Below are 72089 nucleotides of genomic sequence, written 5' to 3' on the forward strand. Positions count from 1 at the left end.
CCATGGTTCGGGGAAAATACTTAGATTTCAGTCTGGAAAATGTAAAGTTGGCGTTCAACTTGCCAATGATGCAAGAAAACGTACGCCCCTACACTAGAAGGGTCAACTTTGATCAAAGGTTGGACCAAGTCCTCATGGACATATGTGTGGAAGGAGCTTAATGGAAAGTTGACTCAAGAGGCAAGCCGGTTCAATTGAGAAGACCGGACCTTAAGCCTGTAGCTAGAGGATGGTTGGAGTTCATCCAACGCTCAATTATTCCTACTAGCAACCGGTCTGAAGTTACTGTAGACCGGGCCATCATGGTCCATAGTATCATGATTGGGGAGGAAGTGGAAGTTCATGAGATTATACCTCAAGAACTCTATAAGGTGGCTAACAAGTCTTCCACTTTGGCAAGGTTAGCCTTTCCTCACCTTATTTACCACCTCTGCAATTCGGCTGGAATTGACATAGAGGGAGACATCCTCATTGATGAGGACAAGCCCATCACTAAGAAAAATATGGAACAAACAAGAGATCATGGACCTCAACAAGAGCATGAGGAAATTCCTCACCATGAAATCCCTGAGATGCCTCAAGGGATGCACTTCCCTCCACAAAACTATTGGGAGCAAATCAACACTTCCCTAGGAGAATTAAGTTCCAACATGGGACAACTAAGGATGGAGCACCAAGAGCACTCCATCATCCTCCATGAGATTAGAGAAGATCAAAGAGCTATGAGGGAGGAGCAACAAAGACAAGGAAGAGACATAGAGGAGCTCAAGAGTACCATTGGTTCTTCAAGAAGAGGAAGATGCCACCCTCACTAAGGTGGACCCGTTCCTTAATCTCCTTGTTCTTATTTTCCTGTTTTTCGTTTACTATGCTTCATGTTTATTTATGTTTGTGTCTTTATTACATGATCATTAGTGTTTAAGTATCTATGTCTTAAAGCTATGAATGTCCTATGAATCCATCACCTCTCTTAATTGAAAACTGTTCTAAAAACAAAAGAACAAGAAGTACATGGTTTTGAATTCATCCTTGAAACTAGTTTAATTATTTTGATGTGGTGACAATACTTTTTGTTTTCTGAATGAATTCTTGAACAGTGCATATGTCTTTTGATATTGTGGTTTATGAATGTTAAATATGTTGGCTCTTGAAAGAATGATGAAAAAGGAGAAATGTTATTGATAATTTGAAAAATCATAAAATTGATTCTTGAAGCAAGAAAAAGCAGTGAATACAAAAGCTTGCGAAGAAAAAAAGAGAAGAGAAAAGAAAAATGGCGAAAAAAAATAAAAAAAAAGAAAAAGCAAGCAGAAAAAGCCAGAAGCTCTTTAAACCAAAAGGCAAGAGCAAAAAGCCAATAACCCTTTATACCAAAGGGCAAGGGTAATAAAAAGGATCCAAGGCTTTGAGCATCAGTGGATAGGAGGGCCTAAAGGAATAAAATCCTGGCCTAAGCGGCTAAACCAAGTTGTCCCTAACCATGTGCTTGTGGCGTGAAGGTGTCAAGTGAAAACTTGAGACTGAGTGGTTAAAGTCAAGGTCCAAAGCAAAAAAAGAGTGTGCTTAAGAACTCTGGACACCTCTAATTGGGGACTTTAGCAAAGCTGAGTCACAATCTGAAAATGTTCACCCAGTTATGTGTCTGTGGCATGTATGTATCCAGTGGTAATACTGGAAAACAGAGTGCTTAGGGCCACGGCCAAGACTCATAAAGTAGCTGTGTTCAAGAATCAACATACTGAACTAGGAGAATCAATAACACTATCTAAAATATAAGTTCCTATAGATGCTAATCATTCTGAACTTCAATGGATAAAGTGAGATACCAAAACTATTCAAGAGGCAAAAAGCTACTAGTCCCGCTCATCTGATTGGAGCTAAGTTTAATTGATATTTTGGAATTTATAGTATATTCTCTTCTTTTTATCCTATTTGATTTTTAGTTTCTTGGGGACAAGCAACAATTTAAGTTTGATGTTGTGATGAGCGGATAATTTATACGCTTTTTGGCATTGTTTTTATGTAGTTTTTAGTATGATTTAGTTAGTTTCTAATACATTTTTATTAGTTTTTAAATAAAAATCACATTTCTCGACTTTACTATGAGTTTGTGTGTTTTTCTGTGATTTCAGGTAATTTCTGGCTGAAATTGAGGGACTTGAGCAAAAATCAGATTCAGAGGTTGAAGAAGGATTGCAGATGCTGTTGGATTCTGACCTCCCTGCACTCAAAGTGAATTTTTTGGAGTTAAAGGAGTCCCAATGGCGCGGTCTCAATTGCATTGGAAAGTAGACATCCAGGGCTTTCCAGCAATATATAATAGTCCATACTTTACCCGAGTTTAGACGATGCAAAATGGCGTTCAATGCCAGCTCTCTGCCCTATTCTGGAGTTAAACGCCAGAAACAGGTTGCAAAGCAGAGTTAAACGCCAGAAACAGGTTACAAACAGGCGTTTAACTCCAAGGAAGACCTCTACACATGAAAGCTTCAATGCTCAGCCCAAGAACACACCAAGTGGGCCCGGAAGTGGATTTCTGCATCAATTACTTATTTCTGTAACCCTAGTAACTAGTTTAGTATAAATAGAACTTTTTACTAGGGGAATCGGGGGATCTTTTGATCATTTTTAGATCTTTAGACCTCCATGGGAGGCTGGCCACTCGGCCATGTCTACCCTATTTTCACTTATGTATTTTCAACGGTAGAGTTTCTACACACCATAGATTAAGCTGTGGAGCTCTGTTGTTCCTCATGAATTAATGCAAAGTACTATTGTTTTTCTATTCAATTCAAGCCTATTTCTTTTCTAAGATATTCATTCACACACAAGAACATGATGAATGTGATGATTATGTGACGCTTATCACCATTCTCACTTATGAACGCGTGCCTGACAAACACTTCCGTTCTACATGAAAGCAAGCTTGAATGCATATCTCTTAGCCTTCTGATCTACGATCAGGGTCTTCGTGGTATAGGCTAGAATTATTGGCGGCCATTCTTGAGATCCGGAAAGTCTAAACTTTGTCTGTGGTATTCCGAGTAGGATCTGGGAAGGGATGGCTATGACGAACTTCAAACTCGCAAGTGTTGGGCGTAGTGACAGACGCAAAAGAATTACTGAATCATATTCCAGTATGATCGAGAACCGACAGATTATTAGCCGTGCAGTGACAACGCATTTTGGACCATTTTCACTGAGAGGATGGGAAGTAGCCATTGACAACGGTGATGCCCTACATAAAGCTTGTCTTGGAAAGGAGTATGAAGGATTGGATGAAGACAGTAGGAAAGCAGAGGTTCAGAAGGAACAAAAGCATCTCCATACGCTTATCTGAAATTCTCACCAATGAATTACATAAGTATTTCTATCCTATTTTATATTTTAATTATCAATTCACCATAACCATTTGAAATCCGCCTGAATGAGATTTACAAGGTGACCATAGATTGCTTCAAGCGGACAATCTCCGTGGGATCGACCCTTACTCACGTAAGGTTTATTACTTGGACGACCCAGTGCACTTGCTGGTTAGTTGTGCGAAGTTGTGAAGAAGAATTAAGATTATGAACGTGCGTATTAAGTTTTTAGCGCCGTTACCAAGGAATGAACGATCACGATTTTGCATACCAAAAGACTAAGGCATTTCATCATCACCATATCCGAAAGAAGGATTTTCAAGAAGGTGAGAAGTTCTCCTCTACAACTCGAGGCTCAGATTCATGCCTGGGAAGCTCCGTTCAAGATGAGAAGGACCCTTCAGAGTAAATGAGGTAAAGCCCTATGGTGTAGTAGAATTATTTGACCCTCAAAGTGAGACAACTTTGAAGGTGAATGGACACAGAGTGAAGAAGTACCATGGCTACAAATTACCAAGGGAAGTTGAGGTGTTTCTGCTTGAGGATGCACTAAAAGGAGAGGAAGCTTAAGCGCATGATCGTCCAACTTAAGGACGTTAAAGAAAAGTGCTTGGTGGGAGACACCCCACTATGATAAGATCTTTCTTGTGTATACTTTCTTGCTTCTAGCTTTAGATTCTTGTGAATTTTGTGATTTCTTGGTGTTGTTGAGTTTGCTTAGGTAGGTTAGCTTTTGTTGATTTTGTTGAATTGTTAGGATATTCATGTAGATTTCATCAATCTTGGTATGGATAAATTGATAAGGTTAGAGAAAATGTTTTATTTTGAGTAAGTGCATGAATTTGTGAGTGTTTTCTTGACTACCTAGCTTGACTGCCTGCCAAGAATGTGTTTAAACTGCTTTTTTGCATGTTGTAAAAAAAAAGGGGGGGGGGGCATCCACGCGCAAGCGTGCCTCACGCGTACGCGTGGATGCATTTTTCGCAGCCCATAGTACTAGAACCCGAGAGTTGTGCCTCCAGTGTGCCCACTTTGTTCTTGGGGCACAACCATGACCCACGCGCAAGCGTGCCTGGCGCCTATGCGCCCCCTACAAATTCGCAAACCCCATGCATAGGCGACGCGTACGCGTCGGCTGCAAATTTTGGCCACTCTGGTACAAAACTCCAGAGAGTTATGCCCCCTTTATGCCAAAACTGTGCCAGGCAACCCACGCGTAAGCGTGGGCGACGCGTACGCGTCATTCGCCAATTTAAAATCCACGCATGAGCGTGATAGACGCGTACACGTCGATTCTGCTGCACGCCACTTCCGGGCCAAAAACCAGAGAGTTATGCCTGCTCTGTGCCCACTTCGTGACTGGACACAACCCCACCCACGCGTGCGCGTCACCTGACGCATACGCGTCCCTTCGCTTCCTTGCAACCCATGCGTACGCGTGGGAGACGCTTACGCGTCGCCTTCAATTACGCGTGGCGTGCGCGCACGCGTCACAACCTGGACGCAAGTAATGAACATGCGCGTCCTATTTCATCTTTTGTTTTCAACTCCCTTCTTCCACTCTCATTCTTCCATCCATTCTCTTCCTCCATCTTCCCCCATCACCTTATTACCTTATCTCCGGCCACCGCCGCTCTGCCGGCGACCACCACCACCTCTGGTGGGCCCATACTTTCTCTCTCCTCTTTTTCTCTTTACTCTTATTCCATCTCTTTTACCCACACTCCATCTTGCTCTTCTTCTTCTCAAGGTTCATCCCTACTCTTTCTTTTTGTCTCCTATTCTACATTTTCCCTCTCTTAGTAGTTGCATTTAATTTTTCTTTCTCTCTTCTTAGTTGCATTTTTCTTGATTAGTTCTTGCTTGGTTGCTTTCTTTCTTTTCATATTTGCATGGGTGTTTAACTTTGGATTTCTCTTGCTTTGATGGATCATTTTTATGTTTCTTGATTCCTTTATGACTATGTGGTGTGTGTAGTTGATTGGTATTTCTTTTGGGATTTTACATGGTTGATTTCTTCATAATTGTCCATTGTTTGAATATTGCACGCCAAATGTTTGATGAAAGGCACATACACCATTTTAGTTCAATTTTGACCTTGTGCTTTTAACTTGGTGCCTCTTCTTCATACACTTACCTTTCTTTGTGTGTGTTGAGCCTATTTTGCTTCATGTTTACTATTCTTATGCTCATTCCCATTACTTGCTTCCATATTAGTGTTGATGCTTGAGTTTATCCTTCTCATGCCTTTTGCATGCTTTACTCACTCTTGCATCACATGCTAAGTGTTATGACACTTGATTCTGTTAGTGTCTTAATCGCATGTTGCAGCTGTCATGTCCTCAAGACGCACCATTCCGTTCATACTTTTCACTTGCATGTTATTTTTCTAAATGTTGATTATTTGGGTTTAATGTTCTCCCCTCCCTTCCCTTTTTAGGATGGCCACCAAGAAATGCAAGGAGAAGGCATCGAAGAAACCAGCCATAAAAAGGGAACCCTAAACCTCAACATCCAAGGCACGTCCCAGTTTGGGCGCTAAGCCCCTCTCAAAGAAGGCGAAGGAAAACGTTCATGTTGACGAACAAGAGAAGAGCGAACCGGCAAGGGACCCCACAAGGTTCCCTAACCGTTACTGTGAGCTCATGTTTTCCGCCATAGTTGAGAGGAACTATCATTCCGAGCACCTACTTGCTCCCCGGGACCACATTGCTCCATGTGTGCTACCCCGCGTTGAGCAGAGAGGATGGGGGTTTCTATTGCGCAAACCATAGGAGACGAACCTCTTGTGGGTGGTGGAATTCTACACCAATTACCACACTCCGTCTCTTCAGTCGGTCTACGTGCGCCGGAAGCAAGTCCCAATTTCAGAAGAGGCTATTCAGCGAGTGCTTCATATTCCGCCGGTACCGGAGGATATGGATGGTTACCAAGAGGTCCTACGTCAGCGGCTTGAATTTGGGTTTGATTGGGACTCGATCCTTCGAGTCATTGCCGAACCAGAGGCATTTTGGACCCAAGGAAGACTCAGGATGTGGCCTAAGTGCATTGACGCCCGCCACCTTACTGTGGAGGCCCGCGCATGGGCCCAGATCTTATCTCATTACGTGCTTCCGAGCACCCATAAGTCATCCTTCACAGCGGAACTCGCCCTCCTTGTTTGGTGCATTCTCACGGAGAAGCCGGTCAGCATCCCTCTCCTCATTCGACAAGCGATGGGTCGAGTCCATGCCAAGGGTAATCTACCGGTTCTTGCTTTGGTATCAGATTTAGTTGCCGGTGTTGGTGTCCCTTGTGAGGCTAAGGACATGAAAGCCATAATTCTGACAAAGGGCCATGTTGTCCCGAGCGGAAGATATCTTCAGCCTCCCATGGACACCACGAGCTATGACAAAGCCCCTCATTCCGCCATTCCTACCCCTTCGTCCGCACCACCAAAGTCAACCCATCAATTGCTTGTAGAGCTTTATGAGAAGATAAATCGCTATGAGAGGCGTAACAAATGCCGATTCGCTTACATGAAGAAACTGTGGGGTTGTGTCAGTGATGAGACACAGAAGTTGGTGAATTAAAAATTATTAAAATAGTTACATTACAAGTATAGTTCTTAACTCATCGAAAATTTGCCTATCAATTTAGAAATATGTCACAGAGAGTTTAAATTAAAAATTACTGGGAGTTTAAGTCCCAGGTCGTCTCCCAACGAGTTGCAAAAAAGTGTGCTATTTTATTAATCAGATGTTCCAAGAAGTTGAGTTAAGTAGGTGGAAAATTAAATTGAGAAAATTCAAATAATATGAATAAAAGCCTTGACTGTGAGTTGATTAGTTGAAATCTCTATCATTGATGGGATGATTTCAAGATTAATTTATAATTAATAGTTGTTCTATTTAGTTATCCTTTACTAGGTAAAGGAAAGTCAAACAATGCTAGATCTGTTCACGAGTTGCAACCCACTTAGTTCAAAGGGATTGGTGTTAGTGATTAGATAACAATCCAATAGTTAACCCAATTACAATTTTTCTTTCAATCCTTCCAACTCAAGAGTTCCTTTCAATCAACTCCCTATCAAGTGAGGGAACTACTCACTCATTGTAAATAAAAAATCCATAACACATGAAAGGGAATTAAAAGAAGACATGATTATTGGAATGGAAAATAAATTAAAATGGAAGAAATAATCCTTGTACTAAATAATCATGAAAGTATTCAAATGACAAAATTGAACAAAGCAAAGAACATGGAAGAATAAAACCAAGTTAAGAGAACGAACTAGAATGACGAAATCTTGATGAGGAAATAACTCTTCTCAATGTTCCAATGCTAAGACCAATTGAAAATTAAAATTCTAAATCCTAGAGAGAAAAACCTAGAGGAGTAAAACTAGATCTAAAAAAACTCCCCAAACTATGTAGAATGAATGTTGTTCTTTTTTTTTCTGCATATTCTCTGGCTCTGGTCTGCTGTTCCGGGCCAAAAACTGGGTCGAAATAAGGTCCAAAATCGCCCCCAGCAAATTCTGCAGATTATGCAGATCGCACATGTCACGCGATCGCGTCATCTATGCGGACGCGTCATTCGTGCTTTTCCTTGCCACGCGTTCGCGTCGTCCACGCTACCACGTCGCTTGAGCTTTTCCAATCCGTGCGGCCGTTTGAGCCAGCGGCCGCATCACTGCGATTTGCTCTCCTTCGCGCGGTCGCGTGAGCCATGCGACCGCGTCACTTCTCGCTGGTTACCTCCTCAAATTCTTGTGTTCCTTCCATTTTTGCTAGCTTCCTTTCCAATCTCCAACTCATTCATGCCCTATAAAGTCTGAAACACTCAACACACAGATCACGGCATCGAATGGAATAAAAGAGAATTAAAAATACATAATTAAAGTCTCTAGGAAGCAGTTTTCAAACATGTTATAAATTCAGGAAGGAATTATAATTTCATGTTAATTCAATGAATAAGTGGGTAAGGATCATGATAAAACCACACAATTAAGCACAATATAAACCATAAAATAGTGGTTTATCAACCTCCCCACACTTAAACATTAGCATGTCCTCATGCTTAATTGAAGGAGATAAGGAGATAAGTATGAACATGTAGAAACTCATGAAATGCAATGCAAGCCTATAAATAAATACAACTATATGATTCTTGCCCACTTGATCAAAAGTAAATAAGCTCTTCAAAACAATTACAAATCAAATTCCACTAATTCTATCATTATACAATAAAACAGATAAAAGTGCAAGAAGATAGCTCATGAAAGCAGGGAACATGAAAATTCAAGCATTGAACCCTCACTGATAATGTATGTACGCTCTAATCTCTAGTGTATAGGGTAATCACTCTATCCTTATCTAATCATGCTTTCTAACTTTTGTTCTTCTCCTAACCAATCAACAACAGTTAATATACCAATGCAAACATCATGAGGTCTTTTTAAGGTTGTAATGGGGCTAAGGTACAGGTATGGGTATACATTTGGTCAAGTGAGCTAATAAATTGAATCTTTAATTAACCCAAGCTTCAACCCAACCTATATATTTTTAATGTAATCTTAAAGTTCATACTTAGCTACCCAGAATTCCCTTTTTCTATCCATACTCATGTATCAACTTCTTATTTGATTCTATCATATGTGCATTGATCTTTGAATTCTGAATTTAACATTGGGATAATTTTTGTCCCCTTATTTATTTATATAATTTTTTTGACATTAAAATAAATATAGCTTATCAATGCACATAGATTTTTAATTCTTATAGCTTCACATGAGTAGGTATCCAAATTCCCATTAAATTCTCATGACACATTCCCTTAACAACTTTTGTTCCCACAATTTTCCATGCTTAACTAGCACACACAATTCTATCTCAAGCTAACCAAAGATTCAATTTGGGATATACAATTGTTTTTCAGCTTAAGGTTAGTAATGTGGTAAAATATAGAACAAATGGGATTTAAAGGCTCAAAGTGGTTAACAAAGGTAATTAAAAAGGGTAGACTTAATTTGGATAAGTGAGTTTAAACAAATAATGGCCTCAATCATGTGCAAGCATGAAAATATAATAAATATTAGACATATAAGATAAAACAAAATATAGATTACAATCATAGAGAAGTAAACACACAAGAATGAAATAATTATGGTTAAATAATGTAACCATACATAAAGGCTCAAATATTTCACAGGTTGTGTGTTCTTTAGCTCAAATGTCATGTTCCAAATACAACTCAAGCAAATTTATCATAAAAATTTTGAAAAATTAGTGAAATTTTGTTCAAAAGATAGAGTCTTAAAAGAAACTTATTGTCTTTTCAATCAAGTAGAACATGCATGCAACTATCCTAACCTATGCAATTTATTCTATTCTATAAAAGAAAGAAAATCTAACTAAAATATCCTAATTATTGGTGCTAGAGAAGAGAAATTACCTCCGGAAGTCAGGTATTGACCGACCTCCCCACACTTAGGGCTTTGCACCGTCCTCGGTGCCTTCTGTCAGGAACAGGGGTGGGCTGGTAGCAGTATCTCCACAATCGGGACCGTCATGGCTCCCTGTGCTGGTAAAAGAAGTGGAGTCCGGGGTATCCGAGTCCTTGAAGTGTCCTTTGAGTAGCTCCTTGAGGTGTTTGAATCGGCACTCATTACGGCGCTCTCTCGTCTTTGCTTTCTGTTCTTGCCGATCCAACCTTTCGATTATCTGCTGGAGCAATTCATCAGTTGTAGGTGCTTGTGTGGTTGAATAAGGATTATCTTCAACTGGAGTAGTAGGAAGGTTTGTAGTGGCTGTTGGGAGTCTGAGGTATTTCCCGTTAGGGACATACTGATCATCCCGTGGAAGCACGGCTTTGGTGTCCCCAGCTTTGTAGGAGACTCTGGCTGCTGAGACAAGATCTGAGATCAAGGCGGGGAAAGGTAAGTTGCCCGCAATTTGTACGTGTCCTATAGCATTCCGGATATGTCTTGAGAGATGTAGAGGTTGGTCTGTAAGGATGCACCATAGTAAAACAGCCATGTCCGCAGTGAAGGAGGACTCATGAGTGCTCGAAAATACGTAATGGGACATGATCTGTGCCCATACGCGAGCCTCCAAGGTAAGTGCTGAGGCCAAGATTCTCTTAGGGCGGGTACGGTGGTATCTGTAGATCCAACGGCTGCCAGGTAAGGCGATAACTCCGAGAACGGAGTCCCAGTCAAATTGGTACCTCTGGCTCTTAAGTGCGGCTTCTTGGAAGGCGTCCATTACTTCTGGAATAGGGGAAGACTCAGAGCTTGTTGAATGGCCTCTTCTGTGATGGGGACTTGCTTCTGCCGGACATAAACAGACTGCAGAGTTGGCATGTAGAAGTTAGAGTAGAACTCAACTACCTAAGAAAGATTGACCTGCCTTGGCTGTCTCCGTAGGAAACCCCATTATCGTCGTTCAATTTGCGGCTCAACAAAGGAAGCAATATTGGACGGGAGGATAAGAAGGTATTCATTGTTATAGTTTCTTTCTGCCAGGATAGGGAACATCTGCTCACAGTAGCGATTGGGAAATCGCGCAGTGTCCTTTGCTGGAAAGGCTTTCTCCTTCTCATCAACCTTTATTATCATCTTAACTCTTTTTGTTGAGGGCTTGACTGCGGTTGAAGAAGGCTCTGCCACTAATGCTCTTTTAGTGCCTCTTCTTGCTGGGGGTTTAGGAGTCGCTTTCTCCTTTCCTTTCTTGGTGGCCATCCTGAAAAGAGAGGAGAAAGTAAATTAAATTCAAATAGATATATAGCAAGGAAGAGAACGGAAGAGTGGTGATGGGTGCACATTAGGATGTAGATGACATTAACACATGCTCTCGAGTACATGTGAAAAGCCAACAATGGAAAATAGCTAGTGCATAGAAAGACAAGTGACTGCAAGGTGTTTATTGGCATGCCGGCAAAGGGCATGAGTAGCATAGACCAAGCAATACTTTGTAACAAACCATCACGTTTGTATTGACAATTAAATTCAATTAATACAATAGTAAAGAGAATTTGTGAAAAGCAAGCATTGAATAGTATAACAACATAGAGAAGTGCATAATGCTATATGGACTTTTTCACAAACACATAGCATGCATGTTGAATAAGGTATAGAAAATATGAAGGTGAACATGCAAGCAATCCCTTAAATAGAATAAAAATAATTGTCAAATAATTTGTAACAATCCACAAGCATATAATGAGGGATAATGAATCAAAAAAGAAAAACAAGTAAATTTCTAACACCATGTAAAAAGGAAAAGAAAAAAAATATGAATAATGAAAAGAAAAGAAAATACATATAAAATAATAAGAATGATAAAAAAAGAAGGAGGGAAGAAGAAAATAAAACCTTGTTAATGGAGGTGAGAGAGATAGAGAGTGAAAGGTGAGATAGAGGGGGGAAGGGAGAAATAAGGAAGAAAAAGGAAAATTGGGATTTGGAGGAGAGAAAGATAAGATAAGTGGCAATTTTAGGGTGAGCTGTGCGGCGCATGCAACGCGGCCGCGTGGGGCACGCGTTTGCATGGATGCGCTTCAAGTATGGTGACACGATCGCGTCGGTCACGCGGTCGCGTGACCCATGTTATGCGTCTGGCGCGAGTGCAGCCTCGCTCCAGCACAACTCTCTGTTCAAATTAAATTATTTGCCATAATTGGGACGGCGCGATCGCGTGAGTGTGCGCCAGAAAATGGATGACGCGGCCGCGTCGGCGACGTGGTCGCGTGATAAAGATTGTGCTTCCAGCACTAATCCAGCATCACTCTCGCACAATATTTCATTGTGCACCCTTTTACGTCGAAAACTCAGGGCACGCGGTCGCATGGGAGGCTATGATTCCCAAGGGACGCGAACGCGTCAGCGACGCGGTCGCGTGGGTTGATTTGTGCCATTGGCACGCCTCCAGCCACACTCCAGCGTAACTTTCTGTTCATTTTTATTTTTCTTTACTCTCCCTGTGACGCGGACGCGTCGCTGATGCGATCGCGTCGCGTAGCAAAAAATTTTTTTTTGAAGAAATAAAAACATGTAAATGCAGATGCACGAAAGTACTAAAAAAGAGAAGAGTTATTGAATAGGAAAAACTAAAAATAAAGAAAAGAACGATCATACCATGGTGGGTTGTCTCCCACTTAGCACTTTGCTTTAACGTCCGTAAGTTGGACGCTCCACTAGCTCAATCTTCGGCTATGTGGGGATCTTCCAAGAGGAAGATCTCAAGCTCCTTGTTTCTCTGCATCTTCTCGCCATGGTATAGCTTCAGGCGTTGTCCATTAACCTTAATGAGTTCAGATCTTGAGGGATGGCTTAGGTGATAAACTCCGTACGGTTCGGCCTTCTCTACTCTGTATGGACCTTCCCATCTTGATCTCAACTTTCCTGGCATGAGCCTTAGTCGGGATTTGTAAAGGAGGACTAAATCCCCAGGTTGGAACTCTTTCTTCTTGATGTTTTGATCATGTACAGCCTTCATCTTTTCCTTGTATATTCAGGAGTTTTCATAAGCTTCTAGGCGAAGGCTCTCTAGTTCCTGTAGTTGCAACTTCCTTTCAGCTCTGACTTTCTCAATTCCCATGTTGCACTCCTTAACTGCCCAAAAAGCTCTGTGCTTGACTTCAACTGGGAGATGACAAGCTTTTCCATAAACCAAGCGGAAAGGACTCATCCCAATGGGTGTCTTGTATGCTGTTCTATATGCCCAGAGTGCATCTTGTAGCCTGGTGCTCCAGTCTTTTCTATGAGGCTTTACTATCTTTTGCAAGATACGCTTAATTTCTCTGTTTGACACCTCGGCTTGCCCATTAGTTTAGGGATGGTAAGCTGTTGCAACTTTATGAATTGTCCCATGCTTCTTCATTAATCCTGTTAGTCTCCTGTTACAAAAAATGGGTGCCTGATAAACCACTATTTTATGGTTTATATTGTGTTTAATTGTGTGGTTTTATCATGATCACTACCCACTTATTCATTAAATTAGCATGAAATTATAATTCCTTCCTGAATTTATAACATGTTTGAAAACTGCTTCCTAGAGACTTTAATTATGTATTTTTAATTCTCCTTTATTCCATTCGATGCCGTGATCTGTGTGTTGAATGTTTTAGACTTTATAGGGCATCAATGAGTTGGAGATTAGAAAGGAAGCTAGCAAAAATGGAAGGAACACAAGAATTTGAGGAGATAACCAGCGAGAAGTGACGCGGTCGCATGGCTCACGCGACCGCGTGAAGGAGAGCAAATCGCAGTGACGCGGCCGCATGGCTCACGCAGCCGCGCGGATTGGAAAAGCTCAGGCGACGCGGTAACGTGGACGACGCGAACGCGTGGCAAGGAAAAGCACGAATGACGCGTCCTCATGGATGACGCGATCGCATGACATGTGCGATCTGCATAATCTGCAGACTTCACTGGGGGCAATTTTGGACCCTATTTCGACCCAGTTTTCGGCCCGGAACAGCAGACTAGAGTCAGAGAATATGCAGAAACAAAAGAGAACATTCATTCTAGACAGTGGACAGTTTTAGATCTAGTTTTTCCTCCTCTAGGTTTTTCTCTCTAGGTTTTAGAATTTTAATTTTGGGAATTGATCTTAGCATTGGAACATTGAGAAGAGTTATTTCCTCATCAAGACCTCGTCATTCTAGTTCGTTCTCTTAACTTGGTTTTATTCTTCCATGTTCTTTGCTTTGTTCAATTTTGTCATTTGAATACTTTCATGATTAATTGATACAAGGATTATTTCTTCCATTTTAATTTATTTTTCCATTCGAATAATCATGTCTTCTTTTAATTCCCTTTCATGTGTTATGGATTTATTATTTACAATGAGTGAGTAGTTTCCCCACTTGATGGGAGTTGATTGAAAGGAACTCTTGAGTTGGAAGGATTGAAAGAAAATTGTAATTGGGTTAATTGTTGGATTGTTATCTAATCACTAACACCAATCCCTTTGAACTAAGTGGGTTGCAACTCGTGAATAGATCTAGCATTCCAACTTGTTTGACTTTCCTTTACCTAGTAAAGGATAACTAAACAGAACAACCATTAATTATAAATTAATCTTGAGATCCTTCCATCGATAATAGAGATTCCAACTAATCAACTCCCAGTCAAGGCTTTTATTCATATTATTTGAATTTTCTCAATTTAAATTTCCACCTACTTAACTCAACTTCTTGGAACATCTGATTAATAAAATAGCACACTTTTCTGCAACTCATTGGGAGACGACCTGGGACTTAAACTCCCAGTAATTTTTAATTTAAACTCTCTGTGACATATTTCTAAATTGATAGGCATATTTTTGGTGAGTTAAGAACTATACTTGCAACGTAACTATTTTAATAATTTTTAATTCACCAACTTCTGCCCCTCATCAGTGCCTTGATCGCTCACGATTGCTCGTGGTGATCCGAAGCGACATATAATATGATTTCTCACAAAGAAAACAACAGTGTTAGCATCATCAGTGCGGGTAGGAATTGCTTCCACCCATTTGGAAACATAATCCACAGCTAACAATATATAAAAATATCCATTAGAATTTGGAAATGGACCCATGAAGTCAATTCCCCAAACATCAAAAATTTTACAGAAAAGCATAATTTGTTGAGGCATCTCATCCCTCCTGGATATATTACCAAATTTCTGGCATGGGAGACAAGATTTACAGAACTCAGCAGCGTCTCTAAAAAGAGTAGGCCACCAGAATCCACAGTCTAAGATCTTTCTAGCTGTTCTTTGAGGGCTAAAATGTCCTCCACTCTCAGATGAGTGACAGGCCTCTAAAATGGACTGGAATTCTGATTGAGGCACACAACGTCTAATCACTTGATCAGTGCCACATCTCCATAAATATGGGTCATCCCATATATAATATTTAGACTTGCTTTTCAGCTTGTCTCTTTGATGCTTAGAAAAATTTGGAGGAAATGTGCGGCTAACTAAATAATTAGCAACAGGTGCATACCAAGAGACTACCTCAGATACTGCTTGCAAGTTATCAAAAGGAAAATTATCATCTATAGGAGTAGAATCATCCTTAATATGCTCAAGCCGACTCAAGTGGTCTGCCACTAAATTCTTATTACCACTCCTATCCTTTATTTCTAAATCAAATTCTTGTAACAGCAGTATCCAACATATGAGTCTTGGTTTGGACTCCTTTTTAGCTAATAGATACTTTAAAGCTGCATGGTCCGAATACACTACTACTCTAGTGCCAAGTAAATAAGCTCGGAATTTATTCAGAGCAAAAACAATAGCAAGAAGCTCTTTCTCAGTAGTAGTATAATTGGACTGGGCAGTGTCTAAAGTCTTAGACGCATAGGCAATAACGAAAGGATCCTTACCTTCACGCTGAGCCAGCGCTGCTCCTACTGCATGGTTGGAAGCATCGCACATGATTTCAAACGGTTGGCTCCAATCTGGTCCTCTCACAATTGGAGCTTGAGTCAGAGCAGTCTTCAGCTTATCAAACGCTTGTTTGCAATCCTCACTGAACTCGAACTCAATATCCTTCTGCAGTAATCTGGATAAGGGAAGTGCAACCTTACTAAAGTCCTTAATAAATCTCCTGTAAAAACCTGCATGGCCAAGGACCGAACGGACTTCCCTCACAGAAGAGGGGTAAGGTAGACTAGAAATAACATTCACCTTTGCTGGGTCTACAGAAATGCCATTATTAGATACCACATGTCCTAATACAATCCCTTGTTTTACCATAAAGTGACATTTTTCGAAATTTAATACAAGGTTTGTATTAACACATTTATCTAATACTCTAGATAATCCATCCAAGCAAAGGCTAAAAGAATCACCATAAACGCTAAAATCGTCCATAAAAACTTCCATACAGTCCTCAATAAGATCAGAGAAAAGACTCATCATGCACCTTTGAAAGGTAGCTGGTGCATTGCACAAGCCAAAAGGCATTCTCTTGTAAGCATAAGTCCCAAAAGGACATGTAAAAGTAGTCTTCTCCTGATCCTCAGGAGCTATATGAATCTAGAAATAACCTGTGTAACCATCTAAAAAGCAATAATGTGATTTACCTGACAGGCGATCCAGCATTTGATCAATGAATGGAAGTGGGTTGTGATCCTTACGGGTAGCTTGGTTGAGATGCCTGTAATCAATGCAGACCCTCCAAGCATTTTGAACTCTAGTTGCTATGAGCTCTCCATGCTCATTCTTCACTGTAGTGACTCCAGACTTCTTGGGCACCACTTGTACTGGGCTTACCCATTCACTGTCTGAAATGGGATATATGATACCTGCTTCCAATAGTCTGGTCACTTCCTTTTTGACAACTTCCAAGATGGTGGGATTCAATCTTCTTTGGGGTTGACAGACAGGTCTTGCTCCCTCTTCTAAAAATATTCTGTGCTCACATACTTGAGGGTTGATGCCTACTATGTCTGCCAAGCTCCACCCAATTGCCTTCCTATGCTTCTTCACCACATCAAGTAACTGCTCTTCTTGTTAAGAAGTAAGTTCCGTTGCAATGATAACTGGAAACCTCTACTCATCTTCAAGATAAGCATATTTGAGATGTGGAGGGAGGGGTTTCAATTCTAACTTTTGATCATGGGTAGGCTCTGGATTATCTGGAGCTTGTGAAAATGGCGAAGTTCCCTCATTGTCAGTTAAAAGGGTCCCCACACTTGGACCTTGTCAAGTGTGCCTCTCTTCAAACTCTTCCTTGTGAACTTTAGCTACACTTTCATCTATGACATCACACTGGAAGATAGAACGATCTTCTGGGGGGTTGTCAATGACTCCATTCAGATTGAAGATTACTATGTGGCCATCTATTTCAAAGGAGTATGTTCCTGAAAAAGCATCCAATTTGAATTTTGATGTCTTCAGGAATGGTCTTCCAAGTAGGATTGATGATGGCTTATCTGAATTATTATGGGGCATCTCCAAGATATAAAAATCAGTGGGAAATGTAAGCCCTTTAATGTTCACCAAAACATCTTCAGCAACTCCAGCCACTGTAATAATGCTTTTATCTGCTAACACAAAACGAGCTGCCAACCTTTTTAAGGGAGGGAGCCTCAAAATATCATATATAGACAAAGGCATTATACTGACACATGCTCCTAAATCACACATGCAATCATAAATTACTACACCACCAATAGTACAGCTAACTATACAAGGACCTGGATCACTACATTTTTCAGGTAATCCTCCCATTAAAGCAGATATAGAACTACCTAAAGGAATAGTTTCTAATTCATTAATTTTGTCTTTATGGATACATAAGTCTTTTAGAAACTTTGCATATTTAGGTACCTGCTGAATAACATCAAAAAGAGGAACAGTTACCTCAACCTTTTTGAATATTTCTACCATTTTGGGGTCGGGTTCCAACTGCTTCCTGGGCTTCCTTGCAAGTTGTGGAAATGGAATAGGAGTAGTGTTTTCTGTGGTGTCTGCGCCTTTTGGTGCTTCCTCCTGTGGTTGAGCTATTTCTTCTTCAGCTATGTCCTGTATGTCCTCTTCCTCTTCAATATCTTCTATTTCTACTACCTCTTCAGCTGAGGTGTGTTCTGGTGGACTTGGTTCCTCCTGATTCCTCTCCTGCAGTGTGGTTCCAGACCTTAGGGTGATGGCATTAATGCCTCATTTTGGATTGGGTAATGGTTGAGAGGGGATTCCAGTGGAGCTTGAAGGTTGGTTACTGGAATTTTGCGTTGATCCAATCTGTGACATAAGAGCTTGCAAAGTAGAGGTCAGACCATTCAGACTGGCATTAATACTATTCATGATGTTACTTTCCATGGTCTGTTGTTTTCGCTCAAAAGATTGTAGTAGCTCTTCATTAGGAGATACAGAAGAATGAGTAAATTGAGAGGTCTGCTGTTGATTGTTCTATGGTCCTTGGTTTTGCCTCAGGTGAGGTGCTCTGTAAGGTTGATTCTGCTGCCTGTTGTTGTTATTATTCCATCTCGGATTTCCCTGATTATCTCTGCCTCCTCTGTTATTGTTGTCCTTCCAATTCTGGTTAGAATTGTCCTGCCATCCATGGTTATTATTTCCACTTTGATTGTACCCTTGGTTGGGGCGGTCATAGAAGTTATGAGTGGATGCCACCATGTTGTCTTCTTGTTGGAGCTGCGGGCATTCATCAGTGTAATGGCTATAATCAGCACAGATTCCGCAAATTCTTTGCGGGACTAGTTGTTGGTTTTGCTGTGGTGGAGGAGGTTGAGCTTGCTGAGCTTGTTGTTGATTCAATTGCATCTGCTTCAGCAAGTTGGTCATCTCACATATACTCTGAGCTAGAGCCGCAGTCTCTCTACTAGAGGATACTTCTGCAACGGCTTTTGAACGGCCTTGCTTTTGCCTGTGGTTCCTAGTAGACTCAGCTAGATCACTGATCAGTTGCCAAGCCTCATCAGTGGTCTTGTACTTCTTCATAGACCCATTGCTAGCACTTTCCAATGTGGTCTTATCTTGGGGCCTCATGCCCTGTGTGATATAGCTAAGTAACACTATCTTATCAATCATGTGGCGGGGCCATGCTTCCAGAAGATTATTGAAGTGCTCCCAGTATTCAAAGAGAGTCTCATTGTCATCCTGAACAATCGTGGAAATATCCTTCCTCAGTTTATCAGTAACTTCAGATAGAAAGAATTTCTCCAAAAACTCCTTTCTGAGTGTATCCCAGTTGGATACATTTGCTAGAGGTTGAGTGTAGTACCACTCTCTTACTTTTCCCTCAAGAGAAAACGGGAAAGCTTTCAGCAAAATTGAAGTTTCATCAGTACCATCACGCCTGACAGTAGAACAGGCTGCCTGGAAATCTCTCAAGTGCTTGATAGGCTCTTGAGCAGGTAGGCCATGAAACTTGGGCATCAAATTTAGCAGTGCGGTCTTTATTTCAAAATCTGTAGCTACCGCTGGATGATGCGCTTGAAACGGTTGCATTGTAAAATCAGGGGCTCCTTCCTCTTGGATGGTAACTCTTCTAGCTTCCATGTCTTCTGCACGTAAGACAACCGAATCAGTAGAACGGGGGCTGGTTTCTTCCTCAAGTTCACTTTCAGATCCGCCCTCAGAGCAGACTAATCGACGTTGTTCTCGCCTTATTCGTGAAATAGTCCTTTCAATTTCAGGATTGAATATTAGCAAGCATGGATCAGGAAGTGAACGCGTCATTTGACGAAAGAAACATGCAGCTCATAGTAGCAAAATAAAATAAAATACAAATAAATAAATTCTAATTAATAACTTTAGCACTCTATTGCAACTCCCTGGAAACGGGCCAAAAATTGATGAGACACAGAAGTTGGTGAATTAAAAATTATTAAAATAGTTACGTTGCAAGTATAGTTCTTAACTCACCGAAAATCTGCCTATCAATTTAGAAATATGTCACAGAGAGTTTAAATTAAAAATTACTGGGAGTTTAAGTCCCAGGTCGTCTCCCAACGAGTTGCAGAAAAGTGTGCTATTTTATTAATCAGATGTTCCAAGAAGTTGAGTTAAGTAGGTGGAAAATTAAATTGAGAAAATTCAAATAATATGAATAAAAGCCTTGACTGGGAGTTGATTAGTTAGAATCTCTATCATTGATGGGATGATTTCAAGATTAATTTATAATTAATGGTTGTTCCGTTTAGCTATCCTTTACTAGGTAAAGGAAAGTCAAACAAGTTGGAATGCTAGATCTGTTCACGAGTTGCAACCCACTTAGTTCAAAGGGATTGGTGTTAGTGATTAGATAACAATCAAACAGTTAACCCAATTACAATTTTTCTTTCAATCCTTCTAACTCAAGAGTTCCTTTCAATCAACTCCCTATCAAGTGAGGGAACTACTCACTCATTGTAAATAATAAATCCATAACACATGAAAGGGAATTAAAAGAAGACATGATTATTGGAATGGAAAATAAATTAAAATGGAAGAAATAATCCTTGTACTAAATAATCATGAAAGTATTCAAATGACAAAATTGAACAAAGCAAAGAACATGGAAGAATAAAACCAAGTTAAGAGAACGAACTAGAATGACGAAATCTTGATGAGGAAATAACTCTTCTCAATGTTCCAATGCTAAGACCAATTGAAAATTAAAATTCTAAATCCTAGAGAGAAAAACCTAGAGGAGTAAAACTAGATCTAAAAAAACTCCCCGAACTGTGTAGAATGAATGTTGTTCTTTTGTTTCTGCATATTCTCTGGCTCTGGTCTGCTGTTCTGGGCCAAAAACTGGGTCGAAATAAGGTCCAAAATTGCCCCCAGCGAATTCTGCAGATTATGCAGATCGCACATGTCACGCGATCGCGTCATCCATGCAGACGCGTCATTCACGCTTTTCCTTGCCACGCGTTCGTGTTGTCCACGCTACCGCGTCGCTTGAGCTTTTCCAATCCGCGTGGCCGCGTGAGCCATGCGGCCGCGTCACTGCGATTTGCTCTCCTTCGCGCGGTCGCGTGAGCCATGCGACCGCGTCACTTCTCGCTGGTTACCTCCTCAAATTCTTGTGTTCCTTCCATTTTTGCTAGCTTCCTTTCCAATCTCCAACTCATTCATTCCCTATAAAGTTTGAAACACTCAACACACAGATCACGGCATCGAATGGAATAAAAGAGAATTAAAAATACATAATTAAAGTCTCTAGGAAGCAGTTTTCAAACATGTTATAAATTTAGGAAGGAATTATAATTTCATGTTAATTCAATGAATAAGTGGGTAAGGATCATGATAAAACCACACAATTAAGCACAATATAAACCATAAAATAGTGGTTTATCAGTCAGCCCGCCTACGGAAGAGCCGGTCCTATCCTCTTCCACCTCGGCCCACAGTGAAACTAGCACTCAAGGCTCGGATGATGGAGATAGCGACCTTGATTCCCCTTTGCATATCACTAGTGGCACGGAGGACCGTGCTAAATCTTAAGTGTGGGGAGGTCGTTCGACCGATCTCCGTAAGTAATAATTTTCCCCTTTCAACACCCATGATTTTGATTTTCTTTTCATTTTTTTCTTTCTTTAGTTAGAATAAATTGCATGGTTAGTTTTTATACTCGAACACTCTTTGCATGATTAGGACTACTTAGTTAGGGTGATAATGATAAACCCCAATTTTGTGGTTTATCTTTGCTTATTTTAGGGGATTTTATCACCTTTTCCCACATTTATTCAATGAAATAGCATGGTTTTACAATTCTCCCTTGATTTGTGCTTAAATGTGAAAACATGCTTTTTAGGCCCTTAAATTGGTGATTTTAACTCACCTTAATTCCATTCAATGGCTTGATGTGTTTGTTGAGTTATTTCAGGTTCGTAAGGCAAGTATTGGATGGAAGAAGTGAGGAGAAAAGTATGCAAAGTGGGAGAACTCATGAAGAAATGAAGGAACCGCAATGCTGTCAAGCCTGACCTCTTCACACTCAATCGACCATAACTTGAGCTACAGAAGTCCAAATGAGGCGGTTTTAGTTGCGTTGGAAAGCTAACATCCGGGGCTTCAAAATAATATAAAATTCTTCATAGTTGTCTGACGTCTAAGGATGCGCAAGTGCACTGTATGCGTGCACGCCGATTGGTGCACGTGATTTACTAAAAGCAACTCATGGCCAGTGATTTGTAGAGCATTTTGGGCCTAATCCAACTCATTTCTAATGCTATTTCATGCAGAATTCAAGCTTGTCATAGATCCATGTTTAATTCGTTGCTTTTATCTTGTTTCTTTTATAATTTCTCATGTCTACATCTTGATTTTCTTAGTTGTAATGTTAATTTCTCATTTTGCTTTCTTTTGTGATAATGAACTCATGTTGGATTTGGTTTACATTTAATGCAATTTGATGTTGATGTTTCTTTCATTGATGAATTAAGTTGTTGATTTACTCTCCTTGAAATTGGTAGTTGTTAGATTTTATTATTCTTGCATACTTACCATGCTTTCCTTTATTACCCACTGGTGCGCAAAAATCGTGACGGTTCCATTCCTTGGTAACGGCGCTGAAAACTTTATACGCACGTTCATAATCTTAATTCTTTGTCACAACTTCGCACAACTGACCAGAAAGTGCACTGGGTCGTCCAAGTAATAAACCTTACGTGAGTAAGGGTCAATCCTACGGAGATTGTCGGCTTGAAGCAAGCTATGGTCACCTTGTAAATCTCAGTCAGGCAGATTCAAATGATATAGAGTTTTAATAATTAAAATATAAATAAAACATAAACTAGGATAGAGATACTTATGTAATTCATCGGTAAGAATTTTAGATAAGCGTATAGAGATGCCTTTCGTTCCTCTGAACCTCTGCTTTTCTGCTGTCTTCATCCAATCATTCCTACCCCTTTCCATGGCAAGCTTTATATAGGGCATCATCATTGTCAATGGCTACATCCCATCCTCTCTGTGAAAATGGTCCAATGCGTTGTCACTGCGTGGCTAATCATCTGTCGGTTCTCGATCATACTGGAATAGGATTTACTATCCTTTTGCGTCTGTCACTACGCCCAGCACTCGTGAGTTTGAAGCTCGTCACAGCCATCCGTTCCCAGATCCTACTCGGAATACCACAGACAAGGTTTAGACTTTTTGAATCTCAGGAATGGCCATCCATGGGTTCTAACTTATACCACGAAGATTCTAATATCTCGGACTCGCTCCTTTGTATTAGATATCTAAGAGATACTCATTCTAGCTTGTTTGCATGTAGAACGGAAGTGTTTGTCAGGCACGCGTTCATAGGTGAGAATGATGATGAGCATCACATAATCATCACATTCATCATGTTCTTGGGTGCGAATAGATATCTTAGAGAAGGAATAAGCTTGAATTGAATAGAAAAATAGTAGTACTTTGTATTAATTCATGAGGAACAGCAGAGCTCCACACCTTAATCTATGGTGTGTAGAAACTCTACCGTTTGAAAATACATAAGTGATAATGGTCCAGGCATGGCCGAATGGCCAGCCCCCATGAAAGTCTAAGATAGCATAAAACTAATCAAAGATCCCCCGTTGTAAATACAATAGTAAAAAGTCCTATTTATACTAAACTAGTTACTAGGGCTTATAGAAATGAGTAAATGATGCAGAAATCCACTTCTGGGGCCCACTTGGTGTGTGCTTGGGCTGAACATTGAGCTTTACACGTGTAGAGGTCTTTCTTGGAGTTGAACGCCAATTTGTAACCTGTTTCTGGCGTTTAACTCCACTTTGCAACCTGTTTCTGGCGTTTGACTCCAAAATGCAGCATGGAACTGGCGTTCAATGCCAGTTTAAATCGTCTATACTTAATCAAAGTATGGACTATTATATATTTCTGGAAAGCCCTAGATGTCTACTTTCCAACGCAATTGAGATTGCGCCATTTGGAGTTTTGTAGCTCTAGAAAATCCACTTTGAGTGCAGGGAGGTCAGAATCCAACAACATCTGCAGTCCTTCTTCAACCTCTAAATCTGATTTTTGCTCAAGTCCCTCAATTTCAGCCAGAAAATACCTGAAATCACATAAAAGCTCACAAACTCATAGTAAAGTCTAGAAATTTGAATTTTAATTAAAAACTAATAAAAATATACTAAAAACTAACTAAATCATACTGAAAACTATGTAAAAATAATGCCAAAAAGCGTATAAATTATCCGCTCATCACAACACCAAACTTAAATTGTTGCTTGTCCCCAAGCAACTGAAAATCAAATAGGATAAAAAGAAGAAAATATAGTATAAATTCCAAAATATCAATGAAACTTAGCTCCAATCAGATGAGCGGGACTTGTAGCTTTTTTCCTCTTGAATAGTTTTGGCATCTCACTTTATCCATTGAAGTTAAGAATGATTGGCATCTATAGGAACTCAGAGTTCAGATAGTGTTATTGATTCTCCTAGTTTAGTATGTTGATTCTTGAACACAGCTACTTTATGAGTCTTGGCTGTGGCCCTAAGCACTTTGTTTTCCAGTATTACCACCGGATACATAAATGCCACAGACACATAACTGGGTGAACCTTTTCAGATTATGACTCAGCTTTGCTAGAGTCCCCAATTAGAGGTGTCCAGGGTTCTTAAGCACACTCTTCTGTTTGCTTTGGACCTTGACTTTAACCGCTCAGTCTCAAGTTTTCACTTGACACCTTCACGCCACAAGCACATGGTTAGGGACAGCTTAGTTTAGCCGCTTAGGCCAGGATTTTATTCCTTTAGGCCCTCCTATCCACTGATGCTCAAAGCTTTGGATCCTTTTTATTACCCTTGCCTTTTGGTTTTAAGGGCTATTGGCTTTTTGCTCTTGCCTTTTGGTTTAAAGAGCTTTTGGCTTTTTCTGCTTGCTTTTTCTTTTTCTTCCTTTGTTTTTTTTTCGCTATTTTTTTTCTTTTTTTTTTTCTGCAAGCTTTTGTATTCACTGCTTTTTCTTGCTTCAAGAATCATTTTTATGATTTTTCAGATTATCAAATAACATTTCTCCTTTTTCCTTATTCTTCAAGAGCCAACATATTTAACATTCATAAACAACAACTTCAAAAGACATATGCACTGTTCAAGCATTCATTCAAAAAACAAAAAGTTTTGTCACCACATCAAAATAATTAAAATAGTTTCAAGGATGAATTCGAAACCATGTACTTCTTGTTCTTTTGTAATTAAAACATTTTTCATTCAAGAGAGGTGATGGATTCATATTCATAACTTTAAGGCATAGACACTTAGACACTAATGATCATGTAATAAGACACAAATATAAATAAACATAAAGCTCAAAAATCGAAAAACAGAAAATAAATAGACAAGGAGATTAAGGAATGAGTCCACCTTAGTGAGGGTGGCGTCTTCCTCTTCTTGAAGAACCAATGGTCCTCTTGAGCTCCTCTATATCTCTTCCTTGTCTTTCTTGCTCCTCCCTCATAGCTCTTTGATCTTCTCTAATTTCATAGAGGATGATGGAGTGCTCTTGGTGCTCCACCCTTAGTTATCCCATGTTGGAACTTAAATTCTCCTAGGGACGTGTTGATTTGTTCCCAATAGTTTTGTGGAGGAAAGTGCATCCCTTGAGGCATCTCAGGGATTTCATGGTGAGGAATCTCCTCATGCTCATGTTGAGGTCCATGATCTCTTGTTTGCTCCATTCTTTTCTTGGTGATGGGCTTATCCTCTTCAATGAGGATATCTCCCTCTATGTCAATTCCAGCTGAATTGCAGAGGTAGCATATGAGGTGAGGAAAGGCTAACCTTGCCCAAGTGGAGGACTTGTCGGCCACCTTGTAGAGTTCTTGAGGTATAATCTCATGAACTTCCACCCCTTCTCCAATCATGATACTATGGATCATGATGGCCCGGTCTATAGTAACTTCAGACCGATTACTAGTAGGAATGATTGAGCGTTGAATGAACTCTAGCCATCCCCTAGTCACTGGTTTGAGGTCAAGCCTTCTTAGTTGAACCGGCTTGCCTCTTGAGTCAATTTTCCATTGAGCTCCTTCCTCACATATGTCTATGAGGACTTGGTCCAACCTTTGATCAAAGTTGACCCTTCTTGTGTAGGGGCGTGCGCTTTCTTCCATCATTGGCAAGTTGAACGCCAGCCTTACATTTTCCGGACTGAAATCTAAGTATTTTTCCCGAACCATAGTAAGCCAATGCTTTGGGTTTGGGTTCACACTTTGATCATGGTTCCTTGTGATCCATACGTTTGCATAGAACTCTTGAACCATTAGGATCTTGACTTGTTGAATGGGGTTGGTGAGAACTTCCCAACCTCTTCTTTGAATCTCAAGTCGGATCTCCGGATACTCATTCCTTTTGAGCTTGAAAGGAACCTCAGGGATCACTTTCTTCTTGGTCACAACTTTATAGAAGTGGTCTTGATGGACCTTTGAGATGAATCTCTCCATCTCCCATGACTCAGAGGTGGAAACAATTGCCTTCCCTTTCCTCTTTCTAGAGGTTTCTCTGGCCTTAGGTGCCATAAATGGTTATGGAAAAATAAAAGCAATGCTTTTACCACACCAAACTTAAAATGTTTGCTCGTCCTCGAGCAAAAGAAGAAAGAAAGAAGTAGAAAAAGAAGAGAAATGGAGGAGAAGGAGAGAGTAGGTTTCGGCCAAGTGGAAGAAGATAGGGTTGTGTTGTGTGAAATAGAAGAAGGAATGAGGGGTTTATATAGAAGTGGGGAGAGGTTTAGGGTTCGGCCATTTAGGGTTGGGTTTGGGAGGGAAAATATTTTGAATTTGAAGGTAGGTAGGGTTTATGGGGAAGAGAAGATGGATGTGAATGGTGAGGGGGTGATGGGAAAGAGTGATTGAAGTGATTGGTGAAGGGCATTTGGGGAAGAGAGTTATGAAAAGGTATGAAGAGGAGAAAAGAAGGGTAGGTGGGGATCCTGTGGGGTCCACAGATCCTGAGGGAATCCTGTGGGGTCCACAGATCCTGAGGTGTCAAGGCTTTTTCATCCCTGCACCCTTTAGACGTGTAAAACGCCTTATACATGCAATCCTGGCATTTAACGCCAGACTGCTGCCTGTTTCTGGCGTTAAACACCACTTCCATGCTCTGTTATGGCGTTTAACACCAGGTAGATGCTTGTTTCTGGCGTTAAACGCCAGCTTGGTGCCTGTTTCTGGCGTTAAACGCCAGACAGATGCTTGTTTCTGGCGTTTAAACGCCAGACTGTTCTCCTCCAGAGTGTGCTATTTTCATTCTATTTTTCATTCTTTTTTGATTTTTCAGTAGTTTTTGTGACTTCACATGATCATCAACCTAAAGAAAACATAAAATAACAATAGAAAATAAAAAAATAAATATAATTAGATAACATTAGGTTGCCTCCCAACAAGCGCTTCTTTAATGTCAGTAGCTTGACAGTGAGCTCTCATGGAGCCTCACAGATATTCAGAGCATTGTTGGAACCTCCCAACACCAAGCTTAGAGTTTGACTGTGGGGGCTTTGGTTGACTCTGCAGTGAGAGAAGCTTTTCATGCTTCCTCTCCATGGTTACAGAAGGAGATCCTTGAGTTTGAAACACAAGGTTGTCCTCATTCAGTTGAATGATCAATTCTCCTCTGTCCACATCAATCACAGCTCTTGCTGTGGCTAGGAAGGGTCTTCCAAGGATGATGGATTCATCCTCATCCTTCCCAGTGTCTAGGATTATGAAATCAACAGGGATGTAAAAGCCTTTAACCTTTACTAACACGTCCTCTACTTGTCCATAAGCCTGTTTTCTTGAGTTGTCTGCCATCTCTAATGAGATTCTGGCAGCTTGCACCTCAAAGATTCCCAGTTTCTCCATTACAGAGAGTGGCATGAGGTTTATCCCTGACCCAAGGTCACATAGAGCCTTCTCAAAGGTCATGGTGCCTATGGTACAAGGTATTAAGAACTTTCCAGGATCCTGTTTCTTCTGAGGCAATCTCAGTTGATCCAGATCACTTAGTTCATTGATGAGCAAGGGAGATTCATCTTCCCAAGTCTTATTACCAAATAATTTGGCATTCAGCTTCATGATTGCACCAAGGTACTTGGCAACTTGCTCTTCAGTAACATCCTCATTCTCTTCAGAAGAAGAATACTCATCAGAGCTCATGAAGGGCATAAGGAAGTTCAATGGAATCTCTATGGTCTCTAGATGAGCCTCAGATTCTTTTGGTTCCTCAAAGGGAAACTCCTTGTTGATCACTGGACGTCCTAGGAGGTCTTCCTCACTAGGATTCACGTCCTTCTCCTCCCTTGTAGGTTCGGCCATGGTGATTAAATCAATGGCTTTGCACTCTCTCTTTGGATTTTCTTCTGTATTGCTTGGGAGAGTACTAGGAGGGGTTTCAGTGACCCTTTTACTTAGCTGGCTCACTTGTGCCTCCAGATTTCTAATGGAAGACCTTGTCTCATTCATGAAACTTAAAGTGGCCTTAGATAGATCAGAGACTATATTTGCTAAGCTAGATGGATCCTGCTCAGGACTCTCTGTCTTTTGCTGAGTGGATGATGGAAAAGGCTTGCTATTGCTAAACCTGTTTCTTCCACCATTGTTAAAGCCTTGTTGAGGCTTTTGTTGATCCTTCCATGAGAAATTTGGATGATTCCTCCATGAGGGATTATAGGTGTTTCCATAGGGTTCACCCATGTAATTCACCTCTGCTATTGCAGGGTTCTCAGGATCATAAGCTTCTTCTTCAGAAGATGCCTCTTTAGTACTGTTGAATAATTCCTTCAATCCATTCAGACTCTGAGAGATCATATTGACTTGCTGAGTCAATATTTTATTCTGAGCCAATATGGCATTCAGAGTATCAATTTCAAGAACTCCCTTCCTCATAGGCGTCCTATTATTCACAGGATTCCTTTCAGAAGTGTACATGAACTGGTTATTTGCAACCATGTCAATGAGTTCTTGAGCTTCTGTAGGCATTTTTTTTAGGTGAATGGATCCACCTGCAGAATGGTCCAGTGACATCTTTGATAGCTCAGACAGACCATCATAGAATATATCCAGGATGGTCCATTCTGAAAGCATGTCAGAAGGACACTTTTTGGTCAGTTCCTTGTATCTCTCCCAAGCTTCATAGAGGGATTCACCTTCCTTCTGTCTGAAGGTTTGAACATCCACTCTAAGCTTACTAAGCTTTTGAGGAGGAAAGAACTTGGCTAAGAAAGCCGTGACCAGCTTATCTCAAGAGTTCAGGCTATCTTTAGGTTGAGAGTCCAACCATATTCTAGCTCTGTCTCTTACAGCAAACGGGAAAAGCATAAGCCTGTAGACCTCGGGATCAACCCCATTGGTCTTAACAGTATCACAGATCTGCAAGAATTCAGTTAAGAACTGAAAAGGATATTCTGATGGAAGTCCATGAAACTTGCAATTCTGTTGCATTAGAGAAACTAATTGAGGTTTAAGCTCAAAATTGTTTGCTCCAATGGCAGGGATTGAGATGCTTCTTCCATGTAAATTGGAATTTAGTGTAGTAAAGTCACCAAGCATCTTCCTTGCATTGTTATTATTTTCAGCCATGCCTCCCTCTTTTTCGAAAATTTCTGTCAGATTTTCTCCAGAGAGTTGTGCTTTGGCTTCCCTTAGCTTCCTCTTCAGAGTCCTTTCAGGTTTAGGATCATCTTTAACAAGAATATTCTTATCCTTTTTCCTGCTCATATGAAAAAAAGAAGAAAACAGAAAAGAAAATATGGAATCCTCTATGTCACAGTATAGAGATTCCTTTATGTGAGTAGAAGAAAAGAAATTCGAACACCAGGAGGAAGAGAGGGTTCGGATTTTTAGATGAAGAGAAGTGTTAGTAAATAAATAAATAATTAGAAGGAGGTGAGAGAGAAGAATTTTCGAAAATTAAATAAATAAATTAAAATAAAAATATTTTTGTTTTTAATTTGAAATTAAAATAAAATTCAAAAATTAGAAAAGAAATAAAATTAAAATTAAAAATTAAAATAATTAGTTAATTAAAAAGGAATTTTGAAAAAAGAGGAAGGTGATTTTCGAAAATTAGAGAGAATTAGTTAAGTAGTTTTGAAAAAGATATGATTGAAACAAAAAGATATGATTGATTGAAAAAAGGTTTGAAAATCAATTTAAAAAGATAAAAGGTTAGAAAAGATTTTGAAATTGATTTTGAAAAAGATATAATTGAAAGATATTTTGAAAAAGATTTGAAAAAGAAATTTAAAAAGATTTGATTTTGAAAATTAAAGTTGATTACTTGACTAACAAGAAACAAAAAGATATGATTTACAATTTAAAGATTGATCTTTTCTTAATAGGCAAGTAACAACTTTGAAATTTTTCAATCAATCATATTAAATGTTAGTAAGATGTTCGAAAATATGAAATAAAGATAAGAAAAAGATTTTTGAAAATTAATTTAAAAATTTTCGAAAATATTAAGAAAAATGAAAAAAGTTTGATTTTTGAAAAAGATTTTGAAAAAGATAAGATTTTTAAAATTGAAAATTTGATTTGACTCATAAGAAACAATTTGATTTTAAAAATTTTTGAAAAGGTCAATCCAAATTTTCGAAAATTTTGAGTAAAATAAGGAAAAGATATTTTTTTTATTTTTTATTTTTTGAATTTTAAGGATAAGAGAGAAAAACATAAAAAAGACTCAATGCATAAAAATTTTGGATCAAAACTTGTGATGCATGCAAGAACACTATGAATGTCAAGATGAACACCAAGAACACTTTGAATGTCAAGATGAACACCAAGAACTTATTTTTGAAAAATTTTCAAGAAAAGAAAACATGAAAGACACCAAACTTAAAAAATTTTTATTCTTTAGACATCAATGTTTCAAGAATGCATATGAAAAACAAGGAAAGACACAAAACAAGAAAATATGAAGATCAAACAAGAAGACTGGCCAAGAACGACTTGAAGATCATGAAGAATGCAATGCATGAAATTTTTGAAAATAAAATTTTTTAGAAAATTAAAAATATGCAATTGACACCAAACTTAAAACTTGACTCTAGACTCAAACAAGAAACAGAAAAATATTTTTGATTTTATGATTTTATAAATTTTTTTGGATTTTTTTCAAAAATTAATTGGGAAAAACGAAAAAGAAGAAATTTTTTTTGTATTTTTTTTCGAAAATAAGAAATAAAAATCTTAAAATTAAAATAAAATTACCTAATCTAAGCAACAAGATGAACCGTCAGTTGTCCAAACTCGAATAATCCCCGGCAACGGCGCCAAAAACTTGGTGCGCATAAATCGTGACGGTTCTATTCCTTGGTAACGGCGCTGAAAACTTTATACGCACGTTCATAATCTTAATTCTTTGTCACAACTTCGTACAACTGACCAGCAAGTGCACTGGGTCGTTCAAGTAATAAACCTTACGTGAGTAAGGGTCGATCCCACGGAGATTGTCGGCTTGAAGCAAGCTATGGTCACCTTGTAAATCTCAGTCAGGCGGATTCAAATGATATAGAGTTTTAATAATTAAAAAATAAATAAAACATAAACTAGGATAGAGATACTTATGTAATTCATCGGTGAGAATTTCAGATAAGCGTATAGAGATGCCTTTCGTTCCTCTGAACCTCTGCTTTCCTGCTGTCTTCATCCAATCATTCCTACCCCTTTCCATGGCAAGCTTTATGTAGGGCATCACCGTTGTCAATGGCTACATCCCATCCTCTCTGTGAAAATGGTCCAATGCACTGTCACTGCATGGCTAATCATCTGTCGGTTCTCGATCATACTGGAATAGGATTTACTATCCTTTTGCGTCTGTCACTACGCCCAGCACTCGCGAGTTTGAAGCTCGTCACTGCTATCCCTTCCCAGATCCTACTCGGAATACCACAGACAAGGTTTAGACTTTTCGGATCTCAGGAATGGCCATCCATGGGTTCTAATTTATACCACAAAGATTCTAATATCTCGGACTCGGTCCTCTGTATTAGATATCTAAGAGATACTCATTCTAGCTTGTTTGCATGTAGAACGGAAGTGTTTGTCAGGCACGCGTTCATAGGTGAGAATGATGATGAGCGTCACATAATCATCACATTCATCATGTTTTTGGGTGCGAATGGATATCTTAGAGAAGGAATAAGCTTGAATTGAATAGAAAAACAGTAGTACTTTGTATTAATTCATGAGGAACAGCAGAGTTCCACACCTTAATCTATGGTGTGTAGAAACTCTACCATTTGAAAATACATAAGTGATAATGGTCCAGGCATGCCCGAATGGCCAGCCCCCATGAAAGTCTAAGATAGCATAAAACTAATCAAAGATCCCCGTTGTAAATACAATAGTAAAAAGTCCTATTTATACTAAACTAGTTACTAGGGTTTACAGAAATGAGTAAATGATGCAGAAATCCACTTCTGGGGCCCACTTGGTGTGTGCTTGGGCTGAGCATTGAGCTTTACATGTGTAGAGGTCTTTCTTGGAGTTGAACGCCAGTTTGTAACCTGTTTATGGTGTTTAACTCCACTTTGCAACCTGTTTCTGGCGTTTGACTCCAGAATGCAACATGGAACTGGCGTTTAACGCCCGTTTACGTCGTCTATAATTAAACAAAGTATGAACTATTATATAGTTCTGGAAAGCCCTGGATGTCTACTTTCCAACGCAATTGAGAGCGTGCCATTTGGAGTTCTGTAGCTCCAGAAAATCCACTTTGAGTGCAAGGAGGTCAGAATCCAACAACATCTGCAGTCCTTCTTCAACCTCTGTATCTGATTTTTGGTCAAGTCCCTCAATTTCAGCCAGAAAATACCTGAAATCATAGAAAAATACACAAACTCATAGTAAAGTCCAAAAATATGAATTTTAATTAAAAACTAGTAAAAATATACTAAAAACTAATTAAATCATACTGAAAACTATGTAAAAACAATGCCAAAAAGCGTATAAATTATCCGCTCATCACCCACCAAGTGTTTGATAAAATGTTTGGTTGGGCTTTAGAGTAGACTTTGAGCATTCTTGGCTTGGAAAGAGTAATTAGGCAATCTTGAGTTATGAAAACCCAACCTATGTTGGTGATCTAGAATTGTTAGTTAATATCATTTCCATTAACTCTAATCTCTTGCTAATCCAATTAGTAAGTTGATTAGGACATTTGGATTGAGATTAGCTAGCCTTGTTAGACTTTCTCTCATGGAAGATAACTTATATCTTCTTCCATCATTGGGGATGACGTAATAAGATAAATTCTTGTTAATTATTGTTATTAGTGACTAGGATGGAAGGCCTATGATCTCAATTCTTGCCATGAATGTCTCTCTTTAATAATTGTTTCTCTTTATTACTTGTCCTCTTTAATTGCTTGTTTGATTTACTTTTCTTGCCATTTATTTTACTGCCCTTTTTATCAACGAAACCCCCTTTTATCCCTTCATAGCCAATACGCATACACTTCATTACAATTCTTTGTGAGACGACCCGGAGTCTAAATACTTCGGTTAATTTTCATTGGGGTTTGTACATGTGACAAAACCATATCTTAATTTGATGTGTTTGTTGGTTTGGAGCTATGCTTACAATGAAGTAATTCCTTTCTCTAAGAAGAAAATCTAGACTGACAACAATCCTCTTGCAATCAAATTAATGGCACTGTTGCCGGGGAATTGCAATGGTGCTATGTTATTGGCTATTGTATATATTGTGAATAGCTTTATTATTGGTTTGGTTTGTTGATTTTTGCTAGTTGTAGGACTTTGTTTTCTTTGTTTCTTGTTAGCTTTTGTTTTTTATTTTCTCTTGTCACCATGAATTCTCACCTCTTTGGCTATGAGTGTGGTTCAAACTATGTTGTAGGAGATTGAATTTACAATGATAACATCCATCAAGAATTTGGAGATCAAAGTTTGGCAAAAGTGATTGGGGACATGACTACTATCCTCACGGAGATGCGCGATGACCAAAGGGCATTTATTGCCACCCGATCCGTCCAAGCACCACCCCAACGTGACTACTCTTCGGATTCTTATGGGTATACTCCTTATCCTAATGCACACCAATCTAATGTATGTGATGACCCTTATTGTGATTGTCAACCACAACCACCACATACATATGAACCCCCTCCTCAATATAGCCCTCCACTATACTCACAATCCTCATACCACCATTCACCTCCATATGATCCTAACTCACACCCACCATACCAACCACCATATGAGCTACATCTAAAGCCACCACCATTCCAACACCAATACTCCCAAGAACCACAAAGTCTACACACACCACCTCAAGAATTTCACCAATATGAACCACCTTCCAATTACAACAACCTTCCCTCAAACAATGAACCCTCTCTTCCACCATCGCCTCCCGATGAAGCCCCCATGCTAGAATTGAGAGATCTTGAATCTCATATCTTAAGGCGACACGAGGAGGATGAAAAGAAGTTTGAAGAGTTAAGAGAAAAAATGGCTATCATGGTAGAATGTGGAGAAGTTAAGAAGCCATTGGAAACATAGTCTCATCCCGCCTAAGCCTACGCGATCAAGGCACTCCCATTGTTGAATGTGGAGAAGCAACCAATGAGCTTAGTAAGGGAGTGAACTTGAAGCTCCAAGGTGAAGAAGAGTAGTTAAAGCAAGAAATGCAACAAGAGGAGGAGGTAGAGATTATTGAACAAGAGGAAGTAGTGGTTGGAGCCTTAGGATATGTTGAGTACATAGAGGAAGCACAAATTGAAGAGACTTCTTCCATGGAGTTCGAAGTTGATGTTGAGGAGGAGAGTGCACAACCTCTAAGACAAAATGTGATTGAAGAATTGGAAAAAGTGTCCCAAGTAATAGGCCCTCCTATTTATGATGATTCCATACCAACATATGATCCTTTTGAGCTTGAAGAATCCTCCCCCACTATGCTCGGAATTGATGATGAGGTAGATTTCACTCAACCTCCTATGTATGATTTGAGTGATGGGAAAGAGTTAGAGGACATTGGTGAAGAAGAATGTGAACTTGAGGAAGCTTGGCGAGAGGTAGAGCACGAAATATCTTGCCAAGTGGTGGAAGCCTTCCAAAAAGGATGGACGGAAGTGGAGCGTACTTTGTCAAGACCGTTGGGAACTCCTCCACCTAGGTTGTCATCTAATCCTTCATTTGAGTGGGTAAAACTTCTAACTCTTAGCTTTATTATCCCACTTGAATTTGGTTTGCTTGAGATGGATGGCTAACTTAGGATGCTTTGTGGTATTAAGCATAAAAGGAGGATGTTTAGTGGTTGGCGTTGTAAGTCTAGGCTCATTATGGTTGGAAGCTCGAAATTGAGGAGTATGGATTGGTGTAGTGCTCAATTGAATGGGTCTAGGGGGATAGTCTGGTGCTTCTATGAGAATTCATCTCTCTTGCCACCCGGAGGAAATCACTATGATCAACTCAAGTACAGGTGTGAAACAAAGTGTGGGATCCCGGATCACACAAGGAAAATTGATGCGCGAAAAACTTGTCTCGTAACAAATTTCCTTCAGCAAGTGTACCGAATTTCGTCGTCAAGTAAAAACTCACAATAGAGTGAGGTCGAATCCCACAGAGATTGATTGATCAATCAACTTTAATTAGATGAATGTTCTAGTTGAGCGAATCAGAATTTGAGTTGAGAATTACAGAAAATAAAATGGCGAGAAAGTAAATAACAGAAAAAGTAAATGCTAGAAATAAAGAGCTGAAAGTAAATGACGGAAATTAAATTGCAGAATTGTAAATGGGAATGGGGTAACTGCTTATAAAAGTAAATGACAGAAACTAAAGAGAATGGGTAAGATCAGAAATAGGGAGTTCATTGGGCTCAGGAGATGTTGCATTCTCCAGATCAATTTCATTTTCATCTCTTCCTCAATCAATGCATTCATTGATCTCCTTGGCAATCTTAAGTGATCGAGTTACAATTTCTTGTAATTCAATCTCTCAAATCTTGATCAATATCCAATTCCTTGGTCAATTGCTCATGAGAAGAGATGAAGTATGGTCACTGATTATACCACATGCATTTTCCAAATCAAGTATTGAGAGGATTATAGTCACATATCCATCCAAACCCAATTTGGTCCAGCATGAGAAAGCATTTCTAGCATGATCTCTTCCTTCCTCTTTCAAGGTTCAGAAGATATCCAAGTTTGAATAGCTTCTTTTCCAAGATAACTATCCAATTAGATGAAGATCGAAAGCTTTCAAGTAAAATCAAGAAAATAGATAGAAGAAGAATAATGAAAACTAGTATTGATCCATCAAATTACAGCAGAGCTCCCTAACCCAATGAAAGGGGTTTCATAGCTCTGGAAAATAAAAGCAAAGATGGAGAATACATCATGAAAACAAAACTAGAAGTGCAGAGAATGGCAAAATACAGAGAGTAGTTTTCCCCCAATTTCCAATCTTCCTAATCAATTCAAAGCTACTCCTATATATACTACTCTTCTGATCTTCTAGTTGGCTCCTCAAGTCTTGGGTATGGGCCTTTGGATCTTGAGTTTGAAGCAGTTATCTTCTTCATTGGGCTTAGCTTTACTTGCAGAGAGAAAGTGTGAAGTGGGCAGGGACTTTAGCTCAGGACGTTAGTGGTGTTAACGTTAAGTGAAATTATGGGTTCGAGAACGTTAGTGACAATCACCTTTTTCACTAACGTTCCTGACCCAAGTTAGAGCCACGTTAACCTCAACGTTAGTGGCACAAACGTTGCCACTAACGTTGCCTCTTGGTCCTTCGCACACGTTATTGGGACTTACCTTTCCCAATAACGTTGAGAAGCCTCCCCCTTTCTTACGTTAGAGTCCACGTTAACTTAGTTAACGTGGCTCTTAACATTAACTTGCCAACCTTCGAGAACGTTAGTGACACTTACCTTTGTCACTAACGTTCCAATGTGCCCCTATCTCCCACGTTAGAGTCCATGTTAACTAGGTTAACGTGGCCTCTAACGTAGCAATGCTAGCCATCTCCAACGTTAGTGACAAAGGTGAATGTCACTAACATTGGCTCATCATCTCTCTTCTTCACATTAGCTTCCATGTTAACTAAGTTAACGTGGGAGTTAATGTGGCTCATTGTGGCTTGTGTGGTTCATTCCAACGTTAGTGACAAAGTTAGGTGTCACTAACGTTGGCGATCATATACTTTCTCCACGTTGGCTTCCACGTTAACTAAGTTAATGTGGAAGTTAACGTGGCTTGTGGAGGCTTGGCCAACGTTAGTGACAAAGTTAAATGTCACTAACGTTGGCTTCTCTTTTGCTTCTTAATGTTAGAAGCCACGTTAACTAAGTTAACGTGGCAACTAACGTGGCCACTTATGAGCTTGGCCCAACGTTAGTGACAAAGGTAAGTGTCACTAACGTTGGCTCCATTTTCTTTCCTCCACGTTAGAGTTCACGTTAACTTAGTTAACGTGACTCTTAACGTGGGCTATGATGGCTTTGAGGACGTTATTGGCGATTACTTTTCTCATTAACTTTGCAAGCTAGCTCCCATTCCTATGTTAGAAGTCACGTTAGTGAGACTAACGTGGCTGCTAACGTGGTTCTTCCTTGCTTCCTTTTTCCTAAAATCAAGCAATAAAGTGCATCAAAGTTCTAGTCCAAGTCATGGGAAATGCAACATCTAATTTGTCATTAATTTCATGCAAAATCCTCATGAAATCATGTAAAGTTCACAATGTATGCTTGAATCAAGATATAAGTGAATATCTACCCAAAACTAGCTTATTTTCTAAGGAAATGCATCAAACTTCCTTAAAAACAGTAAAGAAAAAGTCAGTGAAACTGGCCAAAATGCCCTGGCATCACAACACCAAACTTAAAGCTTTCTTGTCCCTAAGCAAGTACTGGAACAAGAGAATGATGAATGGAATGCCAAGAGAAATGAGTCATTCTTGTGGAGGTCATGTCCCTGGTTTTATGGTGGTTTCATGCATAGCAACTTAGGTTCATTCCTGGCTTTCAGACCTTTATCATGTCCTAGAATACTCACTGTGGTTGCATCCCATGAGACCTTTATTCATTGATCCTTTTGTTGTCATTTCAGGGCTTATTTGTGTTCTTAAGCTAAGTGTTCTGTAAGGGGGCAACTCTTTAAAATAAGCTTTCAGCCAACACTCCCGAACCAGTTGGTTCAAGGTGCTAGGTGTTGAAGCACCCCTAAAGACTTACTTCCTCAAGTCTCTCTCCCATACATACACACCACAGGCATATGGTTTATTTATTTTCTTTTCTTGAGACCTTGGTGTCGAGCACCTCTTTGGGTTACTAAATGCTCTGTAGTGAGGGTTACTCTTGATAGTGGACTTTCAGCTGATAATCCCGAGTTAGTTAACCCAAGTTACCAAGTGATAAGGCACCCCTAAGAGCTTATTCATCCAAGTAAATCCCTCATACAGGAACACCACAGACACATGCCTCAAGATTAAAACCATTGGTGCCTAGCCTTATTGCTTACTCTTTTTCTTTTATTCTTTTTTTTCACTTTCATTTTTCTTTTCCCCTTTTTCTTATTAGGATCTTGTTATTTAGTTATTCTCATGGGGTGTGTTCAAAGCATAGTATTCATGACAGATAGTTGTCTTTTCACCTTGTGGTTGAACCAACTTAGCTAATTTATGACTGCACCACAAACTAAGGAACTTACTCCATAGTATGAACTCCACTCTGGTCTTTTGCAAAACACTCATTCTCTTTTCATTTGATTCAAAGGAACAAGCATACAAGTGAGCAAAGTAAGGATGCAGTGATATAAAGGCTAGCAATCATAGACTTATTCAACCAAGAACTTAAAAGACAGCATTTAAAAGGTTCAAACTATCATGGAAGCATGTTCTATTTCATACAAGATCTTCCTTATTTAAAACATAGAAAGGGATGAACCAAAGAAGGAACTCCACCACCTTTTACTCATGTGGTTGCCCATGCTCTCCTCCTTGCTTGTCCTCCTTGTGTCCCACTTGATTGCTCGTACTCCCACTCCCTTTGCTTTTTCCAATCAGCTTCTTCCAGAAACCACCATCTTCCATCTTCTTCTTGAGTGTTTCCTTCTGCTGTTTCACCTTCCTCTCTTCTTGTTCTACAAAATCTTTTTGGACCTCATCATATGTAGGGATGGCATAGTGTAGATGATGCATATTACTAGACATGTAGTTCAACTTGGCTTGAGTGTTTACGTTGAACTCCTCCCTATGTAGTTGCCGTCCTTCATTAAGTACAGTGAACTCATTGAATGCTTTCATCTGAGCTATTTGCCGCTGATTGAGTTCCTGCAAATGCTTATCTTGACGTTCTTGCCTCTCAGTAACTTGGTGGATGGCTTGAGTGAGCTGGGAGTATTGTTCCTGTTGCTGCTCCATTTGTTGTTTCTGCCACTCTTCTTGTTGGCTCATCCGGTTTAGTATTTGCTCTTGTCCTTCCATATGTCTCATCCCCAGATCTTCAATGGCCCTTAGAAGGTGATTCATGTTCAAGTTGGCTGGGTCATGATGCTCTTCTTGTTGATATTCTTCTTGATGAGGCTCCTCTTGGTGAGCTCCTTCTTTCGCTTTTAGCTTCCCTATTTGTGGCCTTCTTTGTTGCTGAGCAGGTGTAGTATAGACAAGACGCTGGATTGTAACTAGCCTCCCAGGGTTCACCCAGTTTGGATTGCTATCCTCGAAGACCACCTTAGCCTTTGTACATAGTCTGAGAATAGTGTTGGGGTACCAAAGCCTGGCACCCGAATCAGCCTTCTCAGCTGACTCTTGAATCCCCTCAGCTATGAGTTCATGCACATTGATTTCTCCACCCTGTACTAGGCAATGTACCATAGTCGCTTGATTAATATTGACCTCTAAATTATTTGCAGCTGGGAGGATGGACCTCCTTACGAGTTCAAACCACCCTTTGGCTTCCGGGCTAAGGTCTCCCCTCTTGATGAACCGGGGTCTTCCATCTGCATACCTCTCCCAATCAGCTGCTATAACATAGATGTCAGTCACGATTTCTGTGAGCTCATCATTGTCAGGGCTCTTACTTATCCTTGCATGATAACTGGGCTCATCAAAATGTGGTGATTTCAAGTGAAGAGTTCTTGTTATAGCATTTGGGCTGAAGTCTACCTCCTTTCCTCTTACATAGCTTTTGAAGGTTGGGGCCCTGGTTTTGTCTTTTCTAACCACATTTGCATAGAACTCTTTGATGATGTTTGCATTGATCTTCCCCTCTAGATTAGTGAGCCTTTACCACCCTCTTTGTTCAATTTTCTCCCGAATCTGTGGGCACTCGTCTTCATTGATTTGGAAGGTTAACTTAGGCAATATCTTCTTGATCTTGATCCTTTCAAATTCTTGTTCATGGAAGGCAGTTTTGAATCTCTTCTCATCGAAAGGAATGTTCTCTATTGGTTCCTTCCTCTTTTGCCTCTTGGAGCTTGATGATGCCATGAATTTGAGTTGCTGTGTGAGGGGATTGGAAGGTAAGGATAGATGAGGAATTTGGTTGGTTAAGACGAGGTGTGATGAAGGGGTTTTGGATGCCGAAAGTGTGAAGTGTGGAGAGTGGGAATTTGAATGTGAGGGGTAAGTATGCACTAGGACTCATTTATATAGGGAGATTATGAGTGAGTGGAGGGTGTGGATTGATGGAATGGTTGCTTGATGGACGGTTGAGGTTGTGCATGGAGAAAGGACAAGGATCATCACTTTATGAAGGTTATTGGTTCGGTCTCCAAGGGTCTCCTTTTTTCAATGTTGCATGGCAACAATTTCCAATGCATTCCTTCTTGAGACAAGGGTGTAGTTTCTCTTCATGAAGTGGCCGAACCTTTTTCATTTAATTATCCAATCAATCCCCTTCAATGCTCCTCTCCTTTTCCCTATAAAAATAAAATAAGAAAATTCAATATCATAAAAATTAAACTTTACGGCTAGTATAGTAAAGAAAAAGGATTAGGTTATTTATTCATGAACACCAACTAACTAACTAACTGTGCGTCCTTATATGCATATCCGTGGCACCCTGGGGTGACACCAAACTTAGTTTGGAGCACTGTGATGAAAAGTTTTGTTCAAAGCTCCAAGACTAGCATGCTCTGAGTTGCATCCATGCTTTCTTGGCATGCTTTGAACACCAAACTTGTTCTTCACTATATACTGCATAATAAGGATTTCACCAAGTGTTTGTCAAGTTTGGGTTGGAATTCATGAATATTGACTTATTCACTATTAAAGGCATATAAAACATGGGTTGCCTCCCATGAAGCGCTTCTTTAGCGTCACTAGCTTGACGTTTCTTCTTCATCAGGGAGGTTGATAATGCTTCAAGTCCTCCCCTCTTGCCTTGGACTTATATCCATTGGTTGTATCAATGATCTCTATATGTTCCAAGGAGAGAACTCTGTTGATAGTGAAGACCTTAGGTAACTAAGATGGTACAGTGGGGAGATCAGGGGGGATATCTGGGAAGTAAGCTGAGATCACTTTATCCCCTGGAGAGAAGTCCTCGGTAGGGATCTTCTTGTTCCTCCACCTCCTTGGTACCTTCTTCTTTGTTCCTTTTGATGTTGCCTTGCTCTTTATGACTTCTTCTTCTAAGGGAATTTTGTTGTTATCTTCACATGTCTCTGGTGGTTTAGGTTCCTCCAGCTTTTCCTTGAGCTGTGACAACTGCTTATTTCCTTGTTCATCAAGCAAGGGCTTTCCCAGCTGGGCTGGTTGTGCTTCAATGCTTGCTTCCTCTTTCAGTATCTCATTATGATCTTTGCTTGGTTCTTTGTTCTCTTGGTCTGCTTCTTGTGAGAGTTTAAAGACATTAAAACTGAGTCGTTCATCACGGATCCTCAATATTAGCTCCCCTCGCTCAACATCTATGAGTGCTCTGGCTGTAGCTAGGAATGGTCTTCCCAATATGATTGGGTGAGTGTGACTCTCTTCCATGTCCAGGATGACGAAGTCTGTGGGAAGAAAGTATTTCCCAACCTTTACCAACACATTTTCCACCACTCCTATTGCTTGTTTTTGAGTTTTGTCAGCCAGCCTGATGACTACATCTGTGGGCATTATCTCATTGATCTGCAGCCTCTTCACCAGGGGTAAGGGCATTAAGTTGATGCTTGCTCCCAAATCGCAAAGTGCTCTATCGAACATTGTTTCTCCTATGGCACAGGGGATGTGAAAACTCCCTGGGTCCTTTGTTTTTGTAGGCAACTCTGGTTGAATGAGGGCGCTGCACTCCTTGTTCATTACTATAGTTTGGCCTCCTTTGAGTGAGCTTTTCCTAGGGAGCAGTTCCTTCATGTATTTGATGTATGCAGGCATTTTTTGGATGGTCTTGATGAATGGTATGTTGACATGCAGAGATGCAAACAAGTCAAGAAATCTTGAGTATATTCTCTTCTCAACAGCACCCTTGAGTAGTTGGGGAAATGGTGCATAAAGTCTCAGCAGCTCCTGTTGTGAGATTTCTAGTTCTTGGTGATCTTTTTCCTCCTTCTCTGTTGAGGTGTCTCCAGGTTGTTCTGCCGACTTGTTTGGCTTGTCTTCAGTCTCCTTATCACTTATAGTGACCATCTTGCAATCTTCCCATCTTACTTTCTTTGTTTCACCTCTCGGATTCTTCTCTGTGTCACTTGGGAATCCATCTGTAGGTTTGGGAATCTGCTCAGAGAGATACCCCACTTAGGATTCCAACCTCTTGATTGTGTCTCCCTGGTTCTTGAAATTGGCTCACACTTCCTCCTTGAATGCCTTATTGTCTTGAATCTCTTTGCCTATGCCTTCAAGTAGATTCTCAATCCTTGAGAGTCTGTCATCAAATGATGGTAGATTGGGATTAGAGGTGGAAGGATGAGGAGGGTTATTTTGGCCTTGGTAAAGGTGTTGAGAGGGTTGGTTATGTGGGTGCTGATATGGTCTAGATGTGAAATGTTGGTGGGCTGCATTGTTGTTGGGATTTGAACGTCTTTGATCTATGCCTTGGTTTTGTTGATTTCCCCACCCAAAGTTTGGGTGATTCCTCCATCCAGGGTTATAGGTCTTAGAGTATGGATCATGGTTTTGCCTAGGTGAATTTCCAATGTAGTTGGCTTGCTCCTGACTACCCTCTGCTTCTTCATTCACTCTTTCTTGGGTTGTTGATGAAGTAGTGATTGCTGCTACTTGGTTCCTCTCCATCTTCTTGGTGAGGTCAGCCAGCTGCTGGGTAATGAGCTTGTTTTGGGCCAGCAGAGCATCTACATTGTTTAGCTCTATTACTCCTCTAGTGTTGCCTCTTTCAGAAGCTCAATAGTCTTCTTCTTGTTCAAAGATCCTCCTGATGAATGGTCTACAGCCTTCTTTGATTCATATGACAGGCCTTCATAGAAAATGTGCAGTTGCACCCATTCGTTGAACATGTCAGGTGGACACCTCCTTGTTAGGTCCTTAAACCTCTCCCATGCTTCATAAAGAGTCTCACCATCTTGTTGCCTGAAAGTTTGGACCTCAGCTCTCAACCTATTGATTCGTTGAGGGGGGTAGAATCTTGCTAAAAATTTGTTCACTACATCTTCCCAAGTTGTCAAGCTCTCCTTCGGGAAGGACTCCAGCCATTTGGCTGCCTTATCCTTGAGTGAGAATGGAAATAAGAGCAGTCTATAGGCGTCAGGATGAACACCATTAGACTTCATTGTGTCACAAATTCTAAGAAAGGTGGTTAGATGTTGATTGGGGTCTTCTTGGACACTTCCTCCGAACGAACAGTTGTTCTGAACAAGGGTGATGAGCTGTGGTTTTAGTTCAAAATTGTTGGCATGGATGGTTGGCTTTTGAATGCTACTTCCACAGTTTCCTGGGTTTGGATTGATGTAAGAGCCTAAAACTCTTCTATCCTCCCCAGCATGATTTGCTCGACCTCCTCCGCCATGGTTGTGAGCCTCTTCCTCACGATGGTCTTCCATGTTTTCTTCCATGTTTGGTTCAAAGTATTCCTCCTCTTCCTCAGCACCAACCACTCTTTTTCCTCTTGCTTCCCTCCTTGATCTAAAGAAGATTCTCTCAGGTTCAGAATCAAAGGAAGTTGAAGCCCCGCTTCTTCTCCCTGTCATACAACCAACAAAGCACAAGCAAGGAAAATAAATGCAGAAAGTATTCTGTTAGAATTACTGTTAGTGTGAGTGATGCAATATATCAAACAGTTAGTGGGTTAGTGAACTGAATTGTAAATAACAAAAAGAAACTAAAAAGTAGGGGGAAGGGAAGAAATTAACTAAAACTGAAAGTAAATTACTCAAACAGAAAATTAAATCAAACAAAACAAAAATGCTCAATCTAGTTATCTTCCAATTTAATCATTGTTGATGCACAATCAATCCCCGGCAATGGCGCCATAAACTTGATGCGCAAAAAACTTGTCTCGTAACAAATTTCCTTCGGCAAGTGTACCGAATTTCGTCGTCAAGTAAAAACTCACAATAGAGTGAGGTCGAATACCACAGAGATTGATTGATCAAGCAACTTTAATTAGAGGAATGTTCTAGTTGAGCGAATCAGAATTTGAGTTTAGAATTGCAGAAAATAAAATGGCGGGAAAGTAAATAACAAAAAAAGTAAATGCTAGAAATAAAGTGCTGAAAGTAAATGACGGAAAGTAAATTGCAGAATTGTAAATGGAAATGGGGTAACTGCTCATAAAAGTAAATGACAGAAACTAAAGAGAATGGGTAAGATCAGAAATGGGGAGTTCATTGGGCTCAGGAGATGTTGCATTCTCCGGATCAATTTTATTTTCATCTCTTCCTCAATCAATGCATTCATTGATCTCCTTGGCAATCTTAAGTGATCGAGTTACAATTCCTTGTAATTCAATCTCTCAAATCTTGATCAATAGCCAATTCCTTGGTCAATTGCTCATGAGAAGAGATGAAGTATGGTCACTGATTATACCACATGCATTTTCCAAATCAAGTATTGAGAGGATTATAGTCACATATCCATCCAAACCCAATTTGGTCCAGCATGAGAAAGCATTTCTAGCATTATCTCTTCCTTCCTCTTTCAAGGTTCAGAAGAGATCCAAGTTTGAATAGCTTCTTTTCCAAGATAACTATCAAATTGGATGAAGATCGAAAGCTTTCAAGTAAAATCAAGAAAACAGATAGAAGAAGAATAGTGAAAACTAGTATTGATCCATCAAATTACAACAGAGCTCCCTAACCCAATGAAAGGGGTTTAGTTGTTCATAGCTCTGGAAAATAAAAGCAAAGATGGAGAATACATCATGAAAACAAAACTAAAAGTGCAGAGAATGGCAAAATACAGAGAGTAGTTTTCCCCCAATTTCCAATCTTCCTAATCAACTCAAAGCTACTCCTATATATACTACTCTTCTGATCTTCTAGTTGGCTCCTCAAGTCTTGGGTATGGGCTTTTGGATCTTGAGTTTGAATCAGTTATCTTGTTCATTGGGCTTAGCTTTACTTGCAGAGAGAAAGTGTGAAGTGGGCAGGGACTTTAGCTCAGGACGTTAGTGGTGTTAACGTTAAGTGAAATTATGGGTTCGAGAACGTTAGTGACAATCACTTTTTTCACTAACGTTCCTGACCCAAGTTAGAGCCACGTTAACCTCAACGTTAGTGGCACAAACGTTGCCACTAACGTTGCCTCTTGGTCTTTCGCACACGTTATTGGGACTTACCTTTCCCAATAACGTTGATAAGCCTCCCCCTTTCTTACGTTAGAGTCCACGTTAACTTAGTTAACGTGGCTCTTAACGTTAACTTGCCAACCTTCGAGAACATTAGTGACACTTACCTTTGTCACTAACGTTCCAATGTGCCCCTATCTCCCACGTTAGAGTCCACGTTAACTAGGTTAACGTGGCCTCTAACGTAGCAATGCTAGCCATCTCCAACGTTAGTGACAAAGGTGAATGTCACTAACGTTGGCTCATCATCTCTCTTCTTCACGTTAGCTTCCACGTTGACTAAGTTAACGTGGGAGTTAACGTGGCTCATTGTGGCTTGTGTGGTTCATTCCAACGTTAGTGACAAAGTTAGGTGTCACTAACGTTGGCGATCATATACTTTCTCCACGTTGGCTTCCATGTTAACTAAGTTAACATGGAAGTTAACGTGGCTTGTGGAGGCTTGGCCAACGTTAGTGACAAAGTTAAATGTCACTAATGTTGGCTTCTCTTTTGCTTCTTAACGTTAGAAGCCACGTTAACTAAGTTAACGTGGCAACTAACGTGGCCACTTATGAGCTTGGCCCAACGTTAGTGACAAAGGTAAGTGTCACTAACGTTGGCTCCATTTTCTTTCCTCCACGTTAGAGTTCACGTTAACTTAGTTAACGTGACTCTTAACGTGGGCTATGATGGCTTTGAGGACGTTATTGGCGATTACTTTTCTCATTAACTTTGCAAGCTAGCTCCCATTCCTACGTTAGAAGTCACGTTAGTGAGACTAACGTGGCTGCTAATGTGGTTCTTCCTTGCTTCCTTTATCCTGAAATCAAGCAATAAAGTGCATCAAAGTTCTAGTCCAAGTCATGGGAAATGCAACATCCAATTTGTCATTAATTTCATGCAAAATCCTCATGAAATCATGTAAAGTGCACAATGTATGCTTGAATCAAGATGTAAGTGAATATCTACCCAAAACTATCTTATTTTCTAAGAAAATGCATGAAACTTCCTTAAAAACAGTAAAGAAAATGTCAGTGAAACTGGCCAAAATGCCCTGGCATCAAAAATCAACTTTGGGAGCCTATGGTTTGTGAAGAACTCCATCAAAGCTTGGAGTTATTAACCTTGAATGATGAAGCACAATGAAAGTCCAAGCATTGGTGGATGTTCAAGGATGGATTCAAGCACAAGCCACCTTGATGAAGAGCTCCCCATAAGTCCAACTTAAGGATAATAAACAAAAGTGCTAGGTGGGAGACACCCCACCATGGTAATATCCTTTCATTTTTCTCTTTTGTACATATTGGTAAAATAGGTTTAATTTCATGTTTTGATTGATTTGTTAAGTTTGTTTGGTAGTTTAGTGTGTTAAATAAGATTTGTGGTGTTTTGGTAGTTGTTTGGAGGTTTGGAATGCTTGGTTTGGTGCAAAAACATAGAAAAAAGTTGTGAAAAATAGAGCACCATCCACATGCACGCGGGCTTTACGCGTACGTGTGAATCAAGCCATTTCGACCATCCACGCGCACGCGTCATGTACGCGTACACGTGGATTGAATTTTTCTAATTCTCATACATTCACCCGAGAGTTATGCCTGAAATGTGCCAACTTTGTGCCCCAGGGCACGCGGACGCATACCTTGCGCGTATGTGTCGACTCTCTACTTTGTCATGCACATGTACGCGTCATTCGCGCGCACGCGTCGCTTCCATTTCATCAATCCACGCTTACGCGCACATGACGCGTACGCGTGGATTGCCATGTTTCACCCACCTTCTTTTCTTCTCTTCTTTCCATTTCCTTCCTTCTTCTCTTCTCTTTCCACCCCTCAATCATCACCCAACACTACCAAACACCATCCAACACCATTTCTTTTAGTTAGTTAGTTAGTTTAGTTTTTGTTTTCCATTATAAGTGTTAGATTACTAATCTTGTTTACTGTTTACTGCTGCTTATTACTAATAGGATGTTAGTTTAACATCATTGTTGTTATTGTCGTTGTTGGATTCCTTTGTTGAGGTTGCAATTTATTACTTGGTTTTGAATTTTCATGTTTAACATTTGTGAGTACCAAGTGAATGTTACATTGCCTTTAAGCTTCTTAACTCTTTTGAATTGCATGTTTTGGTCACCATGCATTCATCATCTATTGTTAGGCAATTGTATACTATCATTGCATTTTTTTAGGTGATGCTTGTTTATGGTTTACCCTTATTCACATCACTTATTTCATGCATTGAGATTGTAGAATTGTGAAATTGGATCGAAAGCTTACCTAGTGACGTATTTTTGAGCTTTTCAAGCTTTGTGGACCATGCTTGCTATTTGAAATGATTTTTGACTTCTATATCCTTTTTCCTAAGTTCTATAGCATCCATGTGTTTCACCTCTATGTCACTTAAGTGTTGCAATAACTTCAATATGTGTCATTGTTTGATGTGTGAGCTCTCTGTACCATTTTGTTCATCAAATTTAATTGTACATCAATCAATGTCCATGCATTATCCAATTTCACATTTGCTTGATTTTTGCTTGAATGCTTTTATGCTTCTTCACTACTTGTTTGGTTGCCTTAACCTACAAGTCTTTTAAAGTATCCCAAGCACACTAGAATGAGTGAAGTGCATGTTCTCCTTTGTGTAATTGTGACATCACTTATGTACTAGCGCGCGTGTGTGTTCTAAACCGCGCGCAATTTTAGAACCCACACACCTATTTTTCATTAATGTCACACTAATTCACTCACTCCATTCTAGTGGTTCTTACCTCATTCCAACAATTCACGCTTCCTTGCTTTTGTATGTTTTTATCTTATGGTGTTTATTTTGTTTTTCATGATTGATGCACCATAAGCAAAAATGGAAGCGGAAGGAAGAACACGCAGCACCGGTTAACCCGCCAGTTGAAGGTGGCAACTCGAAAATTCGCCGTACCCCCTTGCTCATTTTTAGTGCACCGAGGACGGTGCAAACTTTTAAGTGTGGGGAGGTCGTCCGACCATTCGGCATTTTTGGGTAACAAGTTTCTAGTCCCAACACTCTTGCATTTCATTTTAGGATTTTTAGTTGCACTTTCTCATTTTGCATATGTATATATTAAGCTTAGTCAAAATCATGATATTTTCCAAGGATTTTATCTATAGGGCACCCCTATTGATTGAAAAAAAAAATTTTTAGAACTTGCTTGATTAATACACTTTGTGGATCATGTTTTGATCTAAGAACACAAGCATGAGAGTTTTGAGCCTAATTGTGTGGTTACATCATATGACCACTTATTTCCATTCTTGTGTGAATTATTCTCTTTCTATGAGTGTAATCTTTGATTTGTTTGATTCTTTATGTCCATTATTTTGTGTATACATGCATCTATATGATTGAGGCCATTGTTTAAATAGCTCACTTACCCAAATAGCCTACCTTTTATCTTCCATTGTTAGCCAATTTTGAGCATATGCTTAACCCACTTATTCTTAATTGAAGCACATTACAAGCTTAAGTGAAAAATAATAAATGTCCCTTGTTTAGATCTTTGATTAGCTTAGGCTAGTGAGAGTGTTCATCATTTGATTTTGAGAAAGTTGGGAACATTGGGTAGAGATAAAAGTGTGTTTTTGTATTTGTGTTGAGAATCTTGGGAATTGGGTACATACTCATGTATTAATCATGTGTAAACCATATGCATTGATGTTCTTGTATACATCTTAGTTTGAAAAAAAGAAAAAAAAAAGAGAAAAGAAGAAAAAAAAGAAAAAAGAAAAAGCAATAAAAAAAGGGGACAAAATGTCCCAAAGTAAAGATCAATAAGAGTCAATGCATGTGAGTTGTGATCAAAAAGAGAATACATGAGTGTGTGTGTGAAAAGTGAAGAATGGATAGCTAGGTTTGTTTAAAATTGTATAGGTTGTCATAGGTTAGGTGGGAAGTTTAAGTTGATCAAAGATTCAAATCTCTAGCTCACTTGACCATATGCATCCTACCTTGACCCTAGCCCCATTACAACCTATGGGAAAGCCCTCATGATATTTGTATGCATGCATGAAATAATTGTTGATTGTTAGATGAAAAACAAATTTTGAAAAGCATGATTAGGGGAGAATTGAGTGAATCAACCCCATACACTTGAGTGCCTAGAGCGGATACACATCCGGCGAGGGTTCAATCGCTCAATTACATGTTTCCACCCATGATCATCTCTTCTTGCAAGTTTGTAAAATATTTCAATGATTCAATTCAATTGCGGGTTGATTTGATTGCTATTACCTTAGTCCTTGTGTTTGTATATGTATTCTTGGAATTTGACTTATTTTGACTAAGTCATTGTATTCATATAGATAGATTGCATTTAGTTAGTTTGCATTGAATAAATGTGATACCCTTTGCTTCTTTCTTGATTTTAGCATGACGACATGCTTAGTTTAAGTGTGGGGAGATTTGATAAACCCCAATTTCGTGGTTTATCTTGTTCTTATTTTAGGGGATTTTATCACCTTTTTCCACATTTATTCAATGAAATAGCATGGTTTTGCAATTCTCCCTTGATTTGTGCTTAAGTGTGAAAACATGCTTTTTGGGCCCTTAAATTGGGGATTTTAACTCACCTTAATTCCATTCGATACCTTGATATGTTTGTTGAGTTATTTTAGGTTCGTAAGGCGAGTATTGGATGGAAGAAGTGAGGAGAAAAGCATGCAAAGTGGGAGAACTCATGAAGAAATGAAAGAACCGCAATGCTGTCAAGCCTGACCTCTTCGCACTCAATCGACCATAACTTGAGCTACAAAGGTCCAAATGAGGCGGTTCTAGTTGCATTGGAAAGCTAACATCTGGGGCTTCAAAATGATATAAACTTTGCTATAGTTGTCTGACGTCTAAGGATGCGCACGTGCACTGTACACGTGCGTGCCGATTGGTGCACGTGATTTACTAAAAGCAACTCGTGGCCAGCGATTTGTAGAGTATTTTGGGCCCAATCCAACTCATTTCTAATTCTATTTCATGAAGAATTCAAGTTTGGGCAAAGGGAGGAGCAATTATTTAGTCAACATGAGCCTTTAGTTAGTTTTTTAGAGAGAGAAGCTCCCTCTTCTCTCTAGAATTAGGTTAGGATTAGGTTAAATTGTCATAGATCCATATTTAATTCCTTACTTTAATCTTGTTTCTTTTATAATTTCTCATGTCTACATCTTGATTTTCTTAGTTGTAATATTAATTTCTCATTTTGCTTTCTTTTGTGATGATGAACTCATGTTGGATTTGGTTTACATTTAATGCAATTTGAGGTTGATGTTTCTTTCATTGATGAATTAAGTTGTTGATTTACTCTCCTTGCAATTGGTAGTTGTTAGATTTTATTATTCTTGCATACTTACCATGCTTTCCTTTATTACCCACCAAGTATTTGATAAAATGCTTGGTTGGGCTTTAGAGTAGACTTTGAGCATTCTTGTCTTGGAAAGAGTAATTAGGCAATCTTGAATCATGAAAACCCAACCTATGTTGGTGATCTAGAATTGTTAGTTAATATCATTTCCATTAACTCTAATCTCTTGCTAATCCAATTAGTGAGTTGATTAGGACATTTGGATTGAGATTAGCTAGTCTTGTTAGACTTTCTCTCATGGAAGATAACCTATATCTTCTTCCATCATTGGGGATGACGTAATAAGATAAATTCTTGTTAATTATTGTTATTAGTGACTAGGATGGAAGGCCTATGATCTCAATTCTTGCCATGAATGTCTCTCTGTAATAATTGTTTCTCTTTATTACTTGTCCTCTTTAATTGCTTGTTTGATTTACTTTTCTTGCCATTTATTTTACTACCCCTTTTATCAACCAAACCCCCTTTTACCCCTTCATAGCCAATACGTATACACTTCATTGCAATTCCTTGTGAGACGACCTGGAGTCTAAATACTTCGGTTAATTTTCATTGGGGTTTGTACATGTGACAAAACCATATCTTAATTTGATGTGAGAGTTGTTTGTTGGTTTGGAGCTATGCTTACAACGAAGTAATTCTTTTCTCTAAGAAGAAAATCTAGACTGACAACAATCTTCTTGCAATCAGATAACCTCTTTTCCAAGAAAACCATCTCTAGGGCACCCTACCAATTCGGAAAATTTTTGTTTGTGTATTAAAACTTTCTTGAAGAATGTGTTTCGGAACATGGTTTTTGAGCTAAGAACACAAGCATGTGAGTTTTGAGACTTATGGTGTGGTTACATCTTATAACCACTTATTTCCATTCTTGTGTGCATCATTCTCTTTCTATGATTGTGATCTTTGATTTGTTTGATTCTTTATGTCCATTATTCCATGTATACATGCATTTATATGATTAAAACCATCATTTAATTTAGCTCACTTACCCAAATAACCTACCGTTCACCAACCATTGTTAGCCAATTTTGAGCCTATTTAATCTCTTTTGTTCTTAATGATTAGCACATCACCACCCCTAAGTGAAAAATAATAAATGTTCCTTAATTTGAATCTTTGATTATCTTGGGCTAGTGAGAGTGTGTATCATTTGGGTATGGGAAACTTGGGACATTGGTTGAGGTAAAAGTATATTTTGTATCTTTGTTGAAAATCATGGGATTGGGTACGTGCTTATGCATTAAATATGTAAAAGCGTATGCATTGATACGTTTGTATATACTTTTTGTGAATAAAAAATGTGAAAACAAATGTAGAAAAAGAAATAGAAAAATAAAAGAAACAAAAAAATACGTAGAAAAAAATATATGCAATAAAAAGGGGACAAAAATGTCCCAAGGTAAAGTAACAATAACAATGCATATGGAATATGAATTAAAGAGAATGCATGAGTATGTGAAAAAGTGGGAATCATGGATAGCTAGGCATTGTATTAGAATTGTATAGGTTGTTATATGTGTTGGGTGAGAGCTTAGGTTAATCAAAGATTCATATTTCAAGCTCACTTAACCATATGCATCCCTACCTTGACCCTAGCCCCATTACAACCTATGCATAAGACCTCATGATAAATGTATGCGTGCATTGAATAATTGTTGATTGTTAGATGAAAAACAAATCTTGGAAAGCAAGATTAGAAGAGAATTGAGTGATCAACACTATACACTAGAGCGACTAGAGCGGATACACATCCGGTGAGGGTTCGATGCTCAAACCCCTTGTTCCCGGCTTTCACGAGTTTCATCATGCAAGTTATGCACGCACGGCTTTAATGTTTGAATTGGTAGGATTCATAAATCATATTTCCATCTTGACCCAATGTGCTCATATTTGTTCTTGGAAGGTTGAGTCGCTTCTGACCAAGTAGATAGATATATTTGCATTAGTCGCATGAATTCATTTAGGTAATTTGCACTTCATGAACCCTTTTCTCCCATGGTCTTTGGTCCTTTTATTTTTAGCATGAGGACATGCTTGGTTTAAGTGTGGGGAGGTTTGATAAACTCCAATTTTGTGGTTTATATTATATAGAATTTGGGGATTTTTGTCAATGTTTTCCACACTTATTCATATAAATTGCATGGTTTTGTGTTCTATTCCTAATTTTGCTTCATGGTGGAAAACATGCTTTTTTTGCCTTAAAATGCCATATTTTGATCATCTTCTATTGCCATTAGATGTCGTGATATGTTTGTTGAGTGTTTCAGAGTTTATAGGGCAAAAAATGGCCTAGAAGAGAGAGAGGAATCATGCACAAGTGGAAGGAACATGAAGAATTGAGCTTTGGAGAATTGGCTGCGACGCGCACGCGTGGGTGCAGAAAGCTGGGTATGGCACGCGAGAGTGACGCATTCGCGTGGATTGGCGAATTCCCCACCAACGCGTACGCATGCTTGACGCGTACGCGTGATGAGCAGCACGTGACCTCATTAATGAAATCGTGGCTATCGATTTCTGAGGAGCTCCAGGCCCAAATTCAGCTGGATTCTGCATGGAAAAGACCCATGAACTCTAGGGGGAAAAGGGGGGTTCATTCATTACACACTTAGACATAATTTTGGCTAGTTTTTGGTTCTTGTTCTTCTAGAGAGAGAAACCCTTATTCCTCTCTAGATCTAGTTTGATTTGATCTTCCTTTGTTGAATTCTGAATTGGGTTTTGTTGATTTCTAGTTTTGATTACTTAATTTGAATTCTCTAGTATAATTTTGTTGAGATCTTGTGTTAGATTTATGTTTTCTTGTTATTTCCCATTTTCCACTCATTTTATGAACTTTGTGGATATTGAATTTCTAATGATACATTGATGTTATCCATGATTAATAGTGTTGTTTGAGTGGTTTTCCATTGATAATTATTAGTGGGTACTTTCAATTTCCAATTTATTTGCAATTTGATCATGTCTTTTATTAATGCATACCATGTGTTTGATGAAATATTTCCTTTGATTATGGAGTAGTTTTCTTTACTCTTGGCCTAGGCTAAGGAAATTGGGTAAACTTGAGTCATTGGGTCTAATTGATTTGGTGATTTGAGAACCCTTGGTGGTCAAGTTGATACCCATTGAAACTAATCCACTACTAAGCCAATTGGTAGTTAGATTAGGACTTATGAGTTGAAATTGACCAAGCCATTTGATGTACTTTAAGTTTAGGAGTAGGCATTACGTACTTAAAGCTTTTGGAAGTAGACTTAATGAGCTTGGTTCCTCATAATTGTCAAGATATGGTTATTAGACAAGGATGGTGACCCAAATTCCTATGCCTAGCCAAGAGTTCCTTTTATTATTCATATTTGAAAACCAAAAATTTCAATTGCATTAATTCTAGCTATAGTTACTTGCTTAGTTCTAGAGCAGAATTATATTGGATGTTCTCTTGTTAGTTTGAAATTGCTCATACCTTGCTTTAGTTACTTGAATTGGTTTCTTGCACTTTAAGATTTCTTGCTTGTTAAGTCTAGTAGTTTAATTTCTTGATCATGACTCCCAACCCCGGAATTCTAACCAATGTTGATGCACATGTTTGCCCATTCCTTGTGAGACGACCCAAGGTTTGAATACTTCAGTTTACTTTAACCAATCTTTAAAATTTGATTTGATGATCGATTATCGGTTTGGACTATACTATTAACGAAATCATTTTGTGAAATTCCGGACCGGTATAAATCCTTGTATCAATTTACTAATATAATTATCTCGCTATATAATAAGTAATTTATATATTAGTAATATATTGTAATTTAAAAAGATCCACGAAGAGAGATAGAAGGAGAGAGAAGATTATTATTGATTGTGTTGTAAAATAAATAAGGAAGATATAATAAATATAAAATAAAAAAATATAAATATGCTCTTATCTCACTATAATATAAGTAATTTATCTATTTATTAATATTATAATTATTTTAGCTTAAAACCACAGAGAAATAAAGAGAGAGAAAAATATTTGTAAGGAAAACCCAATGGTCATCCATATCTTTATCACAACACTCTCCCTTGGATGACCATTTAGAATTATTGCCTTGTTAAAACCTTACTAAGGAAAACCCAATAGGAAAAACTTTAGTGAAGGAAAAAGAGTACAATATCCTTTGTGATGGGAACTGCTTCAATAAAAACATTGTCAAGAAAAACCCAATGGGAAAAAACCTGACCAAGGGAAAAAGAGTACAGTCTCCCCCTCTTGTCGACATTATTTAATATCTCGAAATCGGCGCATCCCAATCTGATGTATCAATCTTTCAAAAGATAATTTTGGGAGTGACTTTGTAAATAAATCTACCAGATTATCACTTGAGTAGATCTGTTGGATATCAATTGTCCCTTGATTTTGAAGATCATGAGTGAAGAAGAATTTGGGAGAAATATGCTTTGTTCTATCACCTTTGATGTATCCACTCTTAAGTTGAGCAATGCATGATGTATTATCCTCGAACAGGACAGTTGGAGCTATCTTATTATCAAACAGTCCACATGATGACAGGATATATTGGATCAAACTCCTGAGCCAAAACACTTGCGACTTGCTTCATGTATCGCTAGTATTTCAGCATGATTAGAGGAGGTTGTTGCTATCGTCTGTTTTGTGGACCTCCATGATATAGTTGTACCGCTATATATAAACAGGTATCCTGTTTGAGATCTCCCATTGTGTGGATCAGACAAGTATCCAACATCTGCATAGCCAACTAATTGTGACTTGGATCCATATGGATAAAACAATTTCATATCCACCGTTCCATAAAGATATCAAAAGATTTGTTTGATTCCACCCCAATGTCTTCTGGTTGTGGAGGAACTATACCTTGCTAGTAAGTTCACAGCAAATGATATATCGGGTCATGTAGTATTAACAAGATACATTAGCACTCCAATGGCACTAAGATATGGTACTTCAGGACCAAGGATATCTTCATTTTCTTCTTTAGGACGGAATTGATCATTTTCCACATTCAAAGATCTTACGATCATTGAGATACTTAATGGATGTGACTTATCCATATAAAATCTCTTTAAAATCATTTCTGTGTATGTTGTTTGATGAATAAAGATCCTATTTTTTGTATGCTCAATCTGTAGGCCGAGACAAAATTTAGTCTTTCCAAGATCTTTCATCTCAAACTCTTCTTTTAGAGTTTTTATAATTGTTGGAATCTCTTTAGGAGTTCCAATCATATTTAAATCATCAATGTACACACCAATTATAATGAATCCAGATGTAGATTTCTTTATGAAAACACATGGGCAGATATCATCATTCTTAAATCCATTTTTGGCCAGATACTCAGTAAGACAATTATACCACATTCATCTAGATTGCTTTAGACCATATAAAGATCTTTGCAATTTGACTGAGTATAACCCTTGTGAATATTCATTGGATGGTTTAGATATCTTTAGTCCTTCAAGGACTTTCATATAGATATCATGATCTAATGAGCCGTATAAGTAGGCTGTTACCACATCCATTAAATGCATATGTAGTTTATGATATGCAGATAAACTGACCAAATAACGCAATGTTATTGCATCCACTACAGGGGAATACATTTCTTCATAATCTATACCGGGCCTTTGTAAAAAACCTTGTGCTACAAGTCGAGCTTTGTAGCGTACAACTTCATTTTTCTCATTTCGTTTTCTAACAAATACTCATCGATATCCAACAGATTTTACATCTTTTGGTGTACAGACTAAAGGTCCAAATACTTCACGTTTTGCAAGTGAGTCTAACTCAACCTTCATGGCTTCTTCCCATTTTGGCCAATCATTTCTTTGTCGACATTCTTCGACTGATCTTGGCTCAAGATCCTTACTTTCATGCATGATATTTAATGCCACATTATATGCAAATATTTCATTAACAATTGTCTTATTTCGGTCCCATTTTTCTCCTGCAAAGACATAATTTATCGATATCTCATCATTTTCACAATTTTCAGGTACCTGAACGTCTTCTACCGTTAAAAATATATCAGAATTTTGCGCAACTGCATGTGTCTTTACTATGTCATTTTCAACAGGAATAGTATTTACCTCTTTTCTCTTTCGATGATTTTTGTCTTTGGAACCGACAGGCCTGTCACGCTTCTGGCGTGTATTTGCTTTGCTGTCAATTTGTCCAATTGGGACATCAATTCAAATTGGGGCATTTTCCGCTGGTATATATAATTTGGTTATCCTCTTTGTATTAGAAAATGCATCAGACAATTCATTTTCTATTCTTTGCAAATGTATAATCTTTTGAACTTCTAGTTCACATTGCCCTGATCGAGGATCTAAATGCATCAACGATAATGCATTCCAATTAAGTTCCTTTTTAGGAAGCTTATTCTCTCCCCCTAATGTTAAAAATTTTGATTTATCAAAATGACAATCTACAAATCGGGCTTTAAATACATCCCCAGTTTGTATCTCAAGATACCTTACAATAGAGGGAGAATCATATCCAACATATATCTCCAATTTTCTTTGGGGTCCCATTTTTGTGCGAGAAGGTGGTGCAATGGGAACATATATCGCACACCCAAATATCCTTAAATGGGAAACATTTGGCTGTTGGCCAAAAGCTAATTGAATAGGAGAGAACTGATGGTAACTCGTTGGCCTCAAATGAATAAGTGCTGCAGCATGTAAAATAGTATGCCCTCAAACCGAGGTTGGGAGATTTGTTCTCATAATTAAGGGTCTAACAATTAATTGGAGGCGCATAATAAGTGATTCTACTAACCCATTTTGTGTGTGAACATAAGCTACTGGATGTTCAACACTTATTCCATTAGCCATACAATAAGCATCAAAGGCTTGTGAAGTAAATTCACCAGCATTATCAAGACGAATTGCTTTGATTGGATTTTCTGAAAATTGTGCTTTTAATCGAATAATTTGAGCAAGTAATCTCGCAAACGCCAGGTTGCGAGAAGATAATAAGCACACATGTGACCATCTCGAAGATGCGTCTATTAGGATCATAAAATATCTAAAATATCCACATGGTGGATGAATAAGTCCACATATATCGCCTTGAATCCTTTCTAGGAATTCAAGGGACTCAAATCCAATCTTTACTGGTGATGGCCTTAAAATTAACTTCCCTTGAGAACATGCAGCACAACAAAATTCACTAGATTTAAGAATCTTATAGTTCTTTAGTGAATGTCCATGGGAGTTTTCAATAATTCTCCGCATCATGGTTGTTTTCGGATGTCCCAATCGGTCGTGCCAAGTTATGAATTTATTTGGGCTAGTAAACTTCTGGTTGACAATGGCATGTGATTCAATTGCACTAATATTGGTATAATGTAACCCAGATGAAAGTGAGGGTAACTTTTCTAATATAGTACTCATGATTTCCCTCATTCATTGTCTCAATATGATATCCATTTCGGCGAACATCTTCACTATATGTCCTTGTCATTCTCTTCAAAGACAAATAATAATAAGATAAATAGAAATATTTACACAGTAAAATTATTTCCTTGTTTGAAAATATTTTTCTAAGAAGTATATTAAAAATTTTATTATTATTATCTTGGCACATTCAGTCATTTTAAAATTCATGAATATCATATTTGAAATTCATATGTATAAAATAAAACTTAAGAAGAAGTTTCTTATATTATTTATTCACATGAATACTTAACAAACATACATATTAAACTATTCCATCGTTGATCAAATGATCAATATTTTCTTCAGGATCCTCAAAGAAATCAGATACATCATAATGAGTGGTGGAATTCTCAACAGCATCATTTGAAACGAAATTCGTTTCCTTTCCTTTGTCGTCCTTTTTCAAAGATGTTTGATAAAGATCGACTAGGTGCCTTGGGGTATGACAGGTATGCGACCAATGACCTTTTCCACCACAACGGAAATATTTATCCTCTGTTGATTTATTTTGCTCAGTGTTTCTTTCTTTATCCCACTTCTGGTGAGATCCTTTCTTGTGAACATAATTCTTATTCCTTCCATAATTTTTCTTGCTACCAAAACCTTGCCACTTACCTCTTCTAGGGTAATGATTTGCCGCATTTGCTTCAGGAAATGGGGCGGCGCCAGCTGGGCACGCTTCATGATTTCTCAAAAGCAATTCATTGTTGCGTTCAACAACAAGAAGGCAAGAAATTAACTCAAAATATTTTTTAAATCCTTTTTCTCGATACTGCTGCTGCAGGAGGACATTCGAGGCATGGAAGGTCGACAAAATTTTCTCTAATATATCATTATCAGATATCTTTTTCCCACATAATTTCATTCGTGAAGTGACTCAAAACATTGCTGAATTATATTCATTTATGGATTTAAAATCCTGTAGACGTATGTGCGTTCATTCATATCGGACTTGAGGAAGTATCACCGTCTTTTGATGATTATGCCTTTCTTCAAGGTCTTTCCACAGATCTGCTGGATCTTTTAATGTGAGATATTCATTTTTCAATCCTTCGTCAAGATGAGGACGAAGAAAAATTATGGTCTTGGCTTTATCCTTCTGGGATGTATTATTTTTAGCCTTAATGGTATCTCCAAGATCCATTGAATCAAGATGGATTTCAGCATCTAGTATCCATGATAAATAGTTGTTTCCAGATATGTCAAGAGCATTAAATTCAAGATGAGAGAGCTTCGACATAATAAAAATTTGTTACCTGAGTCTTCCTAAAATTTGATCAGAGTCTCGTGCTGATAACGTGTTGTAAAATAAATATAAAATAGAGAAATATAAATATGTTCTTATCTCACTATAATATAAGTAATTTATCTATTTATTAATATTATAATTATCGTAGCTTAAAACCACAGAAAAATAAAGAGAGAGAAAAAAAATTTGTAACATAAGGAAAGGAGAGAATTATTTTATTGCTGTGTGTAATTCACATGCCATATTATTCCTATTTATACATATACGAGCACTTTATTTTCAACTCTCAATTAATTTGATTTTGTCTTGAAAAGTGATTCCTTTAGTATTGAGAAAGATAGCCATCCAAGACATACATAGTCATCCATATCTTTATCACAACAAATTATAGTGTATATTTCTTTTGCATCAGATCATACCTATTTTATAAGCGTACAAGAACATTGTTATTTGGTTTCATTAATTTTATTTTATTTTAAAAAAATAAATTTTTATATGTGAAAAGAGTGAACCACTTAATAGACATCTACATCATCATACTTATCTCAACAAATATGACCAATTATTTCAAAATTATTAAAACATTAACCCGAGTTGAAAAACAAGAGAAAGTAATTTTGTTGTAAGATTATCCTTTTATTATATTTTATTTGAACCATAAAACCCCCATAAAATATGAACGAACTAGAAGTAGAAGACAAATGGCGAACTGGCGAAGTAGCAATATGGGTATTACGAGGTGAGGTTGAAAGAATGAAAAGGACTTCTGGATAAATTGCTTTAAAAAATATCAAACACATCTCGTACAAAATATTGGAAATGATAATCTCAACTCTTATCCCCATGTTTCAAGAGAAAATTTTCTCAAAAAGTAAAAAAAAAAATTGGCAAAATGAAAAATAATTTAATTGTTATTGAATTTATAATTTTTACCATGTATAAATTTCACTATATTAACTCAATACTCAACAGCGATGATTAGAGTTTTACTTTTTTATTTTATCAATTTTTTATTTTATAAAATTTTAATATTTTTAATATATAAATTAAAATAAAATAATTTATATTTAATTTATATTTATAAAGTATAATCTTTCAAATATTAATTTAATATATTAAAATTTGGATTAATAGACAAATAATTTTTGAAGATAAAAAACTTCAAATTAGATATTAAAAAATGCAACGGTAAATTAGATTTTTTTTTCATTAATTAAATAACAAGACGTTGTATCAATAATTTTATGATATATCATCCTTAAATTGATAAAAGAAATCATTTAATTCACTGTTTTACGGAACAACTTAAAATATCTAAGTTTTTTATTATCAAATTCATACGCACTTAATGTTTAACAAACTATTTTAACTATCAAGGAGTAAAATGCTAAAGAAGTACATACTACTGCAACGAACAACTATTACCATTTACTACCAGTCCACAGACCACAATGATAGTAGCTATAGCTACAAATTGAAGTTAATTACTATTATTAATTTTATTAATTAAACAAAAACTCTAGCAGTAATTTTTGATAATTTTGTCTATTACTTGGTTAATATAAATATTAAATTATTTTTAACAAATAAATTTTATTAATTTACGTGTATAAATTCTAAAAAATATAAATATAAATTATATATTTTTTTATAAATTTCTATAAATACGGGTGTAAATCTAACATAATCGTTATCAAAATAATATTTACTAGTAGTCGGATGGCTCATTTTTTTCTGATATAAAGGTTTTATGTGTGTTGTGCTTTTTTAAGGAGTTTGAGTGTGTTAGACATTAATGTGGTGGTTAAATTTTTAAATTTACGTAGAAAAAATTGGACAATCCAATTTATTTGTTGGTAAAAGTTGGAACACAAATCGGACGATCCAATTTGTATGAAGCTAAAATTTTGAATTTACGTGGTATTAATCGGACCGTTCGATTATAGGCATTTTAAAAAAAAATTAATTGGCGTTATAGCAAATCAGACCGTCCAATTTGCTTAAAAAATAGGGTAAAGTACTAAATTGGTCCCCTACGTTTGGATGTAATCTTGTTTTGGTCCTTAAAGTTTAAAGTGTCTTATTTGAATCCAAAAAAGTTTCATTTAGTTTCAATGTAGTCCCACCGTGAGGTCAAAGTTAAATAAGTAACGGAATGTCATACATGACAGTAGTACAATAACAAGGTCGATAATCTGGAGAACAAGTACAAGCTCTAGAGGCACAAAATCAACCGTGGATGCATCAATACATTTATTTATCATTCTTGTTACAATTTAAATGAAATATTTTCTATAGAACTAAAGAGAATGATAAATAAATGTATTGATGCATCTACGGTTGAATTTGTGCCTCTGGAGCTTGTACTTGTTCTCCAGATTATCGATCTTATTCTTGTACTGCTGTCATGTAGGACATTCTGTTAATTATTAACTTTGTCCTCGTGGTGGGACTACATTGAAGCTAAATAAAACTTTTTTGGATTCAAATAGGACACTTTAAACCTTAAGGACCAAAACATGATTACGCCCAAATGTAGGGGACCAATTTAGTATTTTACCCTAAAAAATAATTTAAATTGCTTATTGAAAATCGGTCCAACCGATTTCTTTAGGTATATATATTCAACACATTCTTTAGTTGTCCAGATCTTTCTTCTTTTTCCCTCAGTCTTCTTCCCTCAACCCCCTCGAGAGTTCTCTCCTCCTCTGGTTGTATTTTCCTCTTTGTTTTAAAATATTACAATTTTAAAATTTATTTTAAGGTGAGAAAAAAATGGATGATAGAGTTGTGTTGAAAGTATATTATTATGGTCAGATTTTGTTACAAATATCTGAAAGAGTAAAATTTGTATGTGAGAATCTGTGTGATATTGTTATTCTATTCACAATCTCATTTGAAGAACTAAAAAGCGTGATTTGTGAGAAGATAGATTCTCAAATGTCAGGAATAGTGTCATGTATTTTATACATGTATCCTATATCGGTATTTGATGGATTTAATTCAATTTTAAACTAAATATGTAACTGATGAAGCGAGCATGAAAGAAATATTTTCAATGTATATTGAAAGTCGTTCCTAGATGTCGTTCATTGATTTGTATATTGAGTTCGAACAATCTGAAACTGATCGAAATATTGAACAGAAAGATTACAATAGTGACAATGAGGAAGAGTTTGAAAGTACCTACGAGGTCGTTTGTTCAGATGAAGATGAAGATCAAACTGACGACACTATAGAGGCAGATGTGACAGAAGTTACAAATGCACTAGCAAACCAACATCTGTTTGAGGAGCCATCTTTCATACGCACGTTGGATTTGGAGGCCATGCATGCACCAAAGTTTCCTAAATATATGAATGCAGATACGTAATTTGGATATTTGTACGATAGATTAAAATTTTATTATTTGTTATATTATTGATAAATTAATTAATTACGTGACATGTGAAAATATAATCGATTAGTATTTATTTATGTCTTTATTTGGTTAAATTTAAGATAAGATTGTATTTTATTGTTTATTTGGTTAATATTAATTAGCATTTATTTATGTATTTATTTCGTTAAAATTGAGATAATTACATGATTTTAAATAAATATATGTATATATTTATATTAATTTAATGAATATTTATTCAAGATGTGTATAAATTTAACATAAGTTCATAATGATTTATTTATGATTTAAGTCTCCCACATAAACTGGACACATCACAGAAACATATGATTACGAACTAAATAATAATGTCGTACCAAATACAGAAACTTATATCATGAAAACATATTTGGCCTTCTTACAGTTTATCTAACGACTTCCTAAAGTGAGCAAGAGAATGAAATCTATATAGTCGGTCAGTACGTTCCCAATTATGCCAACTGATATCATTTATTTTGTTAACAAACCCTAAACCAAAACATTAAGATACAGTGATAACATATAGCTGAAGTTGTTGCTAGATAGGTTTACCTGTTTGCAAGCAGAAAAAACCAGGGGTTGACAGGAATCAGTGTAAGAAATGGTAAACGGATCCAAGGCCAAGTCAGCAAAAGTATTAGGGGACCATCGACCTTCTTCCAGTCGAAACGAGATGTCTTACAAAGAGATTTGTATAAGTGTGCCAGGCAGGCTGATTCCCAACTAAATTCACCGATACTAGAAACGTCGCACAGTAAAGGCAAAAAATTCCAGTGTATCGCTGTCCCAAACTTGTCTCCAAACAGGATCGTCCCGAATAATAACATGATGTGGCACTTTACGTACCTTTAAATCCCAATTTCATCATTCAAGACTAAATGGTTTTTCAGATTCCGTAGCCACATCAACTTTATAAAACTATCTCTACAATCCGCCTTCCTAGGTGCCACCCTAAACTGATCTAAGCATTCAACTTCTAGGACATCGAAACTACTTACGATTACTCTTGTCACTGGAAGACTATTAATCATAAGACTAAGTATCATAGCCACGTCTTCTAATGTGACAGCACACTCACCAACCGGAAAGTGAAATATATGCTATCAGGGTGCCATCTTTCGATTAATGTGTTGATCAATGCTTCCTGACACTGGATTACTCCAATCTAAGAAATGTGAAAAAAATCAGTCTCCCGTATATGCTCTCCATAATAGAATTGTACGAATCCAGCGACAATAAGTAGTTATACGTTAACATCCATGAACCTAGGGCTGCACATGGATCGGATAATATCCACAGATCCGCGGTAACTATCTGCATCCGATCTGAATTTTGCGGATATTATCTGATCCGCACTGTGGTAGGATCGGATTGCGGATTTAGCAGTGATACCTGTGGATCCGATCTGCAGATCCGTACAGATCCTCACATTATATAAATAGCTAATGTTATTGTGACCTAACCCTAAATCCCTAATGTTACCTTACGGCGCTCCTTACCTCTCTCACTCTCTGGACTCTAGACTCTCCTCTCAGTCTCAGACTCTCACTCACTCACTCAGACTCTCAAACTCTGGCTCTCCCTCTTCTCTCTGACTAGCTCTACCTCACTCTATCACCGGCGTTCGCTGTCCATCACCGTCTCCTAAGGTCATCATTTTTTGTTCTTCCAGGCTCCAGTTGCACGGTCGTCGCCTCCTCCATCGACGCGGTGGACGGCAGTCGCGTCGTTCTCCATACGCGTTCTTCATAGGTCGCGTTCTTCACTGGCGCAGTGCTCACGGTCGGTGGTCTCCTCCAGTAGTGCGGTCATCTCCTCTAGCGGTGAGGTCGTCTCCTTTAGCGGCTTGGTCTTCTCTTCCATCGGCGGTGGTTGTCTCCCCAAGCAACTTCGTGAATCTGTAAGAGTCAGACCAGCCCTCCTTTGTCTCCATCGTCTTCGCTCTTCAACTCATCAGGTATTATAGGTAAATTGTTTATTTTTAAATTAAAAATTATTTGTACACAAATGCTTATAGATTAAAGTACTTGAATCATATTGTTATACTGTTATTGTGTAATAAACATAAACTCTGTAAATTTGAATGGTTTATTCAACTGTGAACAGATATGGCACTGAGGGTTTATATGGTTTAATTGTTTGAAAATTAAGATGGTTTATTTAATTGCAGTCATATGGCACTAAGGGTCTGTTGTCTATAAACTGATATAGTGTTATGGCTTATTTAATTGTAGGATTGTGTTAGAAAATTAGAATGGCTGATAAACAAGCGCTTACAACCAATGCAAGTGGGTCTGAAGTTGGGAGCATTCCTACTCCACCAAGTGTCGCTGGATCTACACCAGAAGAATCAACAAGGAGAGGAGAAACAAATACCAATTCAGCTTCAAGTGATTCTCCTTCTTTGGTGACAGCAGCACAATCTGGCCAGTCAGGTAAAAGAAAGTCTACTAGACCTCTTCTATTGTTTGGGATCACTTCAAAAAAAATGATGAGGAAACTAAGGCTCAATGTGAACATTGTTTGAAATGGCTACAATGTCATAGTCGTAGGGATGGGACATCTAACCTAAAAAAAACATATTGGAACTTGTGCGAAGAACCCGGAAAATCATGTTGATAAAAAACAGAAAAGTCTTGTGTTCACAAATTCTAATTTAGAGGAACTACCAACATTAAAGGCAGTAGACTTTAATCAAGATCGGTGTAGGCTTGCACTTCGTAAGATGGTGATAATTGATGAGCTTCCATTTAGGTTTGTGAAAAATACTGGTTTTAGGGGCTTTTGTGGTGAAATGCAACCTCAATTTAAGATTCTGAGTCGTATGACAGTTGCTAGGGATTGTATGCAGTTGTATGTAGAGGAAAAAACCAAACTTAAGTCCCTTTTGGAGCTGAATCATCAGATGGTTTCTTTAACTACTGATACTTGGACGTCTATTCAAAACATGAACTATTTGTGTGTAACAGCTCATTATATTGATGATGAGTGGACATTGAATAAGAAGATTTTGTCTTTTAATTTGATTGCTGATCATACTGGTGTTACCATAGGAAAAGTTTTAGAGAAATGTTTAAAAGATTGGGGTATTTGAAAACTTTGTACTGAAACTGTGGATAATGCTAGTGCAAACTTTGTTGCTGTGACTACTTTCGTTAAAATCATGCGAGAATGGAATTGTTGTACTATGTTGGGTGGAGAATTCGTTCATTTGAGATGTGCTACCCATATTTTAAATTTGATTGTTTGTGATGGTTTGAAAGATCTACAGTCATCTATTGCTAGGATTAGAACTTCTTGTAAGTTTGTGAAGTCATCTCTGTCTAGGTTAGCAACCTTTAGGAGGTGTGCACATGAGGCAAACATTACAAGTCGACAAATGATTATTCTTGATGTGCCGACAAGGTGGAATTCTACTTATATGATGTTGGAAGTGGCCGAAAAATTTGAAAAGGCATTTGCTCATCTTGCTAGGGAAGATGCTCATTTTTAAAGATACCTTGAAGATGATGGGGGCTCCTAGTGATGAAGATTGGAGTAGAGCTCGTATCTTTATACGTTTTTTACAAATTTTCTATCATGCAATGCTTTCATTCTCTAGTTCTTTGAATGTCACTTCAAATACTTTTTTCCATATATTGTGTAAGATTTTATGCACTTTGAATAAATGGATTACGAGTGATGATTTAGTGTTGAATGGAATGGCATCAACGATGAAGGCTAAATTTGATAAGTATATGGATGATTCTGATCATTCTTATACTTCTACTCCTTTAACTTCAGTGAATAAACCATCTCTGAACTATCTATTACTTGTTGCTGTTTTTCTTGATCCGCGGTATAAATTGAAATATATTTAGTTTACTTTGTCTGAGATGTATGGTCAAGGTGAGAAATCTTCAAGGATCTTTAGAAAATTGAAAGATATCATTGCTAAATTGTTTGAGCAATATAGAATATGGAATCCGCGACCCCCTGAAGACACTCAAGATGCTAGCATTTCTTCGGATACTACACCAAATCCTAGTGTAGAGATGAGTGAGAATGATAATATTATGATTGAAGATCCTATGAGCAAGTGGAAGCAAACTCAGAGGATAAAATTAAGTGAGTTGAAGAAAAATGAAATGGATAGGTATTTGGAAGATGAAGTGGCGGAAGATTTTAGTGGATTTGATATATTAACGTGGTGGAGAGGAAAGACTTTGAGGTATTGTGTTCTCTCTTGCATGGCTAAAGATATATTAGCCATTCCTGTTTCTACTGTGGCATCTGAGTCAGTTTTTAGCACGGGAGGTCGTGTCCTTGACCCTTATCGCAGTTGTTTGAGTTCCATCACTATAGAGGCGTTAATTTGCATTCAAAATTGGTTTAAGCCTGCTAAGATATTGGTTGAGCTTGATGAAGGAGATGCCGCTGTTGATTTAGGTATATAATGAATTGGTTCATTTATATTTTATTAATTATTATTCATTTTTTGTCTTTCATTTTAGAGCATTGACATACCATGACATATTTTGTTATTGTTGAATTGAATAGAATTTTCTGGAGTTACTAGTGTCGGAGATCCTGAAGTTTAAAGTGGAATGAAATCTCATCAACCATCTTAGGTATTCAATGGTGCTTGTATTGGTATATAATATTTTATTATTCTAACATGTTTTACTAATTTTTCTCACTTGTTATTTCTTAATAGGAATGAATGCTTGCTGATATAGTGTCAATTGGAAGACTGGAAGAGATATGTCAATTGGAACTTGCTGAGTTGCTGTTTTAGTGTTTTTAGTATGCTCAGATTGCTGTTTTAGTATGATTTAGTGTGCTGAACTGCTTAGTTGCTGTTTTAGTATGTTAAATTATTCATTTAGTGTGTTGTTTCACCAAGTGTTGTCATAAATTTTATGATATTTTATTTTTAATTTTTAATTGCTGAATTGCTATTTTATTTTTAATTTTTAATTTTATGATATTTATGGACATTTTTTGTAAAAACAGACAAAAACAAGGCCTTAAAACAAATTTTTTAGTACACGGATATATCCGATATCCAATCCGATCCGATGCACAAGTATGTGGATCGGATCCGAGCTAAAAAAGCGCGGATATGATATCTGATCCGATCCGATCCGTGTGCAACCCTATATGAACCCCACATAACGTAGCCAAATTTCACATCAGCCAAAGATATTCTTAAAAACTTAATTATCATAAATATATTAATAAATATATGACTAATTAACTAATAAAATTTAAAAGTCAAAGAACTATAGCTCAAATGGCATAGTCTCCTCATACTCACTTAAAAGTCGCAAATTTGAATCTCACTCCTAACTTTAAAAATTTTTTTATAAAATTTAAAAACTAACTACGAATTACATAACTAAAAATATTAATAACTTTCTGAACAACTCTAACATATTAATAATAAATTTTTTATTATTAATAACTAACTTATTAAAATAATTATAAATTTAGTGTTAATAACTATTAATAACTATTCTAAATTTAATTATTCATTAAAAGCACATGTACATGAACCAATAACATATATTAATTGCTTAACTACTATTATTATAATAACAACAATAATTATTATACCCAAAAATTTAAACACTTATTTATAACAAAATAAATATATTAATTAAATATCTAAATAACTCTAATATCACTATATTAATATTTGACATTAAATTTATTAATAATAATAAATAACTTATTAAAAATACCAAATTTATTGTTAATAATTATTAATTAACTAAATAAATTTATCAATTATTCCTTACCAACTTCCGGTTACAAATAACATATATATATTAACAACTTAACTACTATTATTATATTAATAACAATAATTATTATATTCAAAGATTTAAAAACATATTATAATTACAATATCATAAATATATTAATAAACTATCTAACAACAATTTATTACTTACTAATTAAATATCTAACAATAATAAACTAATTATTAAAACACCTAACTTTATCTATATTTATAAACGAATAATCTCTGCATACAAGCGATTATCGCTTACAAGTTTTACAAGTCCTTTACCCTCAAATGCGCGTCTTGTGACATGTGTATTTTACGCACCTCTTTAACAGACTTTTAAATCAATTAACACGCAAATATATAACTTCCTTTTTTCAAAGGATTTCATTTTCTTTTTCGAATTTCTTGCCTTCTTTGTTCGATCTCGTTCGTGCGTTTTTCACTGGTTTCTTCTTCGTCATTTACATGCGTTTCTCTCTCTGTTTTCTTGCTTTGTTTTTCTCGATTTTCATAGTTTCTGAAATCAAGCTTTAAAATCGTTTTGAAGATAATAAATGATTCAACTTCAGATTGTCAGCTGAACCAGGGCAAAGTGGATTTTGAATTTTGAATCGAATGAAGTTCCTGAGGTGTGATTTAGTTTCAGTTAATTATTGAATCTAAATTTGATGCAGTTAGTCCTTTATGATTGTCTAGTTGAATAATGCGTGAACATTGACTGTGAAATTAATGCGTGAACATTGACTGTGAATTGAATCTAATTTACTAGTTTTGATTAATTTTGTGAATTTTATACCAGAAGTTCGGGTGTAGATCAGAACTTTTTAAGTGTATTTTAGGGAAATTTGGGTGTATTTTACAGTTTGTGGCTTTTTTTATTATTTTAGTTGAATTGTTGTCGTTGGGGTGTAGATCAGGAAAATTTGGGTGTATTTTAGTTGAATTGTTATTTTTTTATGACGTGCAGAAACTGTATAGTATATCCTTGTTTTTAACATGGTGCATTTGCAGCCCCTCTGTGATATTGATGACTAGTTTGTTCCCAAGGTCGGAATGACTTTTAACACCCTTGAAGATGCTGCAAAATTTTATAAGGACTATGCGAAGGCTGCAGGTTTTTCTACAAGAGTTCGGAGCACAAATAAGAAGCGAAACGAAATTAAGAATCAATTGATTACATGTAGCAGAGAGAAAAAATAGAAATCTAAAATATCTCCGACCGAGAAGACAAATCCCACAGCTGGTTTAAATTGTCCTACAAGAATTTATATACACACATTGAAGGATGTTGGTGCTTGGATCATTTCGAAGGTTATTGATAAACCCCTATTTTATGATTCATCTTGTGCTCAATTAAGTATTTTTATCAATTCTTCACCCAATTATTCATATGAATTGTATGGTTTTATAATTCCTTCCTTATTTTATGATATATGTGAAAACATGTTTCCTATGCTTTAAAAATATTAAATTTAATTATCTTTTGTTACCATTCGATGCCGTGATCTGTGTGTAAGTAATTTCAGGCTTTATGGGGGCAGGAATGGCTTAGAGGACAGAAAGGAAACATACAAAAATGGAAGGAAAGCACAAAAATGGAGTTTTGAAGAAAAGGCAGCGACGCGCACGCATGGACGACGCGGACACGTGCCTGGCGCAGAACATAAACGACGCGGACGGATGACTGACGCGTACGCGTGACAAGGAAAAACTCCAAATGACGCGAACGCATGACGGACGCCACGTGCAGTAAATTGCAAAAGTCGCCCCCAGCGATTTCTACACCCTTTTTCGGCCCAAATCCATTCCCAGAAACACAGAATATAAGCCAGAGAATGGGAGAATCAAGAAGGAGGATGGACACAACCTTGAGAATACACAATTTTAGGTTTTAGATGTAGTTTTAGAGAGAGAGAGGTTCTCTCCTCTCTCTTAGGCTTTAGAATTAGGATTTCTTTTACTTTATGGTTATTACTCCATTCCAGGTTCAATATTCCTTTAATTTATGTTTCTCTTTTACTTTTAGATACTCTAATGCTTTTACTTGTTAATTACTTATGTTGCCAAATTGGCTTATGAATCTTTCCATGTTAGATTTGAATATTCTATTTAATATAAATTGAGGTATTTCAGATTTATAACTGTTTTATTCAGTTATTGATGCTTTCAATTTAATTTAGATTTTTCTCCTTTTCCTTTGGTTAAGTAATTGGTAACACTTAAGTTATCAGACTCAGAAGTTGATTGAAAATTGGGAATTGCTGATTGATTTGGATCGCTCTAAAGCTAGTCTTTCCACAGGAGTTGACTAGGACTTGAGGATCAAATTGTTTGGTCCACTTGACTTTCCTTTAATTAGTAAGGGTTAACTAAGTGGGAGCAATAACAATTCTCATCACACCTTATAAGGATAACTAGGATGGGATTTCCAGTTCTTATACCTTGCAAGAGATTTTTATAATTATTAATTTATTTTTCTTGCCATTTAAATTACTTGTTCCTTATTTCAAAAACCCAAAAATATACAATTTCCATAACCAATAATAAATCATACTTCCCTGCAATTCCTTGAGAAGATGACCCGAGGTTTCAATACTTTGGTTATAAATTTTTGGGTTTTGTTACTTGTGACAACCAAGTTTTTGTATGAACAGATTATTGCTTGGTTTAGAAACTATACTTGCAACGAGAATTTATTGTGAATTCTAAACCATCAATCTTCAAGTCTCATCAAAATGGTGCCGTTGCCGGGGAATTACAATTGTGTGCCTTATTATTGGTTATTTTAAATATTTTATTTTGCTTGTTTATTTGCTTTTATTTTTGTTTTTAATTTTTATTAGCTACTATGAACCCTCACCCCGTCGCTTTGAGTTTGGTTCTGATATTGTTGCAAGGAATGTGAGCTATAACAGGAACATGCATCAAGGTCAAAACAATCAAAGATGGAAGAAGCCACGAGGATCTGATTAACCCTTTCGGCAACAACACCTTCCAAGATACCATGGACAACAACCATTCTACAATGCATGCCAAGACAATAGTTATGGTGAACCTCTTCGTGACAACCAACATCCACCAAATTACTATGGTCAAGAGCCATTCTGAGGTGCATACCAAGATGATAGATATGGTGGACCCCTTGTAGTTACCAACAAGCCCCACCATATGCCAATGAACCACCTCCTCAACATAGCTTTGAACCACTAAACTCACAAGCCCCTTTACACCATTCACCTCCATATGACCCTAACCCTTATCCACCCCAATTCCAATCCAATTACTCCCAAGAACCACCACTTCCATATGCACCATGCCCATATCCATCAACCCGAGAATCACAGGAACGTCTCAAGGAAACA

General features: G+C 37.7%; 2 non-coding genes across 2 annotated transcripts; both read left to right on the forward strand.

The window, feature by feature from the left end:
• The first annotated feature begins 28850 nt into the window (after positions 1-28850).
• LOC112725763 (small nucleolar RNA R71) lies at positions 28851-28958 on the forward strand. The gene has a single exon (XR_003164848.1). It is a non-coding gene; the product is annotated as a small nucleolar RNA R71 (small nucleolar RNA).
• A 14216-nt stretch (positions 28959-43174) lies between these two features.
• Positions 43175-43278, forward strand: LOC112724508 (small nucleolar RNA R71). The gene has a single exon (XR_003163667.1). It is a non-coding gene; the product is annotated as a small nucleolar RNA R71 (small nucleolar RNA).
• Positions 43279-72089: the final 28811 nt, after the last annotated feature.

This window comes from Arachis hypogaea, chromosome 11 (assembly GCF_003086295.3).
Source record: "Arachis hypogaea cultivar Tifrunner chromosome 11, arahy.Tifrunner.gnm2.J5K5, whole genome shotgun sequence".
In the NCBI taxonomy this organism is placed as follows: domain Eukaryota; kingdom Viridiplantae; phylum Streptophyta; class Magnoliopsida; order Fabales; family Fabaceae; genus Arachis; species Arachis hypogaea.